This window comes from Medicago sativa, chromosome 4 (genome assembly GCF_051527215.1).
Source record: "Medicago sativa cultivar Bolivia chromosome 4, Bolivia_mono, whole genome shotgun sequence".
In the NCBI taxonomy this organism is placed as follows: domain Eukaryota; kingdom Viridiplantae; phylum Streptophyta; class Magnoliopsida; order Fabales; family Fabaceae; genus Medicago; species Medicago sativa.
In genome coordinates this window covers 26,930,335-27,002,423 of record NC_140752.1, presented here as the reverse complement: position 1 = coordinate 27,002,423, position 72,089 = coordinate 26,930,335, and the positions used below count along the sequence as shown (strand labels likewise).

Sequence of the window (72,089 nt, the reverse complement as noted above, 5' to 3'; positions counted from 1 at the left end):
ACAGACGTTTATGTCCAAATAATTAACAATAGTATACTAAACGCAACAAGAGTATCAGTGGGGGACCACAACAACCATTAAAAAAAAGAAGACAAACAAAGGAACAATGGTGAGGCACAACCACTATTAAAATAGTAACATTCACAAATTATTTCTAAATCAATAAAAATCAACATAGAATATACAAACATACCTCCCACGATTTTTCATGTTTGACATTTCAAATGTTCAGATCACAATAGTAGAACCACAAAAAGTTGATGATGAAATCTCAGCAATAGTTGAAGGACAAAAATGCAGTCGAAACAACAGCAGCAGTTGAAGAATGATATGGAGGATGAAGATCACAAAAGATGAGGGATAAAAAATGATGGATGAAGGTTGCATGATTAAAGGGTGGGTCACGGAAGATGAAGGCGGTGATTTGGAAATTAGGAATATTGCTTCTAATTTCTTTCTTTTCTATTTTAATAAAATGTTATTATATTAAATTTATTAGTTTATTATTTTTAATAGAGTTAAGTTAAATAAAAGAAATTTTAAATGACATGAATTATAATAATTTGTGAACATGTTATACGTCATGTCAATAACTAACTTGACATTTTATCAAAAATAACACTGAAACGCAGTGTTGGACTAAAATAAAAAAATGAAATGAGGGGACTAAACCATAAACCCTAAACAAGGGGTGCAACACCCTAAAAACCCGACTTTATTTAATAAAAAAAATTATTATTCATACAGGTGCTACGTTTACTTATCAATTAACAATTTCATTAAAACTTAAAAATCACAAATTAAGTAGCAAAAACATTTATCAACTTCGAATAAAGTAAAATAACATTTCATAATTCATGTAAGACAAAATTTATTAAAATCAACCTCAAATTCGAATAAATTCATAATGGACAACTGAAAGCCCAACTCTTGTGTTACAGATCAGAGCACGTAAAAACGTCTACATAGTTTCCCACGAATAAAATAAAAATGGAAGCAACTTTCAGCTTCACCCTTCCTACTACCTTGCAGCTAAAGCTCCTCAACCTGATTATCTATACTCACACGAGTACAAACATCACAACACACAACAACAAATAGGGGTGAGAATATGTTCATAAAAAATATATATGGTATATCTAACAACATCGTGTGTGTGTGTCTATACACACACACACACACACACACACACACACACACAAATAATTCACATTACTTATCAATTTAAAACATCAACATTTTACGCATCATTCACCGCATCGCCAAATTCAAACATCAACAATTCACATATTAATCACAACATCATCAAATTCAAACTTCAACAATTGTATGCAAAAATGCACTTTATTACTCCTAATCATCTATATGCATGTGGTACCATTTCCACTCATCGTTTATTGTACGTCAGAGTTGTGTTACTGAACATACACTCATCATTTTCCTAATTGATATGATGCATGAAAAAAAGACTCACAAAATATGTCATCCTACAATGGGATTTATCTCATCAAACTCATCATTATAAACAATATATGTCTCATCATTACTCGTCATTATAAGCAACATTTATCCCATCATTATTTCATAGTAAATAAATAAGGTTTAAATCATCAAACGTCATCATAAATAACAATTATCTAATCATTACTTCACCATAAATAAACAAGGTTTAACTTATCAAACGTCATCATAAATAAACATTATCTCATCAATGATTCAACATTAGCACAATATTTGACTTACATTGCTCTTCCAAATATGTGTGTCTATATAATTAGATGTAATGAGAAACTAAAATTTGGAGAATCATAAATTTACCCCTTAAAATTGAGAAGGTAAAAGTTTAAGAAAATGTAAATATTGAATGTTTATTGTTTAGTTTAGTAGATAAGATGAAAATAAGGAATCAATGTGGACATTGGTTAGACGGAAATAAAACCCAAAACAAAAAGAAACATGAAACTTGCAAAGGAAGTATATTAAACGATGTCGTGCCACATGATTTTCATTTCATGAAGAAAAAAACAAAAGCGAGACTCAACATAGTACAAATTTTAATTCTATTCTTGTTTGTTAAGAAAGAAAGAATAACCATTACACACACACACACACACACACACACAAACACACACTTTTCTTCCCACATTCAACAAATCATTTTCTCTCTCTTTCTATCACAGCACAAATATACCATTCTCTCTCAACAAGTTGTTGAGTGAGTGTATGAGTGTACCAACATAATTTCTTTTCCACGATTTGTTACACATTTTCAAGTTTCAAATAAGTTCAGTGTTGTATAGAATCAAAACCTCTTCATATTCTAGACACAATGATCGGTTCAACTTCAATTTCAATGAAGAAGAAGAGTACTATCAACCAAAGTGATGAAAATTTCATCAACACCATTTTTAATTGGTTTCTCCCTGATATTCTCAACAAAGATCTTTACAAGACAAAAGTTTCAACTCTATTCTGTTACTATATTTTATCACATTATCTTTCTTTTATTTGTTTTGCCATTACATTTTAAATAGATATTCTCAACCAAGATCTTTACAAGGAAAAACGTTTCAAATCCAAGTATCCAAGTAACGCACCATACCTATGCAACCATGGAAGGGTAGGATCCTCAAGCAAATTTGCCCAAAGTTGTGTCTTCGCTCGAAGAGCTTTAAGTCTAACATTGTGATTGCGATCATTAAAAAGATCAGGATCAACTGGACCGGGAAGTCTGCAATGCGTAAAATGGAAATTAAAGGGTGAAGTAATGTATTACGAATTTATGTTAACAAATTATAAACCATAACTACAACTACGTACATGTCAAAGTTGACATGGATCAACATCATGGGTACCCTTAGTCTGTTCGCCAACTCATCTATCTCAGCCTTTAACGCTGCACAATCTTCTAACACTGCAAGTTTAAATTCACTAAAACTTTAATTTCAGAGGAACAATTTCACTAAGTACCGTAAATAATTTAGGTTAGTGAAGTTCTACCTTTCTCAACATTTTTCCTAGCAATTTTTTTGACCTTGATCTTATCCTTACTCCCATAAACGTCCTGAAGAACCTTATACTTTGCAACTATCACGTCAATTGAGTTCAGGATCTTACGAAGGTTTTCCTAAATAGATAAAATTGGAAAATGAATAAGATTCAGTTCTTTAAATGTGAAATAAAAAAAGAAGAATTCTAAACAGAATCGAAAAGAAGAAGAGAAATCGAAGAAGAAAAGTTGGAAGAAAGAGAGCAAATGTACAAACCTGACGAATCTGATCGTTCCTCGCATCGTTCATCACCTGACGAATCCGATCGTTCCTCGCATTGTTCCTCGCCATTTCTTTTCTTGGAGAAGTGAGATTTGAAAAAGTGTAATGAAGTAATTGCTAGAGTAGAAACGGTTAGGAGTAGTCAAAGTGAGGACTTGTATACGAGAGTAGGGAAATAATGGGAATACGGTCGCATTGCTCGGATTTGTGTTGTGGTTGTAGCCCCTAGTTTCTAATTAGGAACCCCTCTTACCCTACTTTTTTTTATTTGATTAAAAGGGTATGTACTATACTTCAAAAACTATTCTCTCTCCAAAAAAAAAACTATTGATTCAAACATAATTAACTATTAGTAGAGAAACATAATTAGATATTTATTGCGGAGAGAGAAACATACGAAATGAAGTATTATATTAATAAGGTCATTATAGTAAAAGCAAAAAACAATTGTATCAAAAGTAGTAACATTTATTGATTGTCTTGGTTTGTGTAATATGTCATAAGTTGGCAATTAACAAGGAACGACGGTAGTACACATTAACATATCATCAGTAATTCACCCTACAATGGGATTTATCTCATCAAACTCATCATTATAAACAATATATGTTTCATCGTTACTCATCATCATAAGCAACATTTATCTCATCATTATTTCATCATAAATAAATAAGGTTTAAATCATCAAACGTCATCATAAATAACAATTATCTAATCATTACTTCACCATAAATAAACAAGGTTTAACTTATCAAACGTCATCATAAATAAACATTATCTCATCAATGATTCAACATTAGCACAATATTTGACTTACATGTTAACCACACATTATCACACTTTATTCATCTCCTTAAACTCGTCATTTTAACACATTACTTCATCACATCAATGATAACTTTATAATACATTATCTCGTCTCGCCATTAACAATTCTTTACCTTCTATCATAACTTTAACTAGATATATAACACATGCGTTGCACGGGTTTAATTTGATCAAAATAATGCTTGCAATTTGCCAAGAACCATACCCAAACAATATTACTAATTTGATCCACCAATTTTCCCACATTATCCACCCCACCTTGAAATATACTATTGTTTTTAATATTTTAAATGTACCATATTGTTGCCAATCTAACCAATTTCTTAAATTTCTTTATGCGACTTTGCTATAACAAAGCTCAAAAATGTTCTCTCTAATTGTTATGCATAGAACCTAAAAACATAATTAAAAGAAAAACAAAATCAATCTTGTTAAAAAAATAATGTGCTCTCACTAAAAATAAAAAACAACAACAAATTTTGTTAAGAAAATAATATGCTCTTTCAATATATAATGATACAAAATTGAAGAGTATCATGCAAGAGTTGATTGAAGAAAGTGATAATGATGATCTAAAACCAAAATAATACAACCGAAATATATACTCAAAAGGATGGGACAATAACCCTTAATTAAAATTATAACCAACCAATTTTCAACAAAAGTGTAGAAAAGTATTTGTTGTGAAATTGATATCAATAGAATGCTTGGTGGAAACATCCAGGGATTGAGTGAAAATGAAAGTGGCATAAGTTATGGTTGTAAAGGGTGAGTGAGAATTAAAAAAAAAAAAAGTGTGCTTTAAATTTTTTCATTTTGTAGGTTATAATTGAAGGAATGTTAAGAGATACAACCAATGATGATGGTGTAAGAAATTATAGAATGTTTGAATATTTTGGTAGGTGCATAAACCGTTACTATTAGATTCTTAAAACATGGCTATAGAAAAACAATGATGTTTCTGTTCATTAACGTACATCTTTGTTGTTTTTTATCTAGAGTGAGTTCATAACTCCTTGTATTCTAATGCATTGTATGATTGAGTTAGCATTATTGTGAAGAAAAAAATGTGAGAAGTTACGTATTAGATTAGTTTATTAGATAGAATAATTAGAGAGTAAAAATTTAGCCTTTTTTAGAGGTGCCACGTAGGCACAATCCTAGCATTAGAGTGAGTCAAGTTTAGTTTACAAAGAGAAGAAGATATAGATAGATAGATGCCCCAAACATGTGACACCCATCTTGTTCCTCAGCTTCTCAAACTTGTCATGTTTCACAATTTTTGTTGGAACGTCTGCTTCATGTATAGCAGTAGGACAATGTAGCGGTTCCAGCCTTCCTTAGTCTACTTGATCTCTAATACAACGATTTCTTGTCTCAATGTGTTTACGGTAAAATGTCACAATATTTTTTTAGATAGGTAAAGTTTCATAGTCTTTAATTTAAGTTTAACAATTAGACTGGAGAAAAATATGACAACTTATTATTTTTTTTCTTGATTTACATTGTATTTCAAATGGTTCAAGTAAAAAAGCAATAGTTTATTTAATATAGTTCCTAATCTTCACATATTCTTTTCCCACAACTTGTATTATATTAAAACAGACCCCGGAAATAATTTGTTTACAACTCATCAATTATTATACGCTACATAATTACCTCAAATCCTCATCTTTTTTTTTTTTTTGCTAAGCAAGGAGAGAGACAGACATCAGGAGACAACACCGACATCCCAACTAGGTTGGCACCCCGGGAAGCCTCCGTCCTATGCAGTCAAACTCTGAAATTCATTAAAAAAGGGAAAAAGTTTGTATTAAAAAGAGGGGGGACTAGGCCAAAACCCATCAAATCCTCATCTAATCCAACACTGCACTCCAAAAAAATCATTCCCAACACTTCTTTTAATTTATTTCTCATTCTCTCTCTCTCTCTCTCTTTTTTTACTAACTCTTTCTCACATTTTCTATTCTCCACGCCTTTTTTAATGGAGGATAAATAATAACTACAAATATATTAAGAAGGGATATATTAAGAAATGATGATAAGTTTTGTAACTTAAAATTACTTGCATTATTATAATTTTTTTTAGAGGCATTATTATAATTATTAGATTAGATAGATTAGATAGAATAAGAAAGGGTGAGAAGTTATACTATATGTGAGATGGTTTTTTCTTAGAGGTGATGCATATGCATAATCATAGTTTAAGAATAATGAGTCAAATTTAATTTATGGGAAGGTCTTAGTGGTACCAATTCATCACAATGCTAGATAAGTAACTTAAACTTTACAATATAATATAGAATACAATTATATAATTGATAGAGACACTTATACATTCAACCTTAACCTCATACTTTCAAATATATAAAATCCATATAAACTTTATTAAATTAAATCTGAAAATATTGCTAATAAATTTATTAAACCTTAATTAAAAGAAAACAACTAAATGACAATAAAGTCATTTAATTATCCTTAAAATAAAGTAATAATAAAACTTCCCTAGAAGAATGTGGGTGTAGTTTGACAATTCCATAAGTTGCACCCAAATTTACTCTTAATTGTAGGAAACTCAATTGATGGAAAGTATGAAGGTCAGCCAATTCCATGGTCAAGGATTAAATTTCCATGTTGGTGCATTCAAATCATCAAAACATGATTTTGTCTTTCCAATTTCAGGAAGATCAAGAACATTCCATTAGAATTTTGAATAGATGTGTGCTTAGTTACTTAGGCTTTGAATACATGTGTGCTTCTACAATTAGTTACCTAGGATACTTGATCTTATAACAAACTATTCAATTAAAAAATAATAAGAGCTCTCTTATTACAAAGACACGAATACTAGATCAAATTAAACTAACACCTATGAATAAAGATTCTTACTTTATCTTGTTTGACCTTTTAGGATTTTTCGTGTTGAGAGTTTTGAGTTTCTTGTAAGCTCCATCCAAATCCTCCTCCATCTTATGGCAATTAGTTGAGAAGGAAAAATCTCTAATAGTTATAGCAATGACCACATGCTGACTTGGAATAAAAATGAATAAAAAATATGCATTTTTTATACATTTTTAATATGTTTCATAACAATGTTTAAAAAAAATGAAAAAAATACTTTAATTTCAATGAAAAAATACAACAACCATTTCATATATGAAGTATCCTTTCAAAAAAATTCTCCCTTTTCCCAAAATCTGTGTATGTGAAATCAAAGAAAAAAAATATCCATTAGAGAATACAAAAAATTATAGAAATAGAAACACACACACGAAGCTTGAAGAGAAAATCAAAACTATCAAAAAATGAAATGGAAGAAGAAATGAAAAGGATAACATAAGCAACATATATATATATATATATATATATATATATATATATATATATATATATATATATATAAGCTTAGAAAAAAATGAGGAGCTTTATAGTAAACTTGTGTGTGTAAGAGGATTGATTAAGAATATGAATAATTTTAAAATGTAACCCCTCAATATTAATAAAATGGATTATAATGCATTCATTGTGTAACTTGCATGAAGTGAAGTAAATGGAGTGCTTCTGCAACTGATGGGAAATGAAAGATAGATAGTAAGGAATGGCTAGTAAGGAACCAAGAACAAAAGAGAGCCACATGGCATAACTCATAAGTATGAGAGATTAGTTACAAAAAGGGAACATTGGTGAAGTGACACATAAGCAAAATGTAGTTTAGAATACATGTATATAGAGATAAAACCTAAAACTTCGTCTCATGTTCATCATCTCCTAGAACCTCAACCATCTCCATAACCATGGCTTCATTTTAACGTAAAATATTTATCTCACATATTAATATTCACCCTATGAATAAAGATTCTTACTTTATCTTATTTGACCTTTTAGGATTTTTCGTGTTGAGAGTTTTGAGTTTCTTGTAAGCTCCATCCAAATCCTCCTCCATCTTATGGCAATTAGTTGAGAAGGAAAAATCTCTAATAGTTATAGCAATGACCACATGCTGACTTGGAATAAAAATGAATAAAAAATATGCATTTTTTATACATTTTTAATATGTTTCATAACAATGTTTAAAAAAAATGAAAAAAATACTTTAATTTCAATGAAAAAATACAACAACCATTTCATATATGAAGTATCCTTTCAAAAAAATTCTCCCTTTTCCCAAAATCTGTGTATGTGAAATCAAAGAAAAAAAATATCCATTAGAGAATACAAAAAATTATAGAAATAGAAACACACACACGAAGCTTGAAGAGAAAATCAAAACTATCAAAAAATGAAATGGAAGAAGAAATGAAAAGGATAACAAAAGCAACATATATATATATATATATATATATATATATATATATATATATATATATATAAAGAATATGAATATGAATAATTTTAAAATGTAACCCCTCAATATTAATAAAATGGATTATAATGCATTCATTGTGTAACTTGCATGAAGTGAAGTAAATGGAGTGCTTCTGCAACTGATGGAAAATGAAAGATAGATAGTAAGGAATGGCTAGTAAGGAACCAAGAACAAAAGAGAGCCACATGGCATAACTCATAAGTATGAGAGATTAGTTACAAAAGGGGAACATTGGTGAAGTGACACATAAGCAAAATGTAGTTTAGAATACATGTATATAGAGATAAAAACCTAAAACTTCGTCTCATGTTCATCATCTCCTAGAACCTCAACCATCTCCATAACCATGGCTTCATTTTAACGTAAAATATTTATCTCACATATTAATATTCACCCTATGAATAAAGATTCTTACTTTATCTTGTTTGACCTTTTAGGATTTTTCGTGTTGAGAGTTTTGAGTTTCTTGTAAGCTCCATCCAATTCCTCCTCCATCTTATGGCAATTAGTTGAGAAGGAAAAATCTCTAATAGTTATAGCAATGACCACATGCTGACTTGGAATAGAAATGAATAAAAAATATGCATTTTTTATACATTTTTAATATGTTTCATAACAATGTTTAAAAAAAATGAAAAAAATACTTTAATTTCAATGAAAAAATACAACAACCATTTCATATATGAAGTATCCTTTCAAAAAAATTCTCCCTTTTCCCAAAATCTGTGTATGTGAAATCAAAGAAAAAAAATATCCATTAGAGAATACAAAAAATTATAGAAATAGAAACACACACACGAAGCTTGAAGAGAAAATCAAAACTATCAAAAAATGAAATGGAAGAAGAAATGAAAAGGATAACATAAGCAACATATATATATATATATATTATATATATATATAAGCTTAGAAAAAAATGAGGAGCTTTATAGTAAACTTGTGTGTGTAAGAGGATTGATTAAGAATATGAATAATTTTAAAATGTAACCCCTCAATATTAATAAAATGGATTATAATGCATTCATTGTGTAACTTGCATGAAGTGAAGTAAATGGAGTGCTTCTGCAACTGATGGGAAATGAAAGATAGATAGTAAGGAATGGCTAGTAAGGAACCAAGAACAAAAGAGAGCCACATGGCATAACTCATAAGTATGAGAGATTAGTTACAAAAAGGGAACATTGGTGAAGTGACACATAAGCAAAATGTAGTTTAGAATACATGTATATAGAGATAAAACCTAAAACTTCGTCTCATGTTCATCATCTCCTAGAACCTCAACCATCTCCATAACCATGGCTTCATTTTAACGTAAAATATTTATCTCACATATTAATATTCACCCTATGAATAAAGATTCTTACTTTATCTTATTTGACCTTTTAGGATTTTTCGTGTTGAGAGTTTTGAGTTTCTTGTAAGCTCCATCCAAATCCTCCTCCATCTTATGGCAATTAGTTGAGAAGGAAAAATCTCTAATAGTTATAGCAATGACCACATGCTGACTTGGAATAAAAATGAATAAAAAATATGCATTTTTTATACATTTTTAATATGTTTCATAACAATGTTTAAAAAAAATGAAAAAAATACTTTAATTTCAATGAAAAAATACAACAACCATTTCATATATGAAGTATCCTTTCAAAAAAATTCTCCCTTTTCCCAAAATCTGTGTATGTGAAATCAAAGAAAAAAAATATCCATTAGAGAATACAAAAAATTATAGAAATAGAAACACACACACGAAGCTTGAAGAGAAAATCAAAACTATCAAAAAATGAAATGGAAGAAGAAATGAAAAGGATAACATAAGCAACATATATATATATATATATATATATATATATATATATATATATATAAAGAATATGAATATGAATAATTTTAAAATGTAACCCCTCAATATTAATAAAATGGATTATAATGCATTCATTGTGTAACTTGCATGAAGTGAAGTAAATGGAGTGCTTCTGCAACTGATGGAAAATGAAAGATAGATAGTAAGGAATGGCTAGTAAGGAACCAAGAACAAAAGAGAGCCACATGGCATAACTCATAAGTATGAGAGATTAGTTACAAAAAGGGAACATTGGTGAAGTGACACATAAGCAAAATGTAGTTTAGAATACATGTATATAGAGATAAAACCTAAAACTTCGTCTCATGTTCATCATCTCCTAGAACCTCAACCATCTCCATAACCATGGCTTCATTTTAACGTAAAATATTTATCTCACATATTAATATTCACCCTATGAATAAAGATTCTTACTTTATCTTGTTTGACCTTTTAGGATTTTTCGTGTTGAGAGTTTTGAGTTTCTTGTAAGCTCCATCCAATTCCTCCTCCATCTTATGGCAATTAGTTGAGAAGGAAAAATCTCTAATAGTTATAGCAATGACCACATGCTGACTTGGAATAGAAATGAATAAAAAATATGCATTTTTTATACATTTTTAATATGTTTCATAACAATGTTTAAAAAAAATGAAAAAAATACTTTAATTTCAATGAAAAAATACAACAACCATTTCATATATGAAGTATCCTTTCAAAAAAATTCTCCCTTTTCCCAAAATCTGTGTATGTGAAATCAAAGAAAAAAAATATCCATTAGAGAATACAAAAAATTATAGAAATAGAAACACACACACGAAGCTTGAAGAGAAAATCAAAACTATCAAAAAATGAAATGGAAGAAGAAATGAAAAGGATAACATAAGCAACATATATATATATATATATATATATATATATATATATTATATATATATATAAGCTTAGAAAAAAAATGAGGAGCTTTATAGTAAACTTGTGTGTGTAAGAGGATTGATTAAGAATATGAATAATTTTAAAATGTAACCCCTCAATATTAATAAAATGGATTATAATGCATTCATTGTGTAACTTGCATGAAGTGAAGTAAATGGAGTGGTTCTGCAACTGATGGGAAATGAAAGATAGATAGTAAGGAATGGCTAGTAAGGAACCAAGAACAAAAGAGAGCCACATGGCATAACTCATAAGTATGAGAGATTAGTTACAAAAAGGGAACATTGGTGAAGTGACACATAAGCAAAATGTAGTTTAGAATACATGTATATAGAGATAAAACCTAAAACTTCGTCTCATGTTCATCATCTCCTAGAACCTCAACCATCTCCATAACCATGGCTTCATTTTAACGTAAAATATTTATCTCACATATTAATATTCACCCTATTTCAATTATCTTGAGCGACTACACTTTATTATTCATCTATTTTAATCTTATACTCTTTTATATGATAATTACCTTAGACACATTATTGCTTTAAGAACCTCATCCTCACCCATCATCTCAAAACACCACCACATACTTTCCATTATAACCATCTTGCACTTCTCTAGTTAGTTCTCATCTTAAGTTCACCATTACTCTAAGGAAATCACTTATAAAACACCCAAACACACTTCCCTCGCTTAGGTACACAACTTTTGGTTCAATTCTTGGTAGCTAGGGTTTGCCTCCTTTCCTCTACTCTTATCTCTGGTTCTCACGTGCAACAACAATCCATAACTTCCTTTCTCTTGAAACCCTAGTTTCTCCTCTACTCCTTTCAATTTCTTTCTTTTGTTTTCTGCAACCTTAATTCTCCCATGTTCTCCTCTATTTATAGCTACTTTTTTGGGCTTAGTATTTCTCGCATAATTCTTAGACTGACTTGTTATCTGCACCCCTTGCGTGGTTACTATTCTTTATGTAACTACACAACCTTGATGTGTACACCACCCTCTTTCTAAACCATTAAACACTACACAACTTACTACTTACACCCCTTTTCTACTCAATTTTGCTAATGTACCTCAGTTTGCACTCTACCTTCTTATCCTTGCTAAAAACATTATTTTCTTCCTACGACGGTTTTTTCCCATTATTTAACCGACTAGTTAACTCCTATACCTCTTCATTATTCACAAAGTCTACAACTACAAATAATTTAATTTAATAATATCAACAACCAACACTAATAATAATAATAATAATAATAATAATAATAATATCTATATTAATTTTAATGACTTAATTAAAAATCGGGGTGTAGGGGACCAAAAACCCGACTTCTAAAAAAGGGAGACCAAAAGTTTAAGTTTTCTAAAACAAGGAGACCAAAATATAATTATAGAAATCTAATATATAATTGCTTTGCATAATTTTTATTTTATAAGTAAAATATGGTCATACTGAAAATAGGTCGAGGTGATCCAATATCCCACGTAAATAACCCATAAATACTTGTGCCAAACTCAATATTTGAAGCCCATGTAACAAGCAGGTCGGTTCAATTTGACCCATTTATAAATGATCGTCCATCATTGGTCAACTTAAATAAACATGATTTATTATTTTATCGAACAAATAAAACTTACGAGTTTAAAAATTAACTTTCAAAAGTAATTTGAGTGTTTTAAATTGTATATGATAGATAGATGAAATGACAAATAATGGAAATTCACTTACACGCAAAAGTGGAGGAATCGTAGTTCAAATCTTAGTGTCTAGTTTAGTGATTTCGACATTTTTATCAGTTGGGTTTGGACTAAAGGGCTGGGTGTTTTTTTTTTTTTTTGTGGTGACCCGAGTTCGAACCCCAAACCTTACATATATTATACATTGTCCCTACCAACCGAGTTAAGTTCACGAGAACAAAGGCCGTGTGTTTTAAGTATACTCATAAAATTACTATGTAAATATGTGTATTTTTCTTTTGAAAGATGTAATTATGTATTTAAATTACTAATATTCAAATATAATCATAATATTCATATAACAAATTTCTTTTAAAAATAATTAATATAACAAATTTGTTGCAAAAAAAGCCCAATAAAACACAAACCCGACCCAAATCACACGCCTATATATAGCACCACTACCCAACTTCTCTCACCTTATAACCTCCAGATCCTTCCACAAACACAATACAAATACCTCTCTCTCTCTTCTTTCTCTCTCTACATATATCTTCATCGCAATTCACAAATTCACAAATCTGAACAAACTCAATTCACCTATAAAATCACCCTCTTTTCAAATCCTTCCCGCTTTCTCCACTCTTTTTCAGACACAAACCCTAATTTTTCTCTCATAAAATCGAGGTTTGTTTTCTTAACAACCCTTGATCTAATTCATCGTACAAAATTCCCCAAATTTTAAATCTGATTCATGAAAATCAATATTTAAATCAAAAAAATTTAATTTGAGAATTCGATTTTGAAAACCCTATTTCAATTGATTTCTGGTTTACCCTCGATTTAATTTTTGATCAAAATTGTTCCTTTTTGTTATGAGATGAAAGTACATAATTGATTATGAACATGGTGTTAAATTTTGATTGATGGGTAGTTTTGCAATTTTAATTGGATTTGAGAAAACCGTTTTAGCCCCAATCGAAATTGTACCTTTTTGTGATGAGATGAACGATAATAATTGATTATGAACATGGTGTTTGATATTTTGTTGATGGGTTGTTTTGTAATGATTGATTAAGTGATTAATCTTAAGTTGTGATTATTATTATTAAGGTTGATGGCTGATCAAGGATTGGAAGGGAGCCAACCTGTGGATCTAGCGAAACATCCTTCTGGGATCGTGCCTACCCTTCAGTGAGTATCTAAATATTAGTGTATATATAAATATTAGCCTTTTGTTCGTTTGATTGAATCATAGTTGGAGGGTTTGCTTTTATGTTTTTGAGATTATAAGTGATTTGAAATTGTTAGTATGAAGCACTAACACAAATATGGACATAGGACATGACATTGACACGTCCACACCGGTAGTTATTTGAGAAAATGACATAATTGAATGTAATCACATGTGTCCGTGTTGTGTGTGCATTATATGCTGATGGTTACCTTGTGATTTTGCATGGAGAAAATGAAGATTGATGATGGATTTACCTGGATTGAGGCTAAAATTTTTATTTGTTAATATTTTTTTTTTTGAAAACTCGTATCCGATTCAAGAATCGACTATTCATTTTATTTGTTAATATTATTCTGTTACATTGCATCAATGGTAATTATTAGTGCATATAGGCAAGTGGCCGTGGGAGAGACTATTATGGTATTGTATTATTGTTTGTATCCTTATTTATGCTTAGCTTTCTTGTCCGGGAAGAGCTGTAATATAGTTGTTGGTCGATGATTTCCCAATGATATTTAGGAAGTCATTAATTATAATAAGCAAAATTATTCGACTAAGCACGCGGTTTAAATGGAATGTGATAGAAAGGTATCATTCAAGCAAAAAGGAAATTTTTTTACCTCAAATATTTTTGACGTTATATGGAAGTAAACAAAAGCGGGAAAGAGTTAACTAGAAAATAAGTTGAACATTGTAGAGATAAAAATATTGTGATTGTGATGTGATGGATGAAAATAAGTTGAACGTATGCTTGAGCTTAGCTTTAGTGCACTTTGTTTACTTCATATTACATTACAATATCTAATACTACCAATGTCTGTTTACTACCAATGTAGTAATTATTATGCTTTTAGTTATTATTTACTTTGAATTCTGGAACATATAATAAATTTGCTTCTTTAATTTTTTTCTATTATTTAATTTAAACTAATTACCAATGTCTGTTTACTTGCAGAAATATTGTTTCAACAGTCAATTTGGACACTAAGTTGGATCTCAAAGCAATTGCACTCCAAGCTCGTAATGCAGAGTACAATCCCAAGGCAAGTTTAATCTCTTGACTGTCAATTTCATTCAAATACATCGATGATATGTGTGAAAGTGTGTGCCTTGCCCATGTTTCCTTTTTCCATTGCTTTGGTTGTGAAAGTGAAAATTAACTTGATGGTTGTACTGTTTCCACTTTTTGAAATTTTTGTGTTTCTTTCTGGAATAGAGATGCTTAGTTGATCTAATTATTAATCACTATTATTTTATATTAATGTCACTTTTGATATCAGTTACTTGTCGTCCTTCTTTTGTTATTCCAAATCAATATTCTGCAAATACAGTTAATATGCGTGTTTTAGTGTTACTGATATTTGTGATGCAATTGTCTGCAGCGTTTTGCTGCTGTCATTATGAGGATCAGAGAACCAAAAACAACTGCACTCATCTTTGCTTCTGGCAAAATGGTATGCTTCTTTGTTGCACTCGCCACCTCTGTCATATAAGTGCTTTTCTTTGTGATTTTAGCATTGTAGTCAAATAAAAAGATTGGAAAGTTCTGTATTGTTTATGCTATTTTTTAGCTGTTTGATTCTCTTTTAGAATCCTGGTAGGAGGAGGGTCATTAGAGACTCTTCTTTTAGCCGTATGTTTATGATGCAGAACTATATTTTTTGTTATTTTAATCATTTAGCACTAGACTTCTAATACTTGATTTGATTCACTCTGTATGGCCATGGTTGGGAGTTTAAAATTTCAGTTTTTTTTCCCTCATGTCCGTAATGTAATGTTCCTTTTACTAAACCAAAATAAATTGATACAGTACATGTGAAGGAATTTTTTTTTTTTTTTTTATGCTGTTCTAATTTTACTGGTATGACTAGGTTTGCACTGGAGCTAAGAGTGAGCAACAGTCTAAATTGGCAGCAAGGAAGGTGTGTTCTTGTTCTTTTATTTGTTAATCTCATTCATGCTATTAATGTCTCTCTAACGGAGGACCTCAAAGTTGATTAGGATGAATAACTATGCCATTTGTGTTGGATTGGAGCCTGCTTATTTTTCAAAATTTACAGCATTTTCTAATTTTGTTTTTCTACTCTTTCTTTCAGTATGCCCGTATCATCCAAAAGCTTGGCTTCAATGCTAGGTTTAAGGTACAAAATCTACCCTTTAAGATTATCTTCACTGAAATTGTTTCATCAACTATAATTGATTTGTGCCGTTTCAGTTTCACAGTAGTACATTAGTAGTACCTTGATTAGTAGTTGATTCCTTTGGCTTTATGCTTCAGGATTTCAAGATTCAGAACATTGTTGGCTCTTGTGATGTCAAGTTCCCAATACGGTTGGAGGGTCTTGCATATTCCCATGGGGCTTTCTCTAGTGTAAGCTATTTTATTTACAGTTATCTTCACACTTCGTGATCGCTTGACGTGATTTGTATGGGGATAAGTATGGTGAAAAGATTTAGGTTTTTTCTGAAAATTTAAACTAAGCTCGTAGTGTTGTAAATAGTGATGCTTGTGTTAGAATGTAGATGATGGAAAGGGCCATATTGCATGTAGAGTTACTTGATTCAAGTCTTTTTATAAGTATTAATGTCTATAAGTTGAAGAAAATATACTGAACTTGCTTATATGGGATGGTAGTATGAACCTGAGCTGTTTCCCGGGTTAATCTACCGTATGAAGAAACCGAAGATAGTCTTGCTAATTTTTGTTTCTGGAAAGATTGTTCTTACAGGAGCCAAGGTAATAATTTTATATACAATCTCCTTTTGTTAATTTTTCCCTCAAAATCATGGTTCACTCGATTTTATGTATACATTTTTTGTATTATCAGGTGAGAGAGGAGACTTATCTAGCCTTTGAGCAAATATACCCTGTGCTCACCGAGTTCAGGAAAAATCAGCAATGGTATGGACATGACTTTATCTATTTTATTGCTGTTTACCATCTATGCTGATTGTCATAATTTCAACGAATCGCCACTATTGAGTTACTGACACTATAATTATTTAATTTTTTTGGCAGATTTTTGTCAAAAAAAGAATTGTTCTTGCAGAGAAGTTCGTCGAATTGTATATAAACCAAGACAAAGGAGATATCCGAATTGGTAACAAGACAAAGGAGATATCTGAATTGATATGTTCTCTGCTTCTGGATTTGATTTTGTTATGTGACAGGACAATTTTGTACTGAATTAACATTTTGAAAAAGATGATTTTGAAGAGGTAGAAGAAAAGAAAAAAAAATGGGGGGAGCTAGATGGAATAACATATTCTGACAGTTATCTCATGAAGTTTTGAACTCATTTAATAGTGTTCCTTACAATTTTGAACTCTTTTAAAATCATGAGTGTTCACCCATTTACTTCTGCATGACAGTAGTGTAGTTGATTAAACAGTAACAAAAACTAGCTCTTTCTTTTTGTAGTATGAACTTTATAGATTGTTTTGTTCTAATTCTTTGTTTAACTTTTAACTTTTCTTTGTACAGTTCTAAATCTGGGATTTGACTTGTAGCTTTTATTGTATAATATTTTAGTGGAGAGAAATGCTCTGAACACTTTCTTTGTAGTACTCTTTAATAGTCACTCTCCTATTGAGTGAAACCATGTGGATCATACACAATAAGCGAGTGTGTTAAGAGAGTATTAGAAAGAGTGTCCATAACACTCCTCCTTCGGTGGATCTTAATTTTCATAGGTTTCATTTCTTATAGGATGAGAGCATGTTATATTAGATGAATTCCGTTCAATGATAATAAAATCAAAACAATTGTAACAAAAAATAAAAACAAACAATATCATGTCAACATTAAACAGGGTGATGGACATGGGGAATGAGCAAGAAACCTTGTTTCCCATGTGTTATAGGCTATGTGATTTGTATAACAAAGGTTGGTAAAACCCTAACCCATGCGTGTGTTGAGCTTTGAGATTTTGATCCATTTCTAGAAAGACATGCAATAAAACGTACCAAGTACATGCAATAAAATGTATCAAAATGTTTAAACCGTTATGAATAACTTGGTATTTTTGGCACCTTCTGGGATCGTCAAGATGTAGGTCTCACCATTTCACTTATTTAGATTATATACAATGTAATTAACTCTTACAATCCACCAACTTTGAATCTTTTATCAAATCAAATAAACCTTTCACGTGACCATTCATATAAAGCATATGGATAAAGTTAACGTTGTTTAGTGTGAACCTTGCTTATTGTTTTTTGAGTTGATCATTGTTCTTTATAATCCAGTAAAATATTATCAAACTCGACCTATATCAAAACCAATGGAGTTTGAGATTGTTTCTTAGTGGGGTTATGTTGGTGTTGATTGAAACATGAAAAGATGATATAAAAATGGAATTGTATGAAATCGAAAATTGTCAATGTTTGGGTGGTGATAACATGGATGGATTAAATTGAGGCTTTTGAATTGGTTGGAGGTTGATAATATATGCAAATGTCTGAGGTTTAAACTCCGGCCACCACAAAAAAAAAATGGTTTAGGTGTCTTGTAAGCACAACCCAATTGATAATTGTAAGGACAATATTAAGTAGAGGTTGAGATTTGAATTTCAGACATTTCATTTTTGCACATTTAAAACGCGTGAACCTCAATCACTAAATTACTAGATAAAAAAAGGTTAGACAAACTTTCAAATGAAAAAATTAATTTATTGTTATTAACAGTCTAAGAATTATCCTCTATCAACCTTCAAAGAAGAGCAAAAAGAGTCAACACAAATCGTATATATAAGCATATAAATAACTATCTTGCAATGGAATCAAATTATTAAAAATATTTATATATTACGGTTATTTTATTAGTATACATCTGTTCCCTTATTGATTAATGAGAAATATACCAGAGATTGTTCACGAAGTAATTGAAATCGATGTAAAACATAATAAACATATTTATTATCCGAGATAAAACATCATCCGACCTTAGCTCAGTTGGTAGAGCGGAGGACTGTAGTTGTTCAACAGATATCCTTAGGTCACTGGTTCGAATCCGGTAGGTCGGAATTTTTTTCCTATTTTTTTTTATGTTTCGGATATTGGAGATATTGGAGACTGGTTCGAATCCGGTAGGTCGGAATTTTTTTCCTATTTTTTTTTATGTTTCGGATATTGGAGATATTGGAGAAATAAAATGTGAGTTGATTCATGAAAACTTCAATATCCCTAGCAAACTTTAAGTTCAAAATCATTACAAAAATTCTATTCTTGCTGATAGGCTTGCTCCAATAATGTCCTCTATCATATCAGAAGAGCAAAGGGGATTTATACAAGGGAGGAATATTAGAGATTGTATATGCACAACTTCAGAGGCTATCAATCTTCTGCAAAAAAGAGCTTTTGGTGGAAATGTGGCTTTTAAAGTGGATATTGCAAAAGCCTTTGACACTTTAGAGTTGAGTTTTTTACTTTCAGTATTAAGAAACTTTGGCTTTAATGAAAATTTTTGTGATTGGATACAGGTTATTTTGGAGTCAGCTAATCTTTCAATTGCCAATAACGGGAAGCAACATGGATTTTTCAAATGTAAGAGAGGAGTGAGACAAGGAGACCCTCTCTCTCCATTTCTATTTTGTTTAGCAGAAGATGTCTTGAGTAGAGGTATCAGAAAACTTGTGGAGCAAGGGAATCTGGAACTCATCAAGGGATCAAGAAATCATTTTGTCCCATCTTACACTCTATATGCAGATGACATTATGGTGTTCTGCAAAGGTAAAACTTCATCTATCCAAGTTTTAAAGGATCTTTTCCTCAGATATGCTGCAGCTTCAGGACAAATAAATGGTTAATCCTGCAAAATGTACCTTGTTTGTTGGGTTAATTTCAAATGCCAGGATATCTCAAATTGCAAATCTCATTGGATTCAATACTGGTTGTTTGCCATTCAATACTGGTAGCTTGTAAAATCAGTTATACAAAGCATGTTAATTCATAGCATATCAGTATATTCATGGCCAAATTCCCTTCTTAAAGACTTAGAGAACAAAGGGGCCAAGGTATATAAAACTGTCGATGTAAAAGAAAATCAAGCATGATTTTTCCATGATGATGGTCACTGAAACACTAACACGTTATCCATTTCAAAAATCAACCAAGCAAATGGAAAGTCATTTATGGAATCAAGAAGATATCAACCCATGACTGAGGAGAATGATATCATAACATCTAATAAATGTCAGAAAAAAAAATAGAAGAACAAAGTCTATGTTTTAGAAAACTATCGAGGCTCACGACATTCAAACTTAGGCTCGGGCTAGCGTGAGCAAGTAACATAGGTCTCTCACGGTGAAAACTGAATCTTGTCCATCAGATATATGAGTATATTATGTAGTGTTCAGGATGTTTTACAGGAAACCTTCTTCAACCGAGTAGAAACAGTGTAACAGTATCCGAAATTAATCACAGATAAATGAGTAGAAAAATAAGTGGGTTGCCACGCATTGACAAAATCTTATCATGTCAGCGACCAGGCTTTTTTAATTGGGTAAGTAATGGACTTGCTGGTTTCTTGATAGTTAATGGGCCTGTTCGCTAGCTGAGAGATAAGATTAGAAATTTGCTACTCGCACTGTCATTGATTGCCTAATAGTTGAAAAATATTTGTGAGATTAAATCACGTTTGACTAGGCGTGTTTAAAACCGAACCAATAAAATAGAAAAACCGCAAACCGGACCAATCCAAATCGAAACCGCAAAAAATGGCACTTGGTTCAGATGTATTCGGATTATTTTTTTACTCAAGTTTGGTTTGCGGTTTTGATTTTACCAATCGAACAAAACCAAACCGCAATATAAAAAAAAAATCTAAATGGAAACTTTAAGAAAATGACATAATTTTCCTCTTGTTAAGTTTCCTTTTTTTTTCTTTAAAAAATATATTTTTGTGGTACTTGAACTCTTAGAGAATGATAAAAAATTCAGTCTTTTGTAATTTTTACAAAATTTAATTATTTTTTGTCCACGTTTAAATCTGGTCTACGTAGTTGGGTACATTGTTCGATGAAAATAAAATTGTAAAGTTGGATGAAATTTAAAACATTACTGAAAATATGTTGTGTTTTATCTTTTTAATTTTATTTTAATGTAGAAAACAAAAAAAATTATCGTATAAGCAAAACTGCAGTAACCAATCCAATCCAAATCGCATCTGTTTGATTTGGTTTTGTTTGGTTCGAATTTTATTTTAAAAGTCAACCGAACCAAATCAAACCGCACACTTTTTCAGCTTACGGTTTGGATGAATTTTAGCCTCAAAATCGAATCAAACCGCACCGCAAACACCCATACGTTTGACATTTTATGCGGGAGTTAACACACTTATGAACATCAATGAGTAAAAGCAAATGGGAGGAGATTAATTTAAAAAATAATATACAGTTAAAAAAACTTGTGGTTGATAATATCGGATTAGAAATTTTTTCCAGTTGTTAACGAGATCATTAACGTACTAAAAATAAGATATATACATAGAATTGTCTATTGATGTATTTTTATATAATTAGTAATATTTTTTTATTAAAGCTTAAAATTGAAACGTAAATGTATTGTCAATTTATGAACTTTAGTTTTTTATTTTTAAGAAAAGTCCTAAGAAGAAGGTTTTTTGATTTTGCATATTGATAAAGCAATAATCAACTTTTTTTGGATACTTTATTTTAAAAAAATAGTAATTAACATAACCGCCATGTTAATATGATATAAAATCTGTTTGTTAATAGGATATGGTCTCATTAACAAAAGTCCTAAGATGAAGGTTTATTTGATTTTGTATATTGCAATTATGAACATTTTTCTTTATTAAGGTAATAATGAACCTTTTCTTAAATTTTAAATAAAAAACAATAGTAACATTGGTAATGTCAATGGGAGATCAAATATGTGTGTTAAACCTGCTTCAATTTTGCTTTCAGAAAAATAAATTTTATTTTATTACTTTATCCAAATACATTTTTGGTTTTATTAAGGCCTTTATTAATTATATATAATGGCATTGAGAATGCAACAAAGCGATTCAGGAAGGGATTCACAAGAAGAATATGATGATAAATTTGTCTGGTTTTATCTAATTAGCTATACCCATTTATTTCAAAATAATACTGAAAAGGCAATTCAAAATAAAAACACGATGAACATTTATATTTCACACAACGGAAAAGGATGAGTTTACATTTATCAACGATCAGATCTGGGTGATAATCACGTCCAACAAGAGGCAAACGACTAAACAAAAACATCATAAAACAAGGATAATAAAAACAAGTTTTCACAAACAGCTTCAAACACCAAATACAGGCTTCACGTAGGCAGCAAAGTTGTAAATCAAACACAGGATTCAGATTAACAACACAAAGATGAAGGCAACAAACACGAAACTCATTGTTATTAACATGATTTTTGCCTGCTCAATCAAAGCTTTGATTTCGCCCACATCGACGACGATCTCTTCCATCCTATCTTCAACAGGCATGATTCTTTCAACGAATGAGTCAATGATCTTGTTACCATCAATGATATCATCAATGACTCCAACGTTTTCAGCACTGTATGAATGATTACAACCACACCCTATTGGATGTGCCCAATCCAAGAAGCCACACTTTCCATCCTTGCAAGAATAGAACAGCTTGAGGGGATTGCGGGTAGTGTTTGCTATCTTAACCTCTGCGAACCTATTACAGTTGCATTTCAACTTCAATTACTGTAAATTACAGGAACGCGCGTACCTAGAGTAGCATGAGTTGGATGAAGTCATTTTTTTGCAGAAAAGACTGAGTTTTTGTAAAATGAAGGAGGGAAGAAGAATGAAAATAGATTGTGTGCAAGGTTGGAGTAGTAGAAGGTTTGTCTTATTATATAGAAGAGAAAGAGTAGTAGAGGTGTGTTGTATAAGTCTTAGTCGATTTAATATTAAAACAAATTGCAGTAACATACATAATACAAAGTCTTATTCCTTCGGGACCTTATTCCTACAAGATGAAAAAGAAAAAAAATATTAAAAACTCTTTCAAAAAAAATTAAAAATTAAAAACAATGCTATTTTTAATTAGTTTAACATTAATTTTATATTGTGGTGAACAATTAAATTTTGGAGAAAATATAACATTTGCACAAAAAAAAAAATTTGGGAAACCAATTTGTTCCTATTTAAATGTAACATTAATTGTTTTTTTACCAATAATATTATTAGTTATTTATTTATGGAAAGAGAAATATATGAAATCAAATATTAAACGAGTAAGGTTATTATAGTAAAAGTAAATATTATCCCATTAAAAGTAGTAGCATTTAATAATTGTTTTGGTTTGTGCTAAATGTCAAAACGTGACAATTTGAAAAGGAACAGAGTTCTCGGATTAAGATTCATAAGGTTTACGTGAAGATCATCAAGTATTTCACTGAGAAGAGTTTATCGGATTAAGATTCATGAGGTTTACCTGAAGAACACGAAGTATTTTGATGAGAAGAGGTAATCAGATTAAGATTCATAAGGTTTACGTGAAGATCATCAAGTATTTCACTGAGAAGAGGTAATCCGATTAAGATTCATGAGGTTTACGTGAAGATCATCAAGTATTTCACTGAGAAGAGGTAATCGGATTAAGATTCATAAGGTTTACCTGAAGATCATGAAGTCTTTTGATGAGAAGAGGTAATCCGATTAAGATTCATAAGGTTTACCTGAAGATCATGAAGTCTTTTGATGAGAAGAGGTAATCAGATTAAGATTCATAAGGTTTACTTGAATATCGTGAAGTATTTTGATGAGAAGAGTGAAGGTGAGAAAAACACAAGAAGGGGGGTTGAATTGTGTTTTGAAAAAAAATTCTTCGTTTCTCCTAAAACTGAACACACTTGATCAGAAGCTAAGTGAGACAGCTTCTGAAGTGGTAATCAGAATCTAAATGCAGCGGAATAAAACAGAGAGAGAGAAGAAGAACGACACAAAACAATTATATTGGTTCCTTCCACAATCCGGAAGTAGTCCAGTCCCCCTTGCAGAGGTGCTCACAATACAAATCAGATACAGACTCAATGACTTAAGAATTTCTAAGATATGACTTTAAGACACAGAAATTCTAAGTGAATGCAGAACAATTTCAGCAGAGGTTTGGCACTTGTAATAATGTTGTGAGTATTTCGTTCAGCATTACCAAAACTCTAAGTCTTCACTCCTTTATATAGAGGTGTGAAAGAGACGTTGTGAAATTGCCAGCACATCAAAGAGTCGTTGTTGAAGCTTGATCTTTCACCAATGATCTTTTGCCTGATTTGGTTGTTGTCCTATGAAGAACCAATTTGAAATCCATTCCTTATCCAAAGGAACATCTATGCAGGCGAAGCCGTATTCTGGAGCTGTTTTCTTGTCTTGTAGTGTGGACACAAAACAGAGTAGTGGAGAAGGTGGTTGTACAGTTCGTACAATAGTACAATGTCAACGCTTTCGTCCAAATTGCAAGCACATGCCTTCAAACACCTTTGAAATGACCGTTGCAATGTTCCACTAATTTTCTGCTATGTTTTCGAATCCAATAGACAGCTTTTGCAGTGTTGATTCTTCAATCTTTGAATCTTTTGCAAATCCAGTTGATCTTAAGCTTCTGGTGAAATGACTTCTGATGAGGCAGCTTCTGATGATGCAGCTTCTGATAACGTGGCTTCTGATAACGCAGCTTCTGATAATGTGGCTTCTGGACCTCTTGTCTTCAGGAGCACTATTCTTCAGAAGCACTATATTAATCTTCAGGAGCGGCTTTTCTTCAGGAGCGCTTTTTCTCTTCAGGAGCGAGTTGCCTTCAGGAGCACTAAGCTTCAATCTTGTTGATTCCTTTTGCTCTTTATTTGCTCATTCAGAACCAATAAATGATGTAACCTTTTAATTATTGTCCTGTACACTTGAACAAATATTAGCTAGTCCAATTTACAATTTTTAATACCTTGTTATCATCAAAACTCTTTAAGGTTCATTGTTAAACACATTTTGTTCCAACAAAGAGTTTATCTAATTAAGATTCATAAGGTTTACCTGAAGATCATGAAGTATTTTGATGAGAAGAGTTTATCGGATTAAGCTTCATAAGGTTTACCTGAAGATCATGAAGTATTTTGATGAGAAGAGTTTATCGGATTAAGCTTCATAAGGTTTACCAGATGATCATGAAGTCTTTTGATGAGAAGAGGTAATCAGATTAAGATTCATAAGGTTTACCTGAAGATCATGAAGAATTTTGATGAGAAGAGTTTATCGGATTAAGATTCATAAGGTTTACCTGAAGGTCATGAAGTATTTTGATGAGAAGAGTTTATCGGATTAAGATTCATAAGGTTTACCTGAAGATCATCAAGTCTTTTGATGAGAAGAGGTAATCAGATTAAGATTCATAAGGTTTACCTGAAGATCATGAAGTATTTTGATGAGAAGAGTTTATCAGATTAAGATTCATAAGGTTTACCTAAAGATCATGAAGTATTTTGATGAGAAGAGTTTATCGAATTAAGCTTCATAAGGTTTACCTGAAGATCATGAAGTATTTTGATGAGAAGAGTTTATCGGATTAAGATTCATAAGGTTTACCTGAAGATCATGAAGTCTTTTGATGAGAAGAGGTAAACGGATTAAGATTCATAAGGTTTACCTGAAGATCATAAAGTATTTCACTGAAGACTTCATGTTCTTCAGGTAAACCTTATGAATCTTAATCTGATTACCTCTTCTTAGTGAAATACTTGATGATCTTCACGTAAACCTTATGAATCTTAATCCGATAAACTCTTCTCAGTGAAATACTTCATGATCTTCACATAAACCTTATGAATCTTAATCTGATTACCTCTTCTCATCAAAATACTTCATGTTCTTCAGGTAAACCTTATGAATCTTAAGGTAAACCTTATGAATCTTAATCCGATTACCTCTTCTCATCAAAATACTTCATGTTCTTCAGGTAAACCTTATGAATCTTAATCCGTAAACCTTATGAATCTTAATCCAATTACCTCTTCTCAGTGAAATACTTGATGATCTTCACGTAAACCTTATGAATCTTAATCTGATAAACTCTTCTCATCAAAATACTTGATGATCTTCACGTAAACCTTATGAATCATAATCCGATAAACTCTTTTTATCAAACCTTTATCCTTTTAATCTGATATTTAATTAATATGCAATTCATTTCATGTTAATATTCTTTCAAAAATTGAAAAGTTTAACAAAAAATTATACTACTAAACTTACAAAATACCCAATTTTATAGGGTACCGAATACATAATTAACCCACTTAATAAATTAATTTGTTTTTTTAAAGACCATTTAATAAATTAATTTGTTTTTTTATAGACCATTTAATAAATTAATATTTGCAAGAAGAAATTATTACGTAATTTGTATATACGTAGTGATGAGAAGATTTTAACCAAGATATTACTACCTAATGTAAAGACTTGGTGACGAGAAGCATTCAACCAAGTTGAAAACAGCTACTATCCATTACCATAACTAGGACACGACATGATCATCACATCATTGATATACGGCCTGCTTTGTAGTCTTTTACTGACTGAAAACTTATGTATACTGCATGTAGCCTTCCCACGTGTACAGAGGTACACAATATGAGATCGTATTCCAAAAGAACATCAAATCGAAGAAATGTGTGAGTACTCTTTTCCCAAATCAAGTTAAGATAATATTACCATCCCTTCTCACCCCATTAGCGTACACACACGTGGCCCATAAAAATGTCAATTTTCTTTTATAAACACAGAAGAAAATACAACTTCTATAACAAAAAAGATAATAAGAGACTATAAATTTTTTTACGTGTAATATGACGTGAATTTTTTCTATAATAAAACTCATTATGCCTTTGCTGGAGTCCAATTTGTTCACCACTATGTTTTTTTTTATGTTTAAATTGAAAATTCGTGATGTGTTAATGTAATTATTTTTCTGCTAAATTTGGTGCAATGGTGCGAATTTAAGTGTGTATTTGTAATTATATCAGATGAATTTGAATCAAAAGTTAAATCCAAATATATTGCAGATAAATTTAACGTTTAAGAGTAATTTACAATTATTTAATATGTACAAATCTAAACAGTATAGTAGTTGTTCAATTTCAGGATAAATAAACAATTAATATTTTAATGCATCCAATCCAAATTTGAATTGAGCTTCTCTTTTCCCAAAAATTTGTCCAAAAGTTGCTGGTACCCTTCTTGTAACCTTATAGTAATATTTTAGGATTTCTCATATTTTAGAAACATCTTGAGGAGCAAAATTTTAACGTGTTAATAACTACTCCTTTCGGTCTCAAATGTAAGCATAAGTATACTAATATCATCATATTAAATGTCACTATTCCAAAATATTTGTTAATCATAATTTTTACTTGTTAATAACTATTCCTTCAGGTCTCAAATAACAATCATTTTTAAGAAGGGGTAAATATGTTTTAATCCTTAAATTATGATCTTTTAAGTCTAATCCTTATTTAATTTTAATAGATCTTTTAGTCTTTAAACAACTTTCCTGCACTCAGTATTAGTCCCTACTCACTTAAAATTTGTTGAATTTATGCTTAAACTCTTAATTTTTTTTAACAAACTTTGTTTTATCAAACTATTAAATATTTTACAGATATATTGTAATTTTTTTATTGAACCATATATTTTGTCTTTTATAATCATTCATTTATATTAAAAATTTATATAATTTGTTCACAAATTATGACACTCAATTATCCTAACATATTGTGTCTTCATTTAGCATAGATCATAAAGAACTAAAAGGTTATCGGATTAAAAAATGGAATAATTAATAATTGATTAAAATGGGTTGAACGTTTCTCAAGGCTGTCTCATACCCGTTGATCTCAACACACACGGTTGATTCATCATGTTTGGCATTTGCATAATATGACTTAATATCCCTAGAAGTACTACACCATAGATCATCATCACAATACCTAATGACAGTCTTCTACAAATAGACATGCATTAAATGCTATGGATACCACCACTCACATCGCCTCCAATCAGTCCCAACACAATTTGCTATTTTTGCTAAAGACAACAATACTCATATTTTTATAACATTATTTTCTCTTTACAAAATTTTGCATCGCTTGGAAAACTACTACACCATATCAGTAGTATAAATAGGGTTGTAGATTTACACTCATTTCTCATCACCTTCATTCATAGCTTATAAAAAAAATTAAGATGGAATCCCATAACAAGACGCAGAAAGACACAGGGTGAGTTGATTTTCATTGTTTTTGTTTAACAAACCCAGCTCCACAACTACACTTGTAGCTAACACTTAACAAATGTCTGAGCTTTTTTAACTTTATAATCTAATTATTTTTATACTCATACATTTTAGTGAATATCCAGGTTCAAGTATGATGAGAAAACCGTAGATGGCTATGAACTCGGTGACTTTATTGACATAACTGCAGAACAAGTACGATATTGGTTCCATGTTTTATGCTTACATTTGTTCATGCATTTAATTCCACTGCCATTATATGATCATCTTAACGCTAACTCCATTTTATACTTTTTGTACACCCAGGCTGAGCCCCAACCAACGGAAACTGAGAGTGATTCTGCTTCACTTTTTGCTTCGTTACCAGATGACAACAGTATGCAGGATGTGGTAAACGAGCTGAAGGTAATGTTTCTGACAAATTCGATTTATAGCATAAAGTGTCTCATGCTATTTAGTACAAAACGATATATATGAACGAATGACAACTAACTTTGTTATTTGTTTTTCCTTTTCCATGTAGCGCTTAACACTTTGTGTTGAAGGGGTTGAAACTTCAAACCAAAAAATGTTAGAGATACTGGTTGGACTGGTAAAACTTGATATTAAGTCCCCTAACCCAACTGAAAGAAACTATAACACCAACCCAAATGATAAAGCTAGAGATGAGCCAAAACAAATGACTACGTGCATGGCACCGAGTCAAAAAAGGTAAACCTTTGACAATCACAGTTTTCTTACTGGAATCTCAACTGTCATCTTATCAGATGATGACCAAACTGTTAACACCTTTAACATCCAGTTTGGTTCAGTTGATGAATTCCAGGCCACTAAAATTGCTTCCAAGTCTAAAATGGATAAAGGGAAATCACCTATGGTTTACAGCAGTACCAATCCAGAAAAAAATGGGTCAAATGACATGTTAATGCACAGTAACTTTAAGAGATCACCATATGCAAAGGTATTAACGTACACAATACAACTTTCATGTACTCTTAAATTTTTTCAATATAACTAAAATTTTATTTAACTTATAGATACTTGTAAATGACGACGTTGTTGTTGCTAAAAAGCTGTCATTTACTCCTTCACCCACCAATATTTCCTTCAAGAGACAGAAAAGGATGTCACCCTCGGAAGTTGCTGCTGCAAAGAGTTGCCTAGCATCTCCAGGATCAACCTCCACCATGGTTACAAGGGGAAAGCATCCTCTGAGACCATTTCGCCCACAAATATTCAAGTTTAGCAGAGGAATCCTTCCAAAGATAATGATAAATGACTATCAATTTAATATACCATATTTAAAGAATGTTTAGTAAAAATTTATTTTTCATGTCGTATTTGTGTGTAGTATGTAAAATGCACATTCAGACCAACTGTCGACATGCGTCTGACGGCAGAGGAGTCCATCCTATGTGCGTATATATTCCGAGATGACTTCCAATCGTACGTGTTTGATGAACTATAAATCCTTTTTATATACTTACCCACTTAAGTTTATAAGAATGTTTTTTTTTCCATCCATCACTTTCAGGATCCTTATTAATCAAATGTTATATGTTATTGTAGGAAAAATGAGCTTGTGTTTTCAATGGGGAACAACGTTTTTATAAGATCCGAATTTCAATGTCTTGTGCCTAGAGGATACGTGGGAAGACAAGTAAGAAGTAATGTATTTCTAGGGTTTTTGTTTACTTGCAAATAAAATAAAATTTATGCACTTTTATGCTAATATATTTGGTAAAACATATAGATCATATACATGATGGCTTTGAAAGTTATGTGGGCTCAAAAGCATGCATTGACCCAAAACATGTGGTGTTTGCCTCACTCATCTGCGGTAATATGACTATCTGTTGTATACCATACTATGTTACAAGATTAGGATTTTGATTTTTCACATAATGTCGCTTTTTCAAATATATGCAGTCAGATGTGCAATCAGGTTTTAGCGCTGAGAAGCTTGTGGTCATATACGGGCATGAGTGGATGCCAGCCTTTAAAAAATTCAAGCTGCTATACATTCAAACTACTGGGTATACTAGATAATATACATCTCTACATCTACATGTTGGTTTATTTACAAAATATAATAGTATAAACACTTATAACCAATGTAATTCTGTATTGTGTAGATATATGTCCCTATTGTGGATGAGGGAGGGCACTGTTGTTTGATGGTAATACACATTATGGAAAGAAAGATCTACCTGTTGGACTCTCATTTGGTTGTAGAGAAGGTTGAGGAAAGACACCGTATGTTAAAACAAATTGCAAGTGCTCCTGTAATTTACAACTAGTAACTAATGAAGTATTTTAGGTAGTGCCTTCAGGCTTCTGTTATGCTGCTGTAGTTGTGTGTAAGTCTCAGGTTTTTCTGCTATGAGGTCTATTTTAGGGGTTTTGTTTTGTTGGTTGTGTGCTGATTGGCTGCTATTTCCACTAGTTTTACAATTGTAGCAGTGCCTCTGTTTTCTGTTGTTTTCTGTTTTGGCGTTTTTGCTGTTACCATATTTTGTAACTCTCTTATTTGTTGGTGTTAATAATATATGATGTTTCGAAAAAACAAAAAGTAGTAACTAATGTCAATGAAGCATAATTTAAATCATCCTTATAACTATTGATGTAGGCTACAGTTCTGTCTCAGATGGTTCTAACAACTTATGACTATGAAGTGGACTTATGTGTCTTTCCTGACTTTGAATTCTGGGATATAGAAGAACCAAGGGGTGTTCCCAATTGTGGCCACAAGTATAAATTAAAATAACTATGACCATACTCATATAACTCAATCCGTAGTTATTGACCATGTTTTCCAAAATTTTAAAATGACCTAATGGACTGTAATGTTAATTGTGTTTTGGACTGGAACTCTTGCAATTTGATGCTGGCTTTATTTGGTTTGCGTTTACTTTATGCTAGTGATGTTTTAAATCCTTGGTTTGATGTTAGGCTAATGACAATTATGTATTTTGTAATGATATTCTGCTTTGATGATCCTATATTGGGTCCTAAACATTTGGTTGTGTAATATTTCTAGTCCAGGTATTAATGAAGGTTGTTAGTAGCATATGTTCCCTAACCCATTTTCACATTTATTATCACGATTTATTAATTGTATGCTCACACCACACATATAATAGAAATTTCTTGGTGCATCATTTAATTAATAAAAATGGGTTACAACTACTAATTGTTGTGCTCTTTAATGTGTTGTTGTTTGTGGCTGACTTGGTTTACTTGTGCAAAAAAATTATATCTGCATCCATATAATCACAAAGGCAATGGGTTATGGTGTCTTCATGATTAACACAACGACCACAAATGTGCAATGGGGTCATACTTGCATGGTGAAGCATGGAGAGAGTAGGAATATATTGATGGCTAAAACACCAAAATGAAATTTTTGATATTCTCTTGTGCCTTTAGCTTCCAACTTCAACACCACTGCCTACCATTATTTATCTCAAGTAAAATTGGTTTGGATCAACACCTTATAACCTAAACTCGGAGTGCAACTTGAATTAAACATTCTTGATGTTTTCCACTGTATTAGGATGAATAATAGTGGCAATAACCAATAGCTTTAGGGTTCAATTCATTATCAGGGGTCTTTGAGCAACCAAGGAAAAGAATTCCATTTCCGATTCTGTAATGTTACCCAAACATTATGATTACCTAATGGTAATCAACATTCACATCTATGATAATTTAAAATATGGGTGTCAATTGAAAGCAAATAAGTGCTCCCACTGTATAATTTTTGATCGTCCGACCCTGTTCCTTAGCTGGCATACAAACATTATGATTACCTAATTGTAATCAACATTCACATCTATGATAATTCAAAATATGGGTGTCAATTGAAAGTAGATAAGTGCCACACCAATTAAGGTGATATAGGTCCAAGATTAATCTACATTGCAACACCATACAACATTACGACACAAATCCAGATAGTGTACATCACACAGACAACTTGGTACTTCACACAAACTAAAATATTCAAATAACATACTACATCACACGCAAAAAACCACCATTGTTTAAACAATTTATTTAAATTTTCTCTATAGAGCATATTACTTAAAAACCCTATTGAACCCCAAAGCATTTCCATGACAGCAACTGATCTGCAACACATAATTTTTGCAACATAGATTAAAAATTTATCTATAATGCATAAACAATCCTTAAAAATTACATGAAATAAAATAATAAAACTGCTTACACAATAATCTCCGTAACAAGGTTTCCATAACATGGACGGTACACGTTTTAATCCTGGCTCAGCATGTCTTTCAAAGCGGATAAATAAATTATAAGGCAGACAAATAATGAAGACATTTAAATTTAAAATACAAGGAATCATGCTATAATAACTTGACATTCACTTACATTGTAACCCTCAGTGGTGTACGCATCCTCGTCTTGAAGAATTCCTTCGTCGGTTGACATTGGTGTTTGTGTCTACCCAACATTGATGTGACTGATGGAAGGACAACAACGTCTATTATGACCTAAGACACCACAAACGCTGCCAGTCTGTGTACGTTTGCGTTTACCAAGAGTACCACTGGGGTTAGCTCCATAGCCTTTTGTTCTTACACATTGTGGATCCAACACATTCTCGACATTCTCGTTTGTGTTGTTATGTGCCATTAAAACTGTATCACAATTTGCGTTGTTCCTTTTCAATTTAAGCCGATTAATTTCACCACTCAGATATTCGACAACACGATTGTACTCATCTTCATCTTCGTATACCATCTCAGCAACAACTTTACACATTTGGACTATGCCAGAATACCTTTCAGCAATTTGCGAGTCCCAATAAAGAGATCCATTCGCATAACTAGCACAGATCGAATCTTTAGCAAACTTGGACCACCTGGGCAAAACCAAACATTTTGGAAGATCGTCAAGATCAAGATACAGAAGCACAACAAGAATATGATCACAAGGCAAACCAAGCGATTCCATTCTAAGACACGAGCATTTCAAAACAACTGGTTCTTCGCAGTATGTCACATGCCAAACCCTACCATCACCACAATATTTTGAAACCGTGAAAATATGCCCCATGGACATTTCTTGGCTTTCTATAATTCTAAGAAACAATGATCTTTTCAGCACGGTACGAAACATAAAAAAGAGCGCCTTCGTAAAATGATTAGCTGCATATTTCTCTAATGAACGTAAACTAGTCTGCATCACTGGAAGACCATAATTGGATTGGTAATCAGATAAAATTTCCCTGAACCAAAAAAATGTTAAACACCTGTGGAACTGTTGCACAAAATCAGTCATGTTCATCCGAGAATGCACGTATTGTCCCATATGGAGTGCCTCACAACGAGAGGTGGTTCTTATACCAGCAAAGAAACTTCCTCTGATGTAAGCGGTGGCCCATATATTCTTCTTTTCGTACATCTCATTGATCCAACTGTTGTTTTCTAACCCAAACTTTTGAACCATCTCAGACCATAGATATTCAAATTTGTTAATCTCAATGTCAGCCAGCATGCATTTTTTCAGATAAGACATAAAATCAGGAATCCCGATGTTGGTGGAAGCATTCCTTAACAGATGCCAAGCACACAACCTGTGGTGCGCTGCAGGAAAAACCTTTTTAATGGCATTTTTCATTGCAAGGCCACCATCTGTTATAACTGATAAAGGAGGTTTACCATTCATTGCACTAAAAAATTGTTCCAACAACCAAACATATGTTTCTTCGGTCTCCCGCGTTACTATACCAGTCGTAAAAACAATGGTCTGATTATGGTGTTTAACACCTGAGAACACAACAAACGGACAATTGTACTTGTTCTTCCGATAGGTTGCATCGAAGGCCAAAACATTTCAAATATCTCATTGTTCATACGACTTTCACCGTCACACCAGAACAAACGCTCAAGCCTCCTATTTTCATCAATACAACTTTTAACAAACATAAGAGGATCGTTTGTGCAAAGATCTGGAATACTTAATTGCACCACAAGCATCAGAAAACAATGATTTGCGTTGTCTCACAACCTGGTTTTACAAATCCTTTTTAACAAATCATACCTTATGAAAACCCCTGGAAGCATTTGCCAAAGACCCGTACATTTGGTAAGGTCTTATCCCTGCTTTTCGATTACGATCAATTTCAGGTATGTCGGCCTCGCTCATTTTTCTGTATGCTGGCAACATTCCACAAAGAGTACCACCTAACAAATCATGGTTGTGATCAAACTCAAATACCGTAACATACCAATACCTTGACAAAATATCTAAATGGACTCGAAATTTTGCATTACACCCACATCTTGTTTCATTTTTTGGCTCGCGCTTTCGGGTTTCCATGGTTAACCTCATATCCTCCCTGAATCCTTGACATGAACAAACAAAGGTTTGCTGAACTACTTCACCATTCCGATCCCTAACCACTTGGCCCTTACGAACTGAAAATCCCGACGTTCTAGCAAACCAAGAGTAGAAAAGGTAAGCAACATCTAATCCGACAAATTCATATCTCTCCACATTAGCCAAGCAAAAATTTTCCAAGTCAATCTTCATTATATCAACCATATCTTTTATGACAATAGGAATGACTTCATTAGGTTCATCGTGTGAACCTTCAAATGCATCTGAACTTCCGGTGACATCTCCATTGATTTATTCTGCAATTCTGTTGTTATTACCACATCTTTCATCCTCAAAATCCTGTAACAAGTTAATCTTTTAGCCTCATGTTGTGTAATTTTATAAACCAACAATTAATTTCCAATTTTCACATTTGCGATTACTTACACTGGAAATTCTAGGACCTCCTTGCTCAAATAGAGGATTCAAATTGCTTGTGATCTTCCATCCATGTCTCTGAGTACCAACATTTTATATCAATCAAGGTTACCACAACTTAATTAAAACCCAGCCATGTACCATACAAAAACCCAACCAGCATTAATATGCATAATATACCAACACAAAGGTAAACCATGTCTCTGAATACCAAATATAGTAGTACTACAACATGAATAGGGGCAGATCGATTGTCATTTTGATCAAACTAATAATACCTCCATTATAATCAACAAAACAACCATTTTTGTTTAAACCAAAATGGATTAATAAAAAAAACAAAAAAAATATATTAAGGAATCTAGATCCAGCATGCAATCCGAAAAACTAATAAATATGAAGTTTTTAAACAAAACATGTTATATGCTAACCAAAATGGATTCAGTAAAAAAAAAAAAAACAAAAATGAAATCTAGATCCAGCATACAATCCGAAAAACTAATACAACTGAGTATAAGCCTCTTGGGTATCGACTAGATTCTTTTCTTTTATCTTAGATCTCTCCTTCACAAATGTTTTTTTTATCCTTTTTGAAGGAACAAATGTTATATGTTTAGCTTTCAGATTTACTGATTGACTATTTTATATTTAATCGCCTTAATTTGTTTTGTATTTATTGAAGATACAAAAATGGAAAAAACATATTAAATGTAATTAATAAAAAACCGGCTTCACCTAATATAAACGGTACATTTGCAAGTTTCACCGTGAGAGACCTATGTTGTTTGCTCATGCTAGAACTCGCCTCAAACTTAATCTTTCATGTTGATTGTTACAAAATTGTCTTTCACAAAAGAAGAAGATGAGCGATTGTTGGCGGACATGATGGCCTTTCCAGATGCTTTAACTCCTCATACTATAGTTTTCAAAGCTTCTACTTATTGGACATGATGGCCTTTCCAGATGCTTTAACCTTATCAACCATATCACACTGAATTTCTTCTCTCTTATCCTTACTTATAATGCATAGATCATTTTTAACAATATCACACTACTTGTATTTATGTTGTAAATCAGAGGCTCAACATTTTCTTATATATAGATGCATTTGATTATAACTTGACCCGACTTCATAGTTTCTTAAATAACCGTGGTTTAATTCATACATGCAATTTGAATCATATCATATCATATATATTAATTCTACAAGAGCTATATAAATTAAGTCTACAAACAATTCAGGCCACATACTTAAAGATCACCATGAAGATTGACAAAATACATTTATAGTATATTAATGAATAATATGTATATTAAGAGTTTCATTGATACACTTTCGGTGTAAAATAATTTCACACCAATATTAATTATGAACACTCATAATATTGCCACATAAATTCCCTTTATGATAAAAAATATAAAATAACCACAAAATGTTGGATATTTATTGTTCGTCTGTGTAAAATTAATTTACACTAACGGTACATGCTCCAATTTCTATATATCAATGCCCCTTTCTATATAGAGTTGCAATCTGGTTTAAGAAGAATGCCTCCAAGGCCAATTTCATTTCTAGGTATGAAGTTGTTTGTATTATGAAACAATAAAACCTCTTCTGGTGATGACTCATTTGGCATTCCCTGTGTTATCCACTCATGAAGAAGTTGTCTGTGAAACTTTTCCATTGGTGTCATTATCTTCCTCTTATAAATCACTGGTGTACGTTTCTTTGAGGGAACCCTAGACTTCAAAAAAATTGGAATTTTCCTGCCTAATTAAAAGGAGTTGCAAATTGTTAGAATGACATATAAGGAGAAAATGGAACATGCACTCTCAATGTAAAATTGTTTATATATATATATTGACCAATATAATATGAATAATTTGATGTCAATATAAAATAAATGAGGCCCCCGCAAGTGGACGGTGGGATTGGTCCCATCAGATTAGTCGATTCTTGGATCGGATATAGAATTTTTAAAAAATAAAATAAAAATTGATGTCAGTATAAAATAAATTTACACTGCATACTCATTAATCTCTTATAAGAATCTCCTAAAAATTCCGTCCAAAAAGAAGAAAAAAGAATGTACTTAAAACAAAATCATTTTAAAGAAAATGGTATATCAATAAGGAACAAACAAATTCCATTTAAATTTATTTTTACTTATGTTTGAAATTTTAGACAACTAAATCGATGTTTTATATTTCTTAGAGGACTAAAATACGTCTCCCTAAATTTCTTACAAGTTACTCAAATAAAATAAAAAAGTGATAATTACTAGTACCATTATTTGTGTTTGAAACACTGCTTGAAGGATTGGCCTTGACATTGAGATTGCTTGTATTCTTCACATCTTCAAGGTTATCCACTACATTAGGTTGAAAATGAATGGGACAATTTCTTTCAAGTTTTTCACTCTCTGACTTGTCTTCTTCTTGTTCCATTGGACAAAGTGGAGTGATCGATGAAACCATTGTAGTAGTGACAAAATTATGTGACAAAAAATAAAAGTGACAATTAATTCGAAAATGTGTGAATGATTCTAATGCACACGCCTATATATGTAGACACCTTAAGAGTAGTGTCGTTTTAATTTTACTTACATAGTAATAACATTTCATAAAGTCACAATGGTTGGTTGGTGCTCATTAAAAAAAATATACAATGGTTGGAGTAAACACAAAAGACACAATGGTTAGCACTTAGCCGCGTATAGAATAAAATTATTGTGTAATCAATAGTATATATATAAAGTAAGGTTTTTTATGTCACATGTCACTTCCACATTCATTCTCAATATTTTTATTATTTTTTCTATTTTATTTAACATAAATATCTCAACAAACTTTTGATCTTATGCACTCAGTATTTTTTATCTCAACAAACTACACATCAATCAATCAATCAATCAATCAATCAATCAATCAATCAATCAATAGTATATATATAAAGTAAGGTTTTTTATGCCACATGTCACTTCCACATTCATTCTCAATATTTTTATTATTTTTTCTATTTTATTTAACGTAAATATCTCAACAAACTTTTGATCTTATGCACTCAGTATTTTTTATCTCAACAAACTACACATCAATCAATCAATCAATCAATAGTATATATATAAAGTAAGGTTTTTTATGCCACATGTCACTTCCACATTCATTCTCAATATTTTTATTATTTTTTCTATTTTATTTAACATAAATATCTCAACAAACTTTTGATCTTATGCACTCAGTATTTTTTATCTCAACAAACTACACATCAATCAAATATTCAATCAATCAATAGTATATATATAAAGTAAGGTTTTTTATGCCACATGTCACTTCCACATTCATTCTCAATATTTTTATTATTTTTTCTATTTTTAAAAACCAATATTTTATTTAACAAAAATCGGGTTTTCGGGCTACTTGATCGGATTGCTCCGAAACATCCCCAGAAAATCAGAAAAAATTCAAGGACCATGACTCCCATAGAAGGGACTTCTTACGGGACTCCGCCCCTCAAAATCCAAATTTCCATCGTTTAGTCCCATTTTTCATTTTTATTAATTTTTCATATTCTCATAAAAATCCGAAAAAATTTCGATTAGTTTTATTTGATTTTTAGAATTTTTTGGTACTATTTTTATGATTTTATTTGAAGGAAAGTAATAGTCCATGTTTAAAGGACCCAAAACTATTATTACTTGGACTAATTCATTATTGATTTTGTTACACTTTTTATTCTTGCATTGGACATTCATCTCATCATTTATATTTATTTTTAATTTTTTTTGAAATATTTATATTTATTTTTATGATATTATTATAATTGTAAATTTAAATAAATTCAATCTAATATACTGACACGTGTATTCGTGCACACAAACTTATAAAACTTATTTAATATTTAACCCGGGCAACGCCGGGTCTCTAAACTAGTATATATATAGGAAAATGCTACTTCTCAAGAAAAATAGCTTCAAGAATTTTTCAAGAAATAGTTGGCAAATTTTAATTGGATGATTTATTTGTCCACTTCCTATTTTTCAGCCACACCTCCTTGAATTGTGGCAAATAGTGCATTGTGATTGGCTATTCTTTATTCTTGAAGAATTCTTGATGTTATTTTTCTAGAGATATAGCATTGCTATATATTAAAATGGCTGATTTTTCAGGGACCAATACAAGGAGCACGCCATTTCAGACTTTTTTCCTGCAAAAACTCTGCATGAAACTAATTTTATTTATTTTTGCATGGAATATAGTTCCTGCAAATTTTCCAAAGTTTTCAAGACTTTTCTTTTCAATTTAATTTTTCTAATTTCATGCAAATTTCTTTGAGGATTTTCATACATTCACAATTTTATTTTACATGAATATATTACTGTCTCCTGTTTCCTAGACCGTCTGTATGGAATTGAAGGCCCGACTTTCATAATAAAGATAGTTCCCTAATAAAAAAAAATGCATTTTTTTAAAGTGCAAAGAAAAACTCATATTGTTAGTTTTATTTTACTTTTTGAGATAATAATTATAATGTTTGTTGTTAGAACTTTGTTGTTTTATACAATAAGTATGATCCGAAAATTACAAATACTATAAAATTATTTTATACGGCAAGTATGAGTCAAAAATTACAAGTATTCTACAAAAATAAGGAAAAAAAATTATGTTGTGTTTTTATTTGTAAACATGTAGTCCATTAGACTCACGAGTTGGACTGAATTGGAGGGAGAAGAGAGATTATTGAAAATGGAATATTTTGAATATTGAATTGACTCTGAAGTTGATTCCTCGATCTTCATCGTGGCTCTCTCCCTCTAGACCACTCTATCTATCTCTTTCTAGATTTCTGACTTTCTTTCCTCTACGAAAGAAGTAAAAACCTATATTTATATTGACATCTGATAGGTGGAATTCTGCCTATCAAATTTGGCTTGCCTAAGGAGTCTGAGCTTTCTTCAGATAGAGGGAAATGACAATTCATCCACCCGGTTACTAAAACCTCTCTGACTCTCTAGGCGAAGTTTTGCTCGCTTAGCGATTCTGCTCTTGTATTTTCCCTTAAACTCTCTGGATCCCTCGCTTTGAGTAGGCACCGGACTGCCCAACGAATCTTCTTGTCATGCAACTTTGACACTCTAGATTCTGATTAATATGGCTCCCTAAGGGTAAAAAGAGATGACTACTAAGATTATTTAGTGCTCCTTTTAAAGGCAAAAGTGTCTTTATTTGGTGTAAAATAAATAAATACATATGACCATCCAAATTCATCCAAAATGTAACACACACATCTCTGAAGCTAAAATGATTTAAGGTATAGCTACAGCCACCCGTAATTATTGTTGTTTCTTGCATTAAATCTTCATTTTTCTAGTTTTGGGCTACGTGCATAAGGCTATACTTACCCACAAACTGTATCTTAAACTGGTTCTTGGCTTTTCTTGCATTCATTGGTCTTTAGGTACCATATTTGCATCCATTAAATTCAAGGCTTTAATAAATACATCTTTTGCACCATTTTCCTCACATTTTCCTTTGCTTTCCTTATAATTTAAAAATAAAACGAAAGTTAGTAACAAGTACTAAAACACTCCAAAAAAGGAATAAAACCATGTTATCAAGTATCAACTAAACCTCTAATTAAGTGCACTTTTTATCATCGTAATAAAATATCGATCCCACAAGGACTTGTGATCCTCAAGGTTCCCTTTTTCTCCTAAGTATGTAATTGAAAAGATGAGTTTGGGTTTTTATAAGATGATTGACTTGAAAATAAGAAAATAGTTTTATTAATATGCGATGATAAAAATGTCGTAGGATTGTGGGTTTCTATAACTAGATAGATTACAGTCAGAAGCCCTATGTTGCTATGCAAATTAACATTATGAAGTATTTGTTTCACCTTACAAATCTGATATCTACCTTTGCATTTCAACAAAGATTGATGACAAATATTATGAATTTATTATGTTATAATTAGTCAATTACTTTGAAAAGGTTTGATTTTAACTAAGTGATGGTTTGTTCTTGTAATGTATATATGAATTGTTACCTTGATTGAGCAAGTTCAAATAATTATACTCATAATTCATTTAAACATTGATTATTTGTTCTTGTAATGCCCACATCAATTGTTTTCTTGATTAGCCAAGCTCAAATAATCATATGGCACAATTTTAAAAGCACTTAGGTGAACTATAGAAAACATAGCAACGTGGTTTGGGAATTTAGGTAAAATATATTATTGTGACTTCTTCCCAGCACCTCAAGATCAAGGGAGTCTACTCACAGAAAAAAATAAAAGAAAATTAAAACAAGAAGTAAAGAAACTAAACTTTATTGAAATTGCAAGAATAAGATACAAGAGTTTCTATGCGTAAACTGATGAGTAAAGCTTACTAGATTACATGCCTTTTTTTTAGTCACAAGGGTCCCCAATTTCATGCAATTCACTAAATATCATACTTAAGTGCACCTAATCACACATGGCTATCGGAATTCACAAAAAAAAAAAAAAAAAAAATTAAGGGGTGGAGTACCACCAAATTACGGCCGTAGCACCTCATTACGGATGGTAGTAAGATACTATTTTCAGCACTTGATTTATCAGCTTTTAGAAACACTTATGGGGACGATTTTGGGTCTTTTAGCAGCACTTATGAAGTCTTACAAATTGATTTCCCACTTGTGATTTATTGAAGAAGCATTCCGCTAAATTCATTTGATCTCTTAACAACGAAATCTTTATAAATCGTTTTTTTTTAATGGCAATATATGTTGAGTACATAAAAATATTTCAAAATAGAAACTTCCTAAAATTAACGATGCCCATGCTGAATAAAAGAAATGAGCATGTAAACATGTACTAATTGAATTCAAATAGTAAAGATTCATATATGATATTTCAAAACAACGTTTATATTCTGAAATTCATTTTAAAATTCTTATAGAATCATAAAAATATAGTTTTTATTAAGGAGAATTATTCTTTTATAATTTAATCAGCGTTGAAGACCAATGTCGATTAATTTCAGGTTATGTATGATTAATGATTATGAAGGTATGATAAAAACCGACTGTACTTGAGGGCAAACAAGAATTCTTTTCCCCTTAGGTTTCCTCAACTTGAAAATTTATATTCAAAACATATCGAGTACTAAATATGAGTATATCTTTCTCCGTAGTGCATAATATATGCAAGGCCCGGGGTTCAAACCCCTGCCATCACTAAAAAAAAATCTTTCTCCACAATTCAAACTTTATTTCAACATCTCCTAAAAAAATACTTTATTTCAACATGTTGTGGAAATCAAACCTTTGATGGTAAAAAAGAGGAGCTTTAGTAACAATTTTTTTATATGTATAGTTAAATTTAGTCAATAATTTCAATTTTTTACCGGTAGTACAAAGAAAAAAGTTTGGTATACTTTGTTTTCAATTTTATCATGAAGGCAGGTAAGCTTGTACTGTATAACAAAGAGTGCTTCATCTTGTATGCATGCAGAGAAAAATAATTGCTTTATCTTTTATTTTACCAGAAGAATCGAACAAGATTTGCCTGTTCACAAGTTGAATTGAAGAACCAATCAATTTGCAGATTTGTTCAACTCTGGTCGGTTCTTAATCTTTCAAAATCAAATCGAACTAAGCTCAACTAGTTCATTTTTTACCAAACATTATTTTTTAATACTTTCTCATTAATAATTAATCATCGGACTTAATCGTGGTTAAATCAAATAAGGGTTTAATAATTTGTTAAGACTTCTAAAAAATATTCCTTCAAAATAAGACTTATAAAAAATAAAAAAATAGTCCATGTCATATAGATCCAGCAATGTTTTACATTTGTTGCCGAAGGCTAACACGATCCTCTCTTTTTATCCGAGTTTGCGACAGACTATGCTTAGCAAGACTAAGAATTCTAAAAAAGTAATTTTGATATTTAATAATTTAGTGATTAATTATTTATTAGAGCTTTTTTTTTTAAAGAAATTAGAGTTTTTTTTTATATATAAAAATAATTGTTATTGAAAAAGATTTTAAGAAAAGCTATTCAAGACAACTTTTTATTTGAAGCAGTTTATAAATTTTACTTTTTCGATTCTAATCTTTTGAGTTAAATAAGTTTTTAGTCCCTATAAATATATCAACATGCAAATTTCGTTTTTAATCCATCAAACAAATTTCTTTAAACGATGATCCTTCAAATATTTTCTATTACCATTTTTATTTCTGTTTTTAAGTTAACTCGCTTGTTTCCTTCAATTTTTTGTATTTGTATTTGGAGACAAGCTTAGAATATTATAAGAATTTCGCTCAAATAAACTTAGAATATTTTTTAGAAAAGATTAATTAAATATATTTTTTAAGCACCAAAATTATAACAAAATTCATATTCAAAATTAATTCAAAATTCATCTATTGTTAAAATCTTATAAACTTTTGGTAGGAAGATTTCTATAATATATCAAACATGACAACAAAAATTAATTCAAAATTTCAAATGTACAACGAGTCGACTTAAAAATAGTGACAACAAAGGCAGATATAGAATGCTTGAAGAACCATTGTTTGTAAGAAAATTATAGACCAACTAAAAAACAAAATTCGATATATTTATGAGGAGCAAAAACTTATTTAACTTGTTAAATCTGACTTAAAATCGCATCGTGCATCAACAGTAGGAAGCAAATATTGTAAAACTCGTGTTTCTGCACTATCGTCTGGGTGACACACATTCGTCTTAGGGCGGCACGGGTGAGGCACATTTCTCCGTGTTTTTGCTAGTTGTTGCATGTGCGGCACGGGCTTACCTGCTTAAGGCGCATGGTACCATTTTGTGAACCTCTATTTAAGCCTTTTCTCACTCTTTCCTATGTAATCTTGTCAAACCAAATGAGGGAACTTAGAGACTATAGTCGCGTATCTTTGGGTGAGAATTTTGGGTTGGTAAACACTTCACAAATACCTTGTGTAGTGAGATATCATTAGATGAAGGATAGAAAAGTTTTCTCTCTTGAGTGAGCTAAAAAGTGTATAAAAATTAGGGTTTGTTCTTTCAGAGCATGTGAAGCTAATTTTTTGTAACCTCTTTGAATCACTCATTTCATAATGGAATATTGTTCTGCTGCTCTCTTCCCTAGATAGAGGTCAATTTGAGTCGAACTCGACAAATAAATATTTTTGTGTTGTTTCTTTTCTCTCATATTCTCATGTTTTGGTTATGCTTACGGTGTTGCTATGCTTAGTTACTAGGTCTATTAAAGCTGTTGTTGCTTGAAACTACTTTTGTTTGATTTCCGAATCCACAACATAAAGAAGCCATTTTATTTACAAATAAAAACTTCTAAATGAAACCATTTTTTTTAAAAAGGGATTTTTTTTTCTCACCAAAAAACAACTTGTAATAAAGGGACCATAAAGAATATGGAATATAATTGAGAGGTCTTGTCTACTAAATCTCTAATCTGATTTTAATAACATTGTGTTTTACTCTATTTAGTTGAAACAAAAGTAGAAGGAAGCAACATACAAAGTGTGGCAGTTTTTGTTTTTATAAAAGTTGACCCCAATTTTAAATTTCCAAATTTGGCAAAAAAATTTAAAATTTATAAAAGTTGTCTAAAAGTGATGACAATGAAATTTTTTATTACTTCATCCAAACAAAAGTTTTGAAAAATGAAAGTAATTTAATTGAATTGTCTGAAATTTTAAATTTTTTTAAAATTTCTCAATTGTCTCGTCCAAACACACTTTAAGGAGTGAAATTTTGATCGGGAGATTAGTCACTTTAGTTCCTGAATAGGAAAGGAGTCGTCACGTTAGTCCCAGAATGCAGATAAATTGCAAAATAGTCCTTGAATGTAGACTCTGTTAGTCAATTTAGTCCCTGAATGCAGACTCCGTTAGTCAATTCAGTCCCTGAATATAGACTCCGTTAGTCACTTTAGTCCTTGAAATTGACCAACAGAGTCTACATTCAGGGACTGTTTTGCAATTTCTCTGCATTCAGGAACTAAAGTGACTACTCCTTTCCCATTCAGGGACCAAAGTGACTAATTCCCCAATTTTGATCATTAGACTACTTAACCAAAAACATTAAATATTGGCAAACAAGGATTTTTCCTCTCGGGAAAAAATAGCAAACAAGAATTCTTTTCCCCTTAGGTTTCCTCAACTTGAAAAATTATATTCAAAACATATTGAGTACTAAATGTGAGTATATTTTCGTCGGAATTCAAACTTTATTTCAACATCCCCTAAAAAAAAACTTTATTTCAACATGTTGTGGAAATCAAACCTTTGATGGTAAAAAAGAGGAGCTTTAGTAATTTTATATATATATATATATATATATATATATATATATATATATATATATATATATATATTTAAATTTAGTCAATAATTTCATTTTTTACTGGTAGTACAAAGAAAAAAGTTTGGTATACTTTGTTTTCAATTTTATCGTGCAGGCAGGTAAGCTTGTACTATATAAACAAAGAGTGCTTCATCTTTTATGCATGCAGAGAAAAATAATTGCTTTATGTTTCAGAATCAAATCAAGTTGAATTGAAAAACCAATCAATTTGCAGATTTGTTCAACTTTGGTCGGTTCTTAATCTTTCAGAATCAAATCAAACTAAACTCAACTAGTTCATTTTTTACCAAACATTATTTTTTAATACTTATTAATAGTTAATCATCGGACTTAATCGTGGTTAAATCAAATAAGGTTTTAATAATTTGTTAAGACTTCTAAAAAATATTCCTTCAAAATAAGACTTATAAAAAATAAAATAGTCCATGTCATATATAGATCCAGCAATATTTTACATTTGTTGCCAAAGTCTAACACAATCCTCTATTTTTATCCGAGTTTGTGACAGACTATGCTTAGCAAGACTAAGAAGTCTAAAAAAGTAATTATGATATTTAATAATTTAGTGATTAATTATTAGAGCTTTTTCTTTTATAGAAATTAGAGTTGTTTTTTTTATATATAAAAATAAATGTTATTGAAAAAGATTTTAAGAAAAGCTAAAGACAACTTTTTATTTGAAGCAGTTTATAAATTTTACTTTTTCGAATATAATCTTTTGAGTTAAATAAGTTTTTAGTCCTTATAAATATATCAACATGCAAATTTTGTTTTTAATCCATCAAAGAAATTTTTTTAAACAATGATTCTTCAAATATTTTCAATTACCATTTTTATCTCTGTTTTTAAGTTAACTAGCTTATAAATATATTAACATTGTGTTTTACTCTATTTAGTTGAAACAAAAGTAGAAGGAAGCAACATACAAAGTGTGGCATTTTTTGTTTTTTTAGTACAACTAAGTGTGACACTTTGACACAGCTAGGATTGAAGCAAAGTGAGTCAAATACAGACCCCTTAGCTTAGCTGGTTAAATGTGCCAACAGAAAAGCCATACCAACCATGTCAATATTCATCTCTCAAAAAAAAAAAAACCATGTCAATATTCATAGAGATTTCCAGATTCCCACGCCTAATAATACAGTTACGAAATTGGGATTGTACTCTACATATATGGGGCCACAAAATAGTGTAAAGTGTAATTGAAGAAACTAAAATAGAAGGGGAGGTGCCTGGTGGGGTGGGGATAGAAATTTGTGAAAGCGAAGTATTAGATATCTTATCTTATATTTAATTAAGAAATTGGTTGGGTTGAGATTTTTATTTGATCATGCTAATTGCGTGCTTGTCAAAGATACTTGCAGCAAAGTCAAAAATTACTTAATCCATTGGAAGTTATACCCTTTTGACGGCTAAACACTTCTAAATTCTACCCAAATATGGAATACAATGTTCTTTCTAATATTTGTGATTATCTTCATAGCAATAGTATTAGTGTTTTTAATATAAAACAATATTATTATTTGTGTTATCATACTTTTCACTTAAGATTCATGTTTGAAGTAAATGTGATTTCAACTTACTATATTTTTATGGGTTAGGTTAAGTTTTCTTGGGTTAGGTTAAGTTAATAGATCAGTAGTTGTTTGAATTTTGATAACGTCAAAGGGACTTTTTTTATATACCACGCAAAATTTCAATCAAAGAGGATTGATGAAACTTACAAGGGATACACGAACCAAACATTCATGTCAATCAAAAAGAATAATACTCAATTGTGTAAGTAAATCATAGAATTTTATAAATGTAATCTTCTTCATTTATAAATATTTTAAAATGATTTCTGCAATTGTATTATGTTAATAAAATATGAGTTTTTGTTTAGATATGTTATCAGCACATCCATGACATTAATCATCATCATCATGTGATTGAATTTAAATGGTTAATGAGCTTCACGTAATGATGAATTATTTTGAAAAATCCAAGTTTGATTTCTTGGTAAAATGATTCTTACTTTACTATCTCTCAGTCGAACACCGGATTTCTATGGCTATTCTCCATATGGAGGGTTAACATCAAAATCAATCATATATACTAGTCATTTAACGGTAGTTTCAAATGCATTTTGATACTACTAGCTAACTTAATATTGATAATTGGTTGAGCTTGTTAGGTTATAAGGGGAGCCTGAAGGATCTTCCATATTGAGTCAATGACAACCATAGAAGTAAGTGTGACATCACAACTTAGCCCAAAACCTTAAGACATTGAGTTTATGAGTCCTCTAATTTATTTGTTGATCAATTTCCACTTTTTCAAGCAATGTGTGACTTTCAACTCACACTTGCTACACAACAATCTTTCCTTCAAGTGTGAGTCCATCATTTTATTATACTCCCCCTTAAGCGGAGTTTTTTCATCCATATATGTTTGTACTTGCACCGTTGTTGCCGCTATATCAAAAGAACATGTCATCTGACCATCATTGTCAAGAAGACCCTCGACACAAGGAGACAGGGGAATATTTGGTCAAACCATCGGCTCTAATACCACTATTGGATAATGAGGGGGGAGTGAAAAGTAATTCATATTGGCACAAGAGCAACCCACAAGTGAGTCGGACACCACATCCCAAACAAAATCTTAAGCCATTGAATTTATGCATCCTCTCTCATATATGTTTCTCAACCTCCACTTTTTCAAACAATGTGGACTTTCAACTCACACTTCCTACACAACAATTAAGTCAATATGATATTGTTTTAAAAAAAGAAAACAACACAATCCTTTATTTTTAGGAAGAAAATGGATATTTACTTCATTCTAAATCATCAAAAGAAAGGTACCGTTTAGCCTGGGAAAGGCTGGTTTTTCCCACCATGGGAAAGCTTTTTTCTGACCATTAGATCTAGTGAAGAACACATCTTTATCATGGACTGTCAGTATTAAATCTAACCAAGGCACCTACCTCCCTCTTCCGCTACAAAAACACGTGTGTATTGTTTTCTTGTTTCTGGGTTATGTTTAAAGTTACCAATTCTTAATTGAAACAAACACTGATAAAATCTAAATTTGTTAACATGGGGGCACCGTATTTTAAAATTAAAGTTAATAAATATCAAATTTTTAAGAATTTGATTCTGTATCATGTATTAAAAAAAATCACCATTTTTTGTTAAGGGTTCAAGATCAATACTAAAAGAAGAATCAAATGATTTTTCTTAATGTTTCTTTTTATTCTAGACTCGGATCTAGATGTTAAACGATTGAATTGAGGTTGTGTTGTTTCTGGTTTTTGTTTTTGTCTTGGGGGAAAGCCGCCGTTGGGTTGAGGAAGCAGATTGGTTGTGGTGGCGCCGACAAGAGAAAGAGGGAGAGACAGCGGTAGTGATGATGGTGAAAGGGAGAAGAAGGAGCGTGATATGCAGTTTGAATCAGAAGGAGTTTTGTTTTGATAGCTAAACAGAACAAGAACAGATCCGGTAAGGTGGTGGTGGTGGGGCAAGGAGGAAGATGAGTGGTTAGATTTAATACTGACAGTCCATGATAAAGAAGTGTTCTTCACTAGATCTAATGGTCAGAAAAAAGCTTTCCCATGGTGGGAAAAATTAGCCTTTCCCAGGCTAAACGGCACCCAAAAGAAAATCCTTGGAACAACTTTCTTCGAGCTTATTGCCATAAAATATTTCATTATGATAATTTAATCAACTTTTCTGATATGTTACCACAAGCCATATCTTTTCTATTAGGACAAACTAATTATTTTCCTTTTAATAAGAGAATAAAAAATAGGAGAAAAAATTGTTAATTGATTGATAAGGACATAATGATATGTATGATTCATGTTGAACATTAAATTTCTCACTTACATCTCAAATGATGAAATTTTAGTAACTAAACTATTTCATCAAAAAATAAAAAAATCTATTACATCAAAAATTAATAAGAAAAAAAAAGATAAAATCATTGCTAATCATTTATGATGATTAATACGAGTATTCTCTATGTACTTTTTCTTTTGTAGTGATAAAGTAGTAAAGGGAAGACTTTAACAAAAGAGAACAAAAAAAGTGAAAAAAAAATAATGAAAGGAATTTTCTTTACAATAAAAATCTAAAGTGGAAATATACCAAACCAAAGAGTGCTCCACAAATAATTGATTGGTTCAGCGAATATTTTTTAATACAATCATGGATGACCATGAAACATTATATATACAACTAAGTCTACAACAACCCTTACCAATTTGCAGCCTCACTAGCTTGATCAAACCACTGCGACGCAACGCATATAAAGTCAAGAAAATGCTAATGATTATTATAAGAAGATCATAATAGTAAATATTTAATTAATTAAATAGTTGAAATAAGTAGCTAATGAATGAATCAATAAAAAAACTCAAGTTCGAATTTTGGTAAAAATAATTATTAATCAAACTTTATTTATCTTTCAACTGAACTCTTAGAGTATCAAAACTTTTTAAAATTTTTGTTCGCAGAAGTAAATATACTTTTGGGTTCAAATACAACCTTAAAACGAGTCGATATTAAAACTCTTGATAGAGAATTTTATGTTCATTATGATCTTAATAAAAGATTAGACTAATTACACATATGTCACCATTACAAAAAAAAAAAAAAAACTCCATTCTCTTCCCTAAAAGAAGAAAAAACTAAATTTCATTATCTCTTTTTTATAAGAGATAAATAGGTAGAGGGTCATGCTAATCGGTATCTCGAGGTTGTGCTTAAAGATGCCAAAAAATGTAATTATTACCATAAAATGAAATATTTGACTTTTTTGTATTAATTACACATTTTTCAATGTAATAACTGCTACTCCCTCCGTCCCACAATGTAAACCCCTTGCTTTTTTCACATTTCTTAAGAAAAGTTGTTAGTGTAATTAATGTGTCTATTTTGTGTGTTAATATTACCAAATTGTCCTTTTTTGTATGTGTATTAAATTTGATTTTTCATATTTCAAGATAAGTTAGTAGTATTAATTAGAGATATGTTTAGAAAAAAATATTAAATGCATCTAGTAATTTGAAAAAGAGTTTACATTTAGGCTTTGTTTGCGAGTTTGGAGGGGAAGGGAAGGAAACGCTTTGGGGGGAGAGAAATATAAGGGAAAATTGAGAAATCTTTCAAATTTTTTAAAAGAATAGTTTTTTAGAGAATGATAAATTAATGCATATGATTACTATATTTTTAATGTTAAAAAATAATATAACAACATAGATTAAATTTGAAGAACTCATATAAACCCTCCAAAACCCTCCTCCAATACAATTTTTTAGTTCCCCCAAATGAGGAGGGTTTAGTATTATGAAGAAAAGTTAACCCCCCAAAGCCCTCCCCTCCCATTTTCCTCTATTTCTTCCCCTTGCTCATTCCTTTTTTCACAAGTCTTCCCCTCCAAACTCGCAAACAAAACCTTAGGGACAAAAATAAAGTCAAATGAGTGTTTACATATAGGGACGGAGGAAGTATATAATATCCTTTTTTAGCATTCTTAACCAGTGTTCCGATCGGTTAACATTTCCCTAAAAATTAATCTATTTGATCTAGGTTAAAAATTAGATGCATCGATTATTATTAAGTAATTTGTTTGGCTATAGTGCCCATTTACCTCTTTCTTGTTTGACTATAAAACCCAACTCCGTCAAATAAAACTTGCGGCGGACTTTCAATAAATAGCCGCTATATATTTTCCTTTCACACACACATTATCAATATGAATGAATTTGACCATATAATTGTCATATTAAAATATTGTCAACTTTGTACCAATACAAAATATTGTCAACTAGCTCATCACCAAGTGAAAACCGTGTGCATATATAACATCAATAATTTTCATCAAACAAGTAAAACCAAAACACCCTTCAAAAGAAAAAAAATACATATACTCAAAGTTCAAAACCAACCACAAGTTGTAATAAAATATAATAGTATGATTATTATTCATTGCTAGCCAAACCAAGCCAGCAAAGCAAACCCATATTTTCATTCATTGAACAAGTTTGTGTCTTACACTTAGAAAAAACAACAACAACCCTAATTGTATAAGACTATAGTTTCTTTAATAACTTAAATATTCCTTATTTTAATCTATCTTCTATCTTCAATGAAAAGTCATCACCATCATCTTCTTCATGCTTCATTTTCTTCTAATAATTCTATCATACCCTTAAGTTCTTCCAATCATCAATTACCAAAAAATATGGCAATATCACCTCAAACATTTCCAACTACTAAACCACCATCATCAGAAACGGCGTCGTTTATCACCCCAAATATCACTAACTTTAACCTCCTCCATTCTCTTTTACACCTCACAAACCAAATATGTTCCTTAAACGCAGCTCCATGGTGTCGTTTCCTTTTAAACAAAATTTCTTCATCCACTATACGTAAAACGCATCTCCTCGGTGTCGTTTTCGATGACCTAATTCGTAATTCAGTTTCGATATCAGTTTCAGCTTCGAATTCAACTCGTCAAAATTCTTACGTTCTTTGTTTAGAAGAAATGTATATTGTGCTTCATAGGATTAAAACTCTGCTCGAAGATTGTTCTAATGGAAGCAAATTTTCTATTCTTATGCAGATTGAAACTGTTGCTGATAATTTCAACAAATTAACCGGTGAATTATCAACTCTTCTTGATGTTTTTCCAATTCAAGAAATGAACTTAAACGATGATGTATTGGAGCTTGTTCTTCTGATTAGAAAACAGTGTTCGGAAACGAAGAATTTGTTAGGTGAAGAACAAATTCATCTCCGAAACGACGTTGTTTCTGTTCTTGAAGGAATCAAGAGAGAAATTGTTCCAAAAGAGGAAAAATTATCTTCAATTTTTGAGAAATTGGAGATTTGTGATTCTTCAAGTTGTAGAAGTGAGATTGAAATTCTTCAGGAAGAAATTCAGAATCGGAACGAAGAACAATCGAAATCAGAGATTGTTGCGTTGATCGGACTTGTTCGTTATGCGAAGTGCGTTCTTTTTGGTGCAACGACGGCGTCTTCGGGAAATGATGGCCGTTTACGGCGGAATCAGTCGTTGGAGGTGGTGGTTCCGGCGGATTACCGGTGTCCGATAAGTCTTGAACTGATGCGGGATCCTGTCGTCGTGGCAACAGGACAGACGTACGATCGTGTTTCTATTAAGCTTTGGATGGATTCTGGACACAACACGTGTCCTAAAACAGGTCAAACCCTGGCCCACACGGAGTTAATACCTAACCATGCTTTGAGAAATATGATAGCTATTTGGTGCAAAGAACAGAAAATTCCATTTGAAGGTGAAACGGTTGCCGTTAAAGTTAACGGTGGTATTACAAATAAGACAGCTTTGGAAGCAACGAGAATGACGGCGGCGTTTTTGGTCAACAAGTTGACGTTGACTAACGGTTCTTTAGCGTCGATGGAAGAGACAAATGGCGTCGTTTATGAACTTCGGGTTTTGGCGAAATCGGATTCAGAGAGTCGAGCTTGTATAGCTGAAGCTGGAGCTATAGAGATTTTGGTTCGGTTTTTAAGCTATGAAATTGGTTCTCAAAATCCGAGTTTACAGGTTAATGCAGTGACAACAATATTAAATCTCTCGATACTTGAAGCGAATAAGACAAGGATAATGGAGACTGAAGGTGTTTTAAGTGGTGTAGCAGAGGTTTTAAGATCGGGTGCCACGTGGGAGGCGAAAGCAAATGCGGCGGCTACTGTGTTTAGTTTAACTGGTGTGGTTGCTTTTAGAAAGCGGTTAGGTAGGAAAACACGAATCGTTAGTGGATTGGTTGAGTTGGCGAAAAATGGACCTGAGGGAGCGAAGAGGGACGCATTGGCGGCAATTTTGCATCTCGCAGCGGATAGGGAGACGGTGGGAAGGTTGGTAGAGAGTGGGGCCGTGGAGATGACAGCAGGGATTATGGCGGTAATGCCGGAGGAGGCGGTGACGATACTTGAAGCAGTGGTTAAGCGTGGAGGATTAGTGGCGGTTGCGGCGGCTTTTGTGGGGATAAAAAAATTAGGGACGGTGTTAAGGGAGGGATCAGAGAGGGCGAGGGAGAGCGCGGCCGCGACACTTGTGACAATGTGTAGGAAAGGTGGATCAGAGATTGTGGCGGAGCTTGCGGCAATTCATGGTGTGGAAAGGGTGATTTGGGAGTTAATGGCGGTGGGGAGTGTTAGAGGGAGGAGGAAGGCGGCGACGTTGTTGAGGATTTTACGTCGGTGGGCGGCGGGTTTGGATGGTGGTGAAACGGAGGGATTTACATCAACAAACACTTTTGTTAGTACATCAACTACCATGGTTGTTCCAACTACAACTTCATTAGCACAGTAACACACGTTAATTTGTAAATTTCTTATGTGTTGTTGTACCATTGTTTTTTCTTAATTCATTGGTTTTGCCATTCTGTAAAATGTAATCGATGCAGCAATGTTTTTCATTCTTCATTTAATGAAAAATATATAATGACATTCTTTCATTGGTTGTGTATTTTGATTTGAGTTATTAAGAAGTGAAAAGTGATCGTCTTTGCCTTTGTAAATGAATTTCTGAATACTTGTACTTGCAGTAAACAAAATTGAACATTTTTTTCTTCTTTTTTTGTCCTTATAATAATTTAATATGAGAAAATGGTGTTTCACTTCAATACAAAAAACTTATTAAGGTGTGGTAAATATATACTTCAAAACTATGTTTTTGTAGATTTTGGTGGTGATGATTCAAATCATGGTAACACGAGTAATGAGACTAATCAAATCATGATGTCGAAAATGAGTTTAAAATGAGTTTATGTTGGATTATTTCCGTTGGGATTCGAACCAGGTACTCCTGAGACTCAAATCATGCTGGATTAGAATCAGAGTAAAAAGGAAGAAAGCTTGATACAAACCATGCATGTTTTTCTATATAAATAAATATGGCATTTTAAGCAAACCAGAACAAGGGAACACGAAGTTGTTCTAAAGTTTTCATGGTGAGTGCTTTTTGATAAGTATTTTGGATTGGAAAACACATTGTAAACATCTAGGATTATTAGGAATGATTAGGTGAAAAATTCAAGCTTTCTTTATTGAATTCTAGGGTGAAAATAGCCAAGGGTTGAGAGAGAGGGTTGAAGGAAAAAATTAGGGTTTGATCGGCTTGAAAGTTGGAGTTAATTTCTTATAACTTTTTTGCGTCTCTTATTATTTGTAAATTGGAGAATTGCTATCTCCCGCAGACATAAGTAAGTTTTAAGCTGAATTATATTGAGTAAAAAATTATGATGTTATTCATCTACTCCCTATGTTTTGTCTTTGGTTTAATTTTTTAGATATTTATGCACATTAGTTATATATACGTTCTAGGTTGAATCTTTATTTGTCGGACTGTTTATTTAATTTTGGTTGCTATTGTTATTTGTTCCATTTTTCTTGTTGAATTCATGATGTCAAATTTAGCACGTGTATCAAACTGTGACAAATAATAAAGCAGTAAGTTTATCGTCTCCACAAAGATTTTCGTCAACTTAGCAATTCACTTGACTTATTTAAACTAGAAAGAAATAAAGGTATTATAGAGATTGCACTTTTGAATTGTGTGCTCAATGCGAGTAGTAGTTGTTTGCAAAAAAAAAAAAAAAATGTTTGCTTCAGATGTAAGACGGCGATTATGATTCTTCGAATTTCCTTTATCTTCTTTGTAAGATTAATGTAATATTCAATACCAATATTAATGTAATATTCAGTATATACGAGTTGTGCCTAAGTACTTTATAAAAGATGGTTGATTATAAATTGTAGATATTTACAAGCTGTTTCCAATATTAGGTCATATATATTCAATGGAAGAACAATTGTTGTAAATTTAATCTGGCTATTTCAATTTTTTTTTTATGATCATTAAAGTTAGACATTTTTTTTTGAAGAGTCTAGTGGTGAAATCACACACTTTGACATATTAAATGTCTCTACATCATTTACCATATAGTATGTACGGGACAAAACAAAAATACAACACCTTAACCGTTAAAAAATTATTGAAATGAATTTATTATTTTCATATCTATAACTATTTAGATTTTAGTTTTGATACGTTGTCTAAAAATCACAACCAGTCATGTGTAATTTTAGAAATATTTATGACTAAAGTCTAACATTTTTATTTATTTGATGATTATGATTGATTGATAGTGTAACTTTCTTTGTGTATATAAATTAAAAATAAATATTTATGCATCTCCAATACATGATATGTGCTTAAGTCAATGTTAGTTTACGATTTCAAACAAAACAAAGAACTACACATAATTTTTGCCACCCTTAACAAAAACAATCATGGTTCTGTCCCTGCCTAGCTGCTTCTTGATGCTTGATTTGCTCTTTGCCATCACCTTGCACCACCAAGTTTATGAATGAATAATAGTGTTTGCAAGAGTCTCTATTTATAAGTAAGTTTAGAATTGAATTAATTAACAAACTTTTTCCACTTGATCCAACTTGAAAAACAAGTCAAAAGGAAGGAAAATAACCGGAGCCATGCGCCTGGGGCACACATGGTTCCTGCTGGGGCGCATGGAACAGTAGCATTGTTCCTTTTTGGCAATGTCATCCGCCTAGGCCACCCCTTGGGGCGCATGGGGAAGGATATTGGTCGGAAAATACCCTTTTTCTTTGTTTTTTTTTTATTGATCTTCTTCCATACCTTCATCTTGAAACTTCAGAAATTATTTTTCTATATTGTAGTGCCTTCAACAATTTCTTGAACTCCATTAGTCTTCATTCTTCTGCCTCCATAACTCCATGTGATTTCTTAATTTTCCGATTTACATGATTTCTCCCTAAAATGACTTAAAACACCTACGAATTGCCAATTTTGAGAAGCAATGGAATTACTCAAATGAAAACAATACAAAATGTTGTTGGAATATTTTATTATTTATTATATTCCAATAATATTATGTGGGCAAATATCGTAACAATAATTATATTAGCTATTTATCATTTGTGGGCCTTAGTTGATTAGTGATCAAATTAAGTAATAAGGCTATTAGATTTCTAATTGGATAATTAAATAAATATTTAATTAGTTGATATGGACTCAATGAGTGGATGTCTGGATGGCCCATTAACGGAATAATGGGAAACCCTAATGGCCATCCAATATAAAAGAGGCTATGGTCCCCAATATACCGTACACGGCAAACTCTCTCTTCTCCCCATCTGAAGAGAACTTGAGGCATAAAGGTACCGGTTGAGGAAGAACCAAATCAGCCGCCGCTAACCGTGTTGATGTTTGTTTCAGATCACCTTCTCTCCTTATTGCCGTTGTCGAGAGGGCTACATGAAAGCTTTATCCAGGTATTCCTAATACCCTAATTCTTAATATCCTTGATAAATCAAACATGTCGTAGATCCGATCATAATCATGTTCAATGCTTTGTTTGCTTCCGCTATTCATTCTGAATTTGAACATGCTTTATGAAATCTGTTTTTATTATTAAGACCAAAATTTCCAACAAGTGGTATCAGAGCGGTCTTCATGTTTGATTTATTGGGATTTCTTGTGAACTTTTTTTTCATGTTCCAGTCTTATGTTTTTACCCAAATTTTAAGAACCCTAATTTTTAATTTGGGGTTTTGTCGCATGTACGCATCGGTTTAACAAAACAAAACTCAATAATGAGATTTTGAATGGAAACTAAATTAAGCTTATTTTTATTTTATTAGTTTCCAACACACACCTTGTTTTTTTTTAATTGGACCGTGAATCAATTTTTATTTTGATGGCCCTTTTGGATTATTGTTTATATTTTTTAAGTTGTTCGATGCACAACACATTTAGCGTAGTTTATGCTTTTCATCATGTTTGGATCCAGATTTAAATTTAAACAAGGAATTGATAGGGATTTTCAGATAAAGTTCTCTATTTTACCCCGTTGTATATATTCCTCACTTTTTGGTTTAACAAAATTTTGAGAATATATATATCATTGGTTTGCATCCAAACTTGTATATTCATATCAAAACTTTATCAGTGATTAAAAGGTTTCAAGATAGGTAAAATCTATCTGGCATTGATTGTAATTTTCTGCATTCGATTTGGTCGAGAACTTTTATGTGAAAGTCAGGAATGTTTTTTGTTTTGTTTTCCATTAGATGACTTTCGTTTATTTGACCTTATATCAATTCTGGTTTTCTTTTGAACTAAAGAAATATACATGTTTAAGGCATATGGCTCCAACGATTAAAAGTGTTCTCTAAAAATTGATTTGCCGTGATGAATTGTATTACATGAAATATGGTATTCGTGTGATCATGTCTATGTGAATTTTATGAAAATTTTATTTCTTTTGAATGCTATATTATTTTGTTTTTTCATAAATTCTATTTTCTTGGCTATGGATGTGATAAAGTTATTTTGATTTTTTGAATCAAGTTTTCAAAACAAATCTTTCGGTACGACTTATTTATAAAGTTTTTTTATTTATTGTTATATCTTTTCGGTAACGGGTATAACAAATATAAATGTGTTGTTAACAAATAAGTATTTGGATTTGATTTGACATGATTTTCAAATATCATTATCATATCTTGCACCTTAATTTCTATTTGAAATTAAAATTTTGATTCACGCATATTTTGTACAAGTTTATTTTGAAAAGTAGGCACATAAAGATTAAAATATATTTGTGATATATTTGTTGCCTTTTAATAATGAATCTCAAAATATTATGAACATTTTTTTTTTTTTTGTACATAAGGTAAGAATTTGATTCTTTAAAGTTTGAGAAATAATAATTCTAGTTTTGTTTGTTTGTTTGTTTATAAACATGTAAAGTTTGTTTCCTTATTTAGGAAATATTTATGCTAGAGTTATGTTTTATTTTGTTTAAAGAATCATTCAGTTTATCTTTGCGAATTAATTATAGCATGAATATTTTTGGAATATAAAGATTCAATTTTCATTTGATTTGAAATTGAATATTTGGTTTTAGCATGATTACCATATTTGAGTTTATTGTTATTAAGTTTCCTACAATAATATTTTTTGATCATGCGAAGTTTCGTTTTTTATTTGGCTTGAAATTGAATATTTGGTTATAGCATGATTATCATATTTTAGTTTATTGTTATCAAGTTTTCTATAATAATATTTTTTATTTTTTTTAATCATGCATTTTGGATATATTTCATGCTATGGTTCTTGTTGTTGCTTTTATACGATATCTGTAAATGTATTGTCGTACACACATTGGTGTGATTTGTGACTTTCATCTTCTTTCAATTATTGTGAATTTGTCTTCACACTTAAGGGTTGTCGAGCGACATTATGGTTACTTGACAACATAATGGACTAATTCGGCCTACATTATGTCGGTAGTGCCTTGTAAATTTAAGACATTTCCCATTTGCATTGTAAAATTAAGACCATTCCTATTTAAATTCATTTATTGAATTGTCTAGTAATTTTGGTTGAGTTGGTTGAAACAACAAGTTGCAAAAGTAACCTCTGTTGCGTAGATTTGATTCAGTTAGAATTACAAAAGATGTAGTATGTAATTGTTCATGCGAGCTGTTTTAGTCGGCCAAAAGGAAGGCGCAGTTTGGCCGGATAATTACATACCTGCGATGGTAAATATGCGGTAATTATTAAGTTTTTCCATGTAGATAATGAGGATGTCAAAAGACACCCATTATTTGACCGGACTTCTTAAGTTTTATCCATGTGGATAATGAGGATGTCAAAAGGCACCCATTTTCTGACCGGACTTGTTACCATATTTGATCATTGCATTGAGATACCGTTTGAAGTTAATTCTTAGCAGTCAAAAGATTGTGTTTTAATGGTGCTTTGGTATCTTGTTTTGGGTCTTTTAATTTACAACTTGTGATGTTAAATATGTGGTAATTCTTAAATTTTTCATGTGGGTAATGAGGATGTCAAAAGACACCCATTATCTGACAAGACTCTTAAGTTTTTCCATGTGGGTAATGAGGATGTCAAAAGGCACCCATTATCTGACAGGACTTATTACCAATATTTGATCATTGCATTGAGAGTACCTCTTGCAATTAATTCTTAGCAATCAAAAGATTGTGTTTTAATGGTGCGCTTGGTATCTTGTTATTGTCTTTTAATTTACAAATAAAGATCAATTGTGCATGCCTTATAATTAATTAATTTTGACATGTCTACACTTGTGATGGTAAACACACGACAATTATAAGAATTTATTCTTTGTCAAAGTAAATTGTCATTGTTTGATCATTGTTATAAAATACCACTAGCAATTGATATTATTGTTTAAAGACTTGATATTGATGATGCACTAGGTATTTTAGCGAGTGCTTTTGCTACTCTTGTTCTCTCTAAACTAATATAGTTTATGTATCTGCTAATTTGAGTTAAATTCTTTAACTCTTAAAATTCTAATTTAGGATTTAAAGAAGAACATTGGTATTGTTCTTGGATCAAGACCTTAGATAAGCATGGTGAAACTCACATTCTCTCACAAATTCAGTACCTAATGTGAGAATCAAGTTTGACAAGTGAGTATACACCAAATTCCATAGGCCACGTGTGATCATAAAGCTAAAATATCATATATATTAGAGGTGTTTGTTTTTTTTTTAAGATGACAAATTTTTTTTTGTCATATTTCCTTTGCTTAAACTAAGGGGCTTTTGAAGCAATACAGAGAAAAACAAGCTCTCATTGGAGAGTGAGTATTCTATTAAGATTATTAGGCAAAGAGAATATTATGAGCACATTATGTAGATATTTAATCTTGCTGAGACACTATAATTTCGACTATCAGGCAACTTGTTCGAAAATTCAGAATTTATTATTCTATTTGCACAATTAAGTTTATAACTGTTATAGTTAGAAATGATCTTTTTGAAAGATCAATTCATAAAGTGTGCAAATAAAGAAAAGTTGAAGCAAGAGAAAATTAAATAGTGCTCATTCGGAAAATACCTCAAAAGATAAGGGCAAATAAAGAAAGGTAGTCTTGACTGACTTATGTCCAATGATGTTGAAAGATATATCAATTTAGAATGGACAAAGTCGATAAAGATTGCTTTATTCATTTTTTGAACCTATTTTAGATTGTCGTTACTAGCTTTTTTTTTGTATTTAAAAGACAATTTGGTGAATCATCATTTGCTTATTTTTTTTCTTTATTCTTTTTCTCTTTGAATAAGCCATGATATCTTGAGTTTTATTTTCAAATGATGATTCAATGTGTCTTTTAAGTTCAATTATTAGAGTCAATTTAGTTATGACTTGTGACATTCTATATTGTTTAAGGTTTTGAATACTATTAGTTTTCTGTCCCACAAATTAAGAAAATTTTGAGACATAAATTTTTAAGTTTTCTTGAGGATATTGAGTTTGGGGGAGAGATATGGTTTTAGATCAAAATTGAATGAGGAAGAATTAGTTCTAAACTAATTCATATAGTTACTATTATTATAGTATATTTGGATCCTCATGAGGACATTATTGTTATACCTCTCAATCAAGTTAAGAAACTATTTCATATAGATCAAACTCAACACCCTCAAGAACTAGGGATTCTAGTGTCATTAAGAATTGACTGAAAAGAGAAATTCTATTTAGTATATTTGAAAGACTCTATTAAGACAGTCTTGATACTAGTTTGCTTATTATAATTTTGGAGCTGCACAAGATGGATTTCAATTTAGTGTTTCTTAATGGTGACATTAATGATACAATATGGTGCAACTTAAGAAAACTTTTGTGTCAACAGATACAAAGTAGATGTTTTGCAAAGTCATGAAATCCACTTATGAGTTAAGAAATTTGTCTCTTTATTGTTACTACATATTCTCATAAAGCAATTATCTCATTTGGTTTTGAGATAATATTATGGAGAATTGTGGATTTAGCAAGTTCAGTGGGAGTAAGTTTATATTAATATGTCAATTTTATTTTATTTAGTCAACAATGATATATGTTTGTTATGTGAAACCAAGGAAATCTCAAACAAAAGTTAGTGATGAAAGATCTTGGGGACACCTCTTTTGTGTTAGGCATTTCAATACTTAGAGATTCTTCTCAAGGTATTATTCGGATATCACAAAAGATTTATATCAATAAAGTTGAAAATGAAATGACATAATTTTTGGTAACCTCAATCACCGAGAGAGACTTTTCAGTCTCAAATATTGCCCATTAGGAAATTTATGAATTCAGAAATTTAAGTATTTTCCTAAGTTTTGCCTATAAAATATTTTTTATGTATGACCTTATTTATATGCATTTGGAAATAGCATATATAATTAGATTGTTTGGCAGATACTTGAGCAATTCAAAGTTTGAATTGTTGAAAAGCAACCTTAAGGATTATTAAAGAGAACAAGAGAGCTTATGCTCACATTAGAAATCTGACAATTTGGAGATCATTAGTATGTCAGACTCTGGCTTTTGGATGTCTGTATATAATACACATCCTTATTCAGGAAATTACTGTAAGTATTTATGTCACTTGGTTGCATATTGTTAAAGGTATTGAAAGATCACTCAAGTTATATAATGACATAATTCAGTCTTATAGTTATTCAACAACCTTTATAAAGTTTATTGCCTTATAGATTATCGTTGTTGAATGATAGAACATGCATGTAGAGACAAACTTTATGCTAGCTATACCACTAATCAAAGACATGACACCTAAGGTCTTTTCATATGGTTGTTGTCATTAAGGATGTCTTGGATTAGTGGGAGTCTCCTTTATTTTATGTTCTATACTTTTGTTTTGGTATTGATACAGACTTTATGCTATGATTTTCTGCAGAAGTAAAGTTCATGAGGTTATGTTTATTATAACCATTACTGTATCATTTTGTGCAAATATTAAATTTGCAAACTTCAGTTTGATCTCACTAAAGTTTTCAGTTGGATCAGTTGGAAATAGGCATGATTTAGAGATCACATTACATGAAATTTCCATGCCACTCATCCATATCAATCTATGTCATCAAGTGCATTGATATGGTGGTCGTCGGGGTTCCGTTACGTTATATGTCAGTGACGACAGCCGCGGTGGTCCCATTATTAATGTATGAGGTGGACCAGATTGTAAGGTTGAAATCTAAAGATAAATAGCATTCGGATGCGCGCCTAAAGAATTCTGATATAATTATTAAGATATGTAGCCCAAGTGGGAGATTGTTGGAATATTTTATTATTTATTATATTCCAATAATATTATGTGGGCAAATATCGTAACAATAATTATATTAGCTATTTATCATTTGTGGGCCTTAGTTGATTAGTGATCAAATTAAGTAATAAGGCTATTAGATTTCTAATTGGATAATTAAATAAATATTTAATTAGTTGATATGGACTCAATGAGTGGATGTCTGGATGGCCCATTAACGGAATAATGGGAAACCCTAATGGCCATCCAATATAAAAGAGGCTATGGTCCCCAATATACCGTACACGGCAAACTCTCTCTTCTCCCCATCTGAAGAGAACTTGAGGCATAAAGGTACCGGTTGAGGAAGAACCAAATCAGCCGCCGCTAACCGTGTTGATGTTTGTTTCAGATCACCTTCTCTCCTTATTGCCGTTGTCGAGAGGGCTACATGAAAGCTTTATCCAGGTATTCCTAATACCCTAATTCTTAATATCCTTGATAAATCAAACATGTCGTAGATCCGATCATAATCATGTTCAATGCTTTGTTTGCTTCCGCTATTCATTCTGAATTTGAACATGCTTTATGAAATCTGTTTTTATTATTAAGACCAAAATTTCCAACAAATGTTTCTTTAACCATAAGCAACTCCTCTAAAATATCTCTAAAATGACCTCATACTCTACTAAAACAACTCAAAAACATAGCTAAAATAATGTAAAAGATCATGTCATCAATTCAAAACATAAAGGATGTTGTAGCTCAAAATATTTCCCATTCTTAAATGATTTTGATGGTGTCACACTTTTCTCATAGGCAAGGAAATTGGTTGCTGAATCACGTAGGAAACTTAATCTAGTTATAGATTTTAAATCAGACTTTTTAGGTGCACTTTAACTTCTAGTTTGAGAGAGGATAATTTTGGCTGTAGTCTTCAAACAAGATTTTTTTCAATAAAGTTTCATGAATTTCTTCTTTATTGTAGTACGACAAGTAACTTTCATTGGATGAATGTGTGGAAATGGTCGGAGGGTCCTCAAAAGAATAAATGTTTCTTTGACTTATTTCTAGTAATATGGTATTGATTAAAATTTAACTTTTTATCTCTAATTGGATCATGTTGAAACATCCTCTTCATCTTTTGCAAGATTGTTAGGAGGTTTAACCGGTGTGGTAACTGCTCAATTTCATCTTCTCTCATTATATCTTTTATAATATAATGACTTGCAGAGTTGGGTTCATCGTGACATAAAATTGTCAATTGGGTCATGGCTTCACAAAAAGATATGTCATTTGGTGTCGTTGTGTGGTGCATTTGGCTGAAAGGTCCTTAGAGGTTTTGACTCAAATGTCTGTTGTAACATTCATTCTCTTATTGAGTGAAATAAATGTGAGTGTCACCATGTTATGTGGCACCAAATTTAAAAGTGTGAGACTTAGACCATCATATGAAATATAGTTTCGTACTACCTTGCTATGATGAGCTTACCCCGTGTCTTACATGTAGAAGCAGAATACTCAGGGCCGTTCCTATGAAATAGGAGGCTCGGCACATGAGCGAGGACGAGAGCAGAAGCGGAAAGTTCAAACATCTTAGTTACACGGTTTAGGACCAGGATTATCAGAGAAAGGAGTTAGGAGAATATGTGATGAGGTAAGCTTTAGACGGTTCTTGGCCAGAGGAGATTGTGAGCCTACGTAAAGGGGGACTTAGCCTGAGACACGGTGATCACTTTGACAAAAGAAAAATACCACCACTCTTTGCTTGAACAATTGCAGGCAGGGTAGTAACGATCGTACTCACAACAAGTACATGAGTCATTGATTTTACTTAATAAAGAAGTTCGTGTTAATTAAAAAGTGTTTCAAACACTCATCTTGACCTAATAGTCTTTTTTATATTTTTCTTTTTGATAGTAGTCTCCCTCTTATAAAAGTAAAATAAAACATATAACATATATATCCTTTTATATATATGTGAAAGTTATAGAGAGAAACACACAGTCACTACTTCAATCTATTTTATTGGAATTGATTATACTCATTTGAATTCAAAATAAAAATCAGGTAGCTTCTGTGAATAATGCATCAAGGGACAAGGTTTTGGTCTTCCATGCTTGCATAACATATTCCTGCATTGAACTAGGAATACTATGATGCTTTAGAAACATTCTTTCTACATTTTCAGTTCAGCAGTTCAGCGCACGTTCTATGGTGTCATTTCATGTCACAAGATCCATGATTTATGGACAATGCCAACCAAACATTAACTGCTGCAGCTATCCTGAAGTCAACTGATCTATATTATTCTTGTTTGTATATTAGGCTGACACTGACCTTACAAAGATAAAGAATAAAGCCCAAGAAATTTCATTGCCCAATATCTTTTAACTTTATGGGCCTAGACCATCACTTAATCAAAGTTGGAAGGAAATTACTTTTCTCCCTTTTAAAATTGCTAATTTCCTTAACCCAATGGAAGTTAACTCATGCTCGGCATTTTTCAGCGTGAGTTAACTCTTGCTGACACTTTTAAGATCGGTTGACCCGACTTAAAAAGTAATTAAACCGATCTAAAAAGTGTCAGTGTGAGTTAACTACCGCTGAAAAATGCCGAACATGAGTAACTCTCGCTGAGTCAAGGGAATGAACAATTTTATAAAGGAGAATAGTGATTTTCAAATTGGAATTTTCTTTCCATTGCTCAGCCAATGGACATGGGTAGCCCCTGCAAAAACCAAACAAAAACAAAAGAAGAGAAACATTATCCATCAATCATAAATCAATATAACATTTTTGTGAACCTAACTCACTATGATTGAAAAATTTACTTATTATGAATTTTAGGAATAAAAATTCACACTTGGATAGGATACCTATGACAGGACCTAGCTAGATATAGTACTCCAAAAAGAAGAAATTATATCAATAAAGTGACATGGCATTGCAAACAAAGACGTCTCTAATAATACAAAAAAACAACAAACAAAAAGGATAATATTGCCACTTGAGACATCCTTTGTCTTTGTTTAAAATACAAACAAAAATTTAATACATATTTATAATTATGACACTTACACTCTTTGGTCCCCTCTTAAATCAATTCTTATCTTTCTTGATCATGTTTAGATTATAGTTACGCCACGAAAACACTACCTAGACCGTTAACATGGTTTTCTAGTCTTGTACCTTTCCATACAATAAGGAAAGATGGGGACCAATTGACCAAATTTATTATTTATTTACAAATATAAGCATACACCAATCTTCTTTTACGTAAGTTTCTGAGAGGAAAGAATCTATGTCTATCTAGGTTTTTGTACCTGTGTTTAGAGGAATGAGTTTATGGTTTTTGTACATCACTATAGGAATTCTGTCATTTTTTTAAAAATGTAAAAAAACTTTATTAGTACATATTTTTTATTAGTACATATTTATTAGTGAATAAATATTTCAATAATTTTAGAAATATGTTTTTTTTTTATACACCCACCCAAGACTAATGTAATTGAGGTGTCTATATCTTTTGAAAAAAAAAAAAAATAGAGATAATCCCTACCTATGACGCATAACATTCTTACGATTATGCATGTCCCTGTCTAACATGTATCAGTATCCGACACTCGTACAATATGTGTTAATCGCTTTAGACAAGAATCCGTAAAAAATCTTCAATTTGATACATCTCAAACTTTTTCACCTATGGCACAACTACGATGAAAATGACCACTTTTTTATATGTAATATAATATTATTTTATTTAGACATTTGAAATACTTCCACATTTGAAGAGTTCATATTATCCTCTCTTTATTGATGATGATAAATTTGGAGTTAAAGATACTAAATTTAGTTTCATCGTTTGTAACTTTTCAATGATAAGTCGATAGATGAAGATGAAATACTAGAATATATGCATGCATAGTGGTGTCCAATGTTCTTGACATAAGCAACGTTGAGGTGTTTATGTCCATATCGTGTTCGTTGTCTATGTGGAAGTCATTGCTCTCTACTCTTTAATCTTAGTGTTGTATTTTTTTACTGCTTTAATTTTAGTCCCAAATTGTGTAATCATGTCAAAAATGAAATCCCCAAAATATTTATCTACTTTGGTGTCCAGGAGCTAACTAGCCATGAATATTTATTAGGGTTAGGGCAATATGAGTCATTTTTCACTATGGTACAAATAACATTGAAAGTATGTTTCACCATGATGTACAAATATGATTGAAATTTTTTGGTTATATGATTTTGACATCAATGTGAACTTCAGATCTAGCGAATCCAGGTAAGCAATTCAATCTACACCTGAACTATCTTTCCCTTTTGCAATAGGTGAATTCATGACAAATTGTACTTTTTCTTTAACCCTTTGAAGAGTGCACATTCATGATATTTTTCTTCTTTTGAAAATTGATTAGTTTTTTTTTTTTTAATTTTTTTTTTATTTTTTTTATCTTAGACATGGTACATGAAGGACTTACCAAGAAAACGATGGATACACATGGGACGAAACAAAGGTCTAGACTATGTTAACTAACCCATATGGTCTAGTTTCTATAAGAATGAAATAAAAGACAATAATAACGAGAACATGGCAAAATTGTAGAGTAATACAAATTTTTTAAAATCTATCAATTTAATGGGCCACTATCATTTTCCACATTTGGATCCCATGTTATATCTTCACCAACAAACAAAACTTTCACTACCTAAAGCTTCTTTCTTTTTCTTACCCTTGCAAATTCTCTTCGAGGTTTCTCTCTTTATAAGACAAAAAAATTATTTTTTTGACCAATTCTATTTATTACAATTACTTTTATTGCAAAATTAAAGATGAAAAGCCTAAAGTTTCTTTCTTTTTCCAAGACTTGCAAATTCCTTACTAGGCTTTTCTCTTTATAAGACAAAAAAATTATTTTATGAGCAATTCTATTTATTACAAATACTTTTATTGCAAAAATAAATACGAAAAGAAATGAATCATATCAATCACGAGATTTTGTATCATGAGTAATATGCTAAAGTTTATAAAGAGTTTGTCCAAATATAAGTACGATGTGATATGGAATAATGTACTTTTTTTTTAATATTTTTTTACAAGTGGAATAATGTACTCTTACTCTAGGGATTTGATTCAAAATTGAAATCTTGGTGTGTACATGTTGCAATTGATAAATCAAAATCAAATTATTTCGTTACATTTTGTTCTTCCATTTTTCGTAACAATCAACATTTAGTTGTTACCATATGCATAAGTAGTTAAAAAAAAAAAAAAAGCATTGTAACCTTACATGGGTAGCTAAAACATTTATTCATGAAGGTTTCTTTTGCAGCATCCAACATTTTTCTTGAAAAAAAACCTATGAGCAAGTGAACATTGCACCTAAAACAATGTCATTATATTACATACACTTTTTAGATATAACTCTACCGAACCGGACCTCGGCCCAATAATCAATGGCCCACTAATCCAACTTACCTTTATTCGAGGACACACGGAGGGTCACATATTCACCTCGGTGCACATGAACACCACCTAATCAACTTTCAACCGTTAGATCAATCTCCAACTAACTCCAAATCAGTTATGCTGTAATCAATTATAAAAGTATGGATTATGGTCATGGGTCAGGTACGATTATTATTACATACATTTTCTCACACTTTTCTCTCAAGAATAAACACTAACTTAAAGGTTGGAGGGCTAACCTATTTTTGCAAGTTTTCTCTTCTCGGTCGATGAACAACCTCTGCTGCACGAATCTCACAACCGCGCTATCCTAGTTCCGTTCCCGAACGGTACAATAACACCTGTTAAAACTTCTTCCCTTTTTGTAATAATGGCTTGTTCTTTCATGAATAATCACTAGTAAGATTTTAAATTACAGTCATAGTAGCAATCTTCATTGATAAATGCAGTTAAATACCACTGCTTCAATAGAGTCAAGAAAACATAAAAAAAAAAACTCTTGTCGCCATCAAAATCACAATGCCAAATTCTTTCATGAACATTGACCACATGTCTTGATTAGATTTTGTTATTAGTGTTGATGCAAGAATATTTTTTATGCTGCTCCCAGTTTGATGTACTTTGCACTAGAAGTGAATAATCTTCAATGGGTCACGTTCGATATGGGTTAATTGTTGTTTCACCTTGAAACATTATATCAGCATGTAATCCACGTGGAGAAAGAAGCTATGACTTAAATCCCAGAAGGCATAAAATTTCTGCCTTGGAATCACCATACGTGGAAGATTATTTAAAAGGAGCAAAACAAAACATTGATTAAGTTAATTATTTGACATAACATATAGGACTCTATTTGGGTTAGATGTTTTTATTTATGTATTTATTTGGGTTAGGTGTTGATTATTAGTGTCACAATCTCCCAATTGTTATTCACCACCACACATTGACCCACACATTTTGCTTTGTGCCAACCTTTTCCCTCTCTTGTGGACCCAATTTCCTACTACCAATTCTGAATGCCCCTTTCTCTCTTTCTTTCTATTTATCTTAGAATTTTGTTGTTTGATCTAACCTAGCTTCATAAAATCAATTTGTAAGATGGAGATTACTCTAAGTTACAAAATATTTATTCAAGTTATCTCTCAATCGATACTTGATTCTTTAATACACCCTCTCACAACACCGTTGAGTTTGGTGCATGGATATAAAATAATGAGTGGTCTGATATTATCAAATTCAATAGTGCCACTGCGAGGGAATATGTTAAAGAGTTTCACATTATTGAGAGATGTTCTAAATAAGTGTTTATATGCGGGGGGAAATTCTCACATGACAAATCGATTTTGTAGGGTTGTGTTACGCCCATCCACAATTTTTAAAAATTTATGGTATTGACCATGTTTTAAAAATTAACCCATTTGAATTGGTCTGATGATGTTAGTTTAGGACATTGAAGTGTGCTCCTCCTTAAGGTATGAGGTTCAATTATTTCAGATGTTGTGAATTACTTGTGAATATTTTATTTTTATTGATATGATGATTGGTCACTATTACTTATTTATATATAAATAAATAATATGTAAAGAATATTTGCAAATTAACATACATAAATAAGTAAACTGTGAAAACTGATTGAACCAACCGCAATTGAACCAGTTCAAAGTGATTCAATCTCAATTCATTCAAAATGCCCTATAATCATCAGGATCAAAACAATCTACGGATAAACCATGTTAGGTTGACCCGATGGTATATGATTCGGAACTAAGATCATGCTTCTCACTCAATCTTAGATTTAAATCTTCCATATGTCTCCAATTTTTATGTTGGGTCAATCTATACATGACTTTCCTTTGACTTCGATTGAGCTATCAACAATAGACGGTGGGATTGGTCTCCGGTATTACTCGGACCTTAAGACCGATATCAATTTTTATATTATTTTATCTTCATAAAAAAAAAATCTATGAATAGATATGTTGCCGGTTCAACCCATAAAACCCGCGAGCATTGCTACTAAAGAGTGCAAAAAGTAGACACTGATGGGTTTATGTAATGTCTTACTCTCTCACTCTCATTCCCCACAATTTGCATAGAGAACTAGAACTAGAAAAACCTTTCGTCTACTCACAAAAACACACTTTCACAAAACTAAATACAGAGTGAGTTCAGAGGATATGAGGAATAACAAGTTTAAGCTATCAGATATGATTCCCAATGCTTGGTTTTACAAGCTAAAAGAAATAGGAAAAACAAAAAACCAAACATCAACAACACCTTCCAAGAAGAAAAAACAACCTTTTTCATTATCCTCAACAACTTCAACACATTCCTCAAAACCAAACCAACCCAACCAATGTAATAATCCTAGAAAATCTTACTACTTCACTAGAGAACTTAACCAAAACAACCCAAAAACAAAAACACCACAAACACCATCCAAAAACAGAACAAGAAAAAGAAGAACCACAACATTAACATCAAAAAATTCTTCTTCTTCTCCGAAACATGTTACCTCTTCTGTTTCCGCGGGTTGTAGTTGTCGAACGACGCTTGAATCAGTGTGGACAAAATCAGATTCTCCTCATGAAAACTCTTCTTCTTCTCCACTTGATAGCTTAACTGAATCAGAGTCCCCCGACCCTGAATTCAGGACCGACCGTGTTCTGATACCAACTGAACCATCGTTTGATGAAATGGTTTCGTTAACCACTTCGTGTGCTTGTAACAAAATTTCCAACAACAATAACATAGATATTGTTATTGATGTTGATAAAAATTCTCTAGCTAGAAAAGATGATAAACTTGAAGGGTATGATTATTCATATGATTCTTTTTCGAAGCTTGAACTTCCTCCTATCATTACAAAACCAACCATGAAAAATGAGCACAAACCCATCAAAGAAGAGTCTCTCAAGATTAAAATCATGAATCAACAACAGAAGCAGAAGAAGAACAAGAAGAAGAAAAATGGTTCTGTAAATTCACCTGGAATGAAACTTCGTATAAAATCTCCAAGAATTGTTCAGTTTCATCATGGCCGGAAAAGTGTGTCATCAACGGTGACTTCCGGCTATCGGAGAAGCTTCTCCGGTAGTCTAGCAATAGTGAAGTCATCTTTTAATCCTCAGAAGGATTTTAGAGAGTCAATGGTGGAGATGATTGTGGAGAATAACATAAGAGCATCAAAGGATTTGGAAGATCTTCTTGCTTGTTATCTTTCTTTGAATTCAGATGAGTATCATGATCTTATTATCAAGGTATTCAAGCAAATATGGTTTGATTTGACTGAAACAGGGTAGGGAAATAGTAAAAAACCTAGTTTCTATTTTTCACATTAATTTTTCTTTCTTTATGTGTATTATTGTTATTATTATTATTTATCTATGTATGTAAAAATAATTATGATGATAATAATATATTTTGTACCTTTAATCAAGGTTTTGAATTGCATCAAGGTTGTTATTATCGAAATATTTGCATTAAGAATATGGAATAAAAAGAGTCACAAGTTATGGATAAATGCAGTCGAAACAAATGCAAAGTTTACAACATGTAATAAAAAAAATAATAGAAAGTATACAAAACCTATAATATTGTATATTTATTTATTTTTTGAATCATCAATTAATTTGTTTAGTTTTGCTCTCATTGAAAAAAAAAATTATATTGCAGCCGCAACTTCATTTTTATAATGTTTTCATTTTTTATAGTATTTTTGCCCAATATAAATTATTTCAATACATCTACCAAAAAAACTGTTAGAATACAAAATAATGTTAATAAGATCTAAAAAAGATATATTATTAAAAATACAAAAAAGACAGCTAAA

At 31.4% G+C, this 72,089-nt stretch overlaps 6 protein-coding genes and 1 non-coding gene across 7 annotated transcripts; 5 read left to right on the top strand and 2 right to left on the bottom strand.

Moving 5' to 3' along the window:
* Positions 1 to 13,396: 13,396 nt before the first annotated feature.
* LOC146927382 (TATA-box-binding protein-like) lies at positions 13,397 to 17,606 on the top strand. Its single transcript, XM_085700660.1, has 10 exons — positions 13,397 to 13,606; positions 14,033 to 14,113; positions 15,112 to 15,199; positions 15,539 to 15,610; positions 16,028 to 16,078; positions 16,253 to 16,297; positions 16,435 to 16,527; positions 16,792 to 16,893; positions 16,985 to 17,058; positions 17,176 to 17,606. Coding segments are annotated over exons 2-10 (603 nt in total). The 5' UTR covers positions 13,397 to 13,606; positions 14,033 to 14,036; the 3' UTR covers positions 17,177 to 17,606.
* A 1,488-nt stretch (positions 17,607 to 19,094) lies between these two features.
* On the top strand, positions 19,095 to 19,180 carry TRNAY-GUA (transfer RNA tyrosine (anticodon GUA)). Its single transcript is given in 2 exon segments — positions 19,095 to 19,131; positions 19,145 to 19,180. It is a non-coding gene; the product is annotated as a tRNA-Tyr (tRNA).
* Positions 19,181 to 19,405: 225 nt separating this feature from the next.
* On the top strand, positions 19,406 to 19,963 carry LOC146927380 (secreted RxLR effector protein 78-like). Its single transcript, XM_085707066.1, has one exon. The coding sequence runs from the start codon at positions 19,406 to 19,408 to the stop codon at positions 19,961 to 19,963; it is 558 nt and encodes a 185-aa protein (XP_085563192.1).
* A 12,954-nt stretch (positions 19,964 to 32,917) lies between these two features.
* LOC146927379 (protein FAR1-RELATED SEQUENCE 7-like) lies at positions 32,918 to 34,159 on the bottom strand. The gene has a single exon (XM_085707065.1). The coding sequence runs from the start codon at positions 34,142 to 34,144 to the stop codon at positions 32,918 to 32,920; it is 1,227 nt and encodes a 408-aa protein (XP_085563191.1). The 5' UTR covers positions 34,145 to 34,159.
* A 354-nt stretch (positions 34,160 to 34,513) lies between these two features.
* On the bottom strand, positions 34,514 to 35,023 carry LOC146927378 (putative protein FAR1-RELATED SEQUENCE 10). The gene has a single exon (XM_085707064.1). The coding sequence runs from the start codon at positions 35,021 to 35,023 to the stop codon at positions 34,514 to 34,516; it is 510 nt and encodes a 169-aa protein (XP_085563190.1).
* A 16,456-nt stretch (positions 35,024 to 51,479) lies between these two features.
* Positions 51,480 to 54,108, top strand: SAUR21 (ARM repeat superfamily protein). The gene has a single exon (XM_085700656.1). It carries the CDS (start codon positions 51,750 to 51,752, stop codon positions 53,961 to 53,963), a length of 2,214 nt encoding a protein of 737 aa, XP_085556782.1. The 5' UTR covers positions 51,480 to 51,749; the 3' UTR covers positions 53,964 to 54,108.
* Positions 54,109 to 70,228: 16,120 nt separating this feature from the next.
* On the top strand, positions 70,229 to 71,710 carry LOC146927376 (transcription repressor OFP1-like). Its single transcript, XM_085700655.1, has one exon. It carries the CDS (start codon positions 70,435 to 70,437, stop codon positions 71,557 to 71,559), a length of 1,125 nt encoding a protein of 374 aa, XP_085556781.1. The 5' UTR covers positions 70,229 to 70,434; the 3' UTR covers positions 71,560 to 71,710.
* Positions 71,711 to 72,089: the final 379 nt, after the last annotated feature.

Coding starts and splice junctions, on each gene's coding strand:
- LOC146927380 (XM_085707066.1), top strand. CDS start 19,406: ATGTCCTCTATCATATCAGAAGAGCAAAGGGGATTTATACAAGGGAGG.
- LOC146927379 (XM_085707065.1), bottom strand. CDS start 34,144: ATGAATGGTAAACCTCCTTTATCAGTTATAACAGATGGTGGCCTTGCA.
- LOC146927382 (XM_085700660.1), top strand. CDS start 14,037: ATGGCTGATCAAGGATTGGAAGGGAGCCAACCTGTGGATCTAGCGAAA. Junction 14,114..15,111: donor GGGATCGTGCCTACCCTTCA/GTGAGTATCTAA, acceptor GTTTACTTGCAG/AAATATTGTTTCAACAGTCA. Junction 16,079..16,252: donor CTAAATTGGCAGCAAGGAAG/GTGTGTTCTTGT, acceptor TCTTTCTTTCAG/TATGCCCGTATCATCCAAAA.
- SAUR21 (XM_085700656.1), top strand. CDS start 51,750: ATGAAAAGTCATCACCATCATCTTCTTCATGCTTCATTTTCTTCTAAT.
- LOC146927378 (XM_085707064.1), bottom strand. CDS start 35,023: ATGGTTGATATAATGAAGATTGACTTGGAAAATTTTTGCTTGGCTAAT.
- LOC146927376 (XM_085700655.1), top strand. CDS start 70,435: ATGAGGAATAACAAGTTTAAGCTATCAGATATGATTCCCAATGCTTGG.